Below are 72,089 nucleotides of genomic sequence, written 5' to 3'. Positions count from 1 at the left end.
TTCTAGTTCTTTCTCAAGGCTATTTTGCTTCTGCCTCTGGTCCCTATAAGTCCCCACATGTTTATAATAAATTTCCTTTTTGTTTAGATCATTCTCAGTTGTCACTTGCCTGTTTGCATTTAGGAAAATGTAGGAAATATCCCTAACCTTCCTCCGAGGCTGCCTGTTTTATTGTCTCCCTCTGCCTCATATGTAGGCCTTCCATTTGGTAATTCTTTTCCCTCTATTAAAGGTGAGCTCATAAGTGCCTTGAATGAATAGCAAGGAAGATCAGAGAACACAAGGAGATGATCATGTAGCTAAGATTGACTGTCTGTAATGTCTCAGGTGATTGATATGATATGCAGAAGACTTGGATACCACTTTCTTAAAAGATGCTTATCAGTTCCTCAGAAGGAATGAGGCACAAATCTTCAAACGAGTTTTTCTTTTTCCCTTTCCTGTTGTACCATAATGTGATGTTATGTGTAATACTTTGTTTTTTATTTTGTTTTTTTAAAGCCCATAAAAGTGTCCTGGTTGACATGCAACATCATGACAAACCCTAGTGGATTGTGTCAACCGTTTTACTCCATGCTGCATTAAGGGGTATATTGTAATGTGACTGATACCCATGGGACAGCACATCACAATGGGAACTGTCTTAGAAACAGCAGAGAATGAAAAGTGTGTGGGTTCCTGACTGATGAGTGGTATTGGATTCCTGCATGCTCCCCCTTCCATCTGTAATCAGCCAGGAGGAAGCTCCATTCTTTAGGCATGGGCACACTGTGAGTTTGAGTTGAACATCTCTGAATCTCTTTTCAGTGTTTTTAGTAATAACATCTTTCTATACTTTGGAATTGCTTTCAGAACTTTCATATCAAAAGAATCCTATCCCTGCTCATATATGTTTTTCTCTTTCAAATTTCCAATATTTTCTGTCTCTTATTCTTTTAAACCTGGAGGCAGAAAAAGAACCTAAACAAACCACAGAACACCTTTTCACCTTTTATTGTAAGGTCCACGAGAGCACACATATTGAGAGTTTGTTGAATGAGTTGCTGATCAATATTCATCTTTGTGACTTGTTTGTGTGTTCAGTGTGGCATTTAATAAAGCACAGTAAATGAATCGATTTTCAAGACTTTCGTAGCAAATAATCACAAACACGGAGGTTTCAAAGAGATCAGTCCCCTACAGTTTTAGAGGACACAAGTCCAAATTTATGGTGCTGAAAAGGCCACGCTCCCTAACCAGTCTTAAGGGGAGAGTCGCTTTCAGCATTCCCCAGAGACACCACACAGTCCCACCCAATTTTTGCTTTCAACCTTGGATAAAATTGTCAGGTTTATTATTAATAAAGAAAGCCAGACCTGGGTAGCCAGCACCTGTTTATTCTGGAGGGTGTGCCTGCCATTTCTTCTTACCAGCATAGCAGTGTGACTGTGGGTTTATATTTCTCTCTTTGATTGATATCTGTGGGCACAAAGAGTTGTTTTTTGTTTCTTGAAACAGGAGCTCATGTAGCCCAAACTGGCCTTGAACTCCTGATTCATCTGACTCTCCCTCTCAAGAGCTATGATTAAGATGATTAATGTTTTTATTTTATTCTTAAGATTGGGCTTTCTCCTCCACATCTAGATGTATCCTTTCTATAAAAGCAGATATTCTGAAGCAAATGCAGTCATCTAGAATTCATCATAGTTGAAATTCTTCATCATGTAGGTTGATGTCAAAGATTGTAAGATTGTAAAAGTCCCTTTATATGAAATAGTTAGACTTTAGCTATAAAAGGAATTCAGTAGCTCAACATTCCCTAGTCATAGGAAATGATCACTCTAGAAGAGGTCAATTTTTCTTAGTAGTTATACAAAATAGAACTTAATTTGGCTAAGCTTAATTAATGAAATAAAAGATTTCAAAGGAGTAAAATAAAGGTAGTTGCTGGATATCTTTCAAAGGTTCAATATAAATCAAATTTTTGATGACTCAAAGGTCATGATGCATTCCCTAAACAACTTTCTTATATAATTTTACACTTGATTATATTCTTAAAATCAAATATAATAAATTATTTTCCTTGAAGTTCACTACAAGGTGACTTCTATTGAGCACATGGTGATATGTCTAATTTTTAAATATATTTTGTTTCCTAACAAGAACTCCAATTTAATTTTTTATGTGTTTATAATAAGGTATAGGTCTCACCTATATCTTTGAAAATTAAGTGACTTGACTTAATTTCCATGGGTTCCCTTCCAAAGGGTTACGCAGCAGTCTGGTCCTAAACATACACACACACACACACACACACACACACACACACACACACACTACTGTATATATAACATCTACCTTTCTGAAGAAAGGTGTGTACATTGTTCTTCCCATCCTAGGTTTGTCAGCTGTCCAAACTCAGAACATTGATAGGATCTGCTTACTGGCAGAAGTCAGAGAGCAGCATAACAAATTTGAATTAGGGCCTGAGACTAAAATATGGAATTAGCGGTACTGTCGTTTTTCATTTTGTAAGTATAGAGGATTATTCCAAATTTCTGAGAAATTTTGTGCCTTCCCACCATTCTCTGCGTGCCAAATGCACACTCAGAGGAGGAGGATGTTAGTCTGTCTATTCATTTTTGTAGGTGTATGTACGTGCAGGTACCTGCATGCGTTTATGCCCACCAAAACAGGATACGAGATTCCCCCTAGAACTGGAGTTACAGGTGGCTGCGAGCAGCCTAATATGAAGTCTTCAACAAGATAACGGTGTGCTCCCAATGTTAAAAGGTTACGATGTCTTCTGCATCGCTTTATATTAAGTATTATGTCATGTTCTTGAGCTCAGTTCGCTGTTGATTCATTCCTCGAGTGTATTCTTGCCCGGTGTCATGAAAGGAAAGTCAAGCCTTTCTCACGGCCAGCAGCATCACAGCAGCGTTACCCGTCATCTTTGGTACCCTGAAAGTTGCAGTACAGGGCCTTGCTTTGTCAATTCCTCTACCATTCATTTCGGATCTTTTCCCACATGCAAATGTGTGCACGCTTTACATTTTCACGTCTTTGCTGACTTTTATACCTCTTGGTCTCAAAACTGCAGAGCAGTGCTGTACAGAATGAGAAGATTTTACACAAATGAGATCTCTGAGCGTAGATTTAAGGCTTCTGAGCTACTTTATTTCTCTGTATATATTCGATAAGAGCATTGGATGAATAAAGTGAAGAATGAACAAAGGATGAGGGAGTATTCACGGCACATTCAGACCTTATCAGGTCTGCGATCAGTTATCTGTTGAAGAAAATTACATTGCATCTGTCAATAGACTTAATAACTCTGGGTCTGTGATTTCATAATGGATAATCACACAAATTCAGGAAGCTATACCATATGCCATTCCAGTTTTCTCCTCTCTTATTCACCTTAATTTTCTAGATGACTGAAATTATCTTGCCCTGTGCTGGAGATGGCTCACATGGAAATAGGGCCCGGAGGAATCCAGCCCCTCCCACGTCAGGCCTGTGCAGGTTGAGGCTGCTGGGTTTTGTCTGTGACTCGGGCATCTAATTGAAATGAGCAGAACTTGGAAATTGTAAACCTGGACAATGCAAGTGATTAATGGATGGGAAACAGTGCAGGGAAGATGTGGAACAGCTGGGGTACTGAGGAGGGAGAGATGGGCTGGGGAAGAATGAAGCAGAGATGGGCAGCGTCTGATGAAGAATTCCACATCTCTGTATGTGAACCATGTAGGATATAGAGGAAATGCAGATCATTCTAGAAAATCTTTCTAGGAATCAGGGACTCTCAAGGACACTCATTTCCATTGATTAAAGCTGTTATTTCTATTTATAGAATCATCCATTTATGTATAATACAGTCTCTGTATCAGTAAGTAACAGTGTTTGTTGACTCAAAGTACTGAATGACTTAATTTCAGCCATCTGACCAAGTGGGTATTTCTTGTTCTCAGGTGAGATCCAGTGAAGGCAATTCCTGGTGTGGCTTGGGCTGCGCAGTGACATCATTGAGGGCTCAAACTCTTTCCACCATTCCCCTAGTCTCTCTACCACAGCCCTTGTTCTCATGTTGTTTCCAGTGCCAGGTGGGCACTGTATCTGTGGACCATCTCTTTCCTGTGCAGGACAGGGATCCTCACCACGTGGACCTTCATATCAGAAGCAAGCCTGACCAGAGACTCCCAAGAGATGCTTGCTGGAATTTCATTAGCCCAAACCGCTCCTCACAGACAAGGAGGAAGCTTCCAAAGAAGCGGAGTAAGTCGGTATCTTGCTTGGGCATATTGCTGCCTAAAAACAACTGGAGATGTGTGACCCGGGAAGGAAAGATGAACACATGTCATTTCAGCAATGACTGGGGCTGCAGCCACCATATGCTCAAGCTCCCAAGTAAAGAGAACCAAAGAAGCTTTTGTCAACTGTGCTATTATGGGTGGGCCTAGCAAAGGCGAAGGTGAAGGTCACCAGGACACGACTGTTACCTGTGTTTGCCTAATTTCTTTCTATTATTTTTTATAATTTCACATATAAACATTTTACACACTGACTACTTTCATCTTCCACCTCCATACCAACCTTCTTCACCCTCTCTCTTTCCTACCCACCACTGTCTCTCTTGTGCATTCTTTACTATTCGTTTTGTTTGTGTTATTCCAGGGTTAATCAGGACCATCTGTTTAACCGTGGGTTTGGAACTGTCCGTTGGAACCTGGACGGCTCAGTTAAAGGCAGTGATTCTCCCTCTTCCAGAATCTGTCAATAGCCAATGCCCAGGGGTTCAGGGTAGAGCCCCATGAGCAGCTCCCTCTTCTTTGACCGATTGTTGGGTGAGGGCCAGTCTTGTGTGGACCCAGTGCAGGGAACGTTAGTTATCATGAACTAATGAATGCAATGACTGTGTTGAGTCCAGAGAGTGGCATTTCACAGATTTTCACCTATGGAAGGGCTCTTACATCCTTCCTGCCCCCTTTCCTGACTCTGTCTTTCAAGTGCTATAGAATGAAAAGCTTGTGTGTATGTGCACTACACAGCACATTCTCAAAGTAAGGTCATTCATTTTCTTGATTTTAGTATTTCTTTTGGTTTTTTATATATTCTTTTTTTGATTCTATAATTCTTTTTCTTTGTTAACATATTTTAAAAGTTGATTATTTGGGGATTTCGCACCATGTACCCCAATCCCACTCATTTCCCAGTCCTTCCATGTCTGCCCTTCACCCTTGTAATCCCCCCAAAGAAAATAAATAATTAAGATTAACATTAAAATTTTAAAAACATTATGCCAGCTCCTCTGGGCAATGACCTGCTCCTCTATTAACTGCAGCTTCTCCCTCACACTGGTCACAGCTGTCTTGTCTTCGGTTCCACCGTGTGTGTGTGTGTGTGTGTGTATGTGTGTGTGTGTGTGTGTGTGCGCGCGCGCGTGCATGCGCGCACCACTTGGCTCCTTCTTTCCCACCTCTTCATCATGTATTCATCCGTTGTAGTGGCATTGGGAACTGAGGTGTGTCACAGAGTATACCTTTCTGCACAAACCGCATAACAAATGTTCATTGAAATGAGTTTTTAGTCTGGTTCAAGGCCTCTGGCTTCTGCAACACCATCAATACTGGACCCTCAGTGAGACCTCATCCCTCTCTGTTGTCTTGCTGTTGTCCTGAGTCATGGAGCTCCTGTGGCTGTGGTTCTGCCAGTTCTCCTGCACCCATACCATTGGGGCCAAGTCTCTCATATCCACACCCTCATGCCAACTCTCCTGTGTCACCAGGGCCACCTCTCCTGTACTCTTGTGGATGTATTCTCATATGCTGAATCCTGATATTTGCTACACTATCAGGATATCCTGAGGCTTGCTATTATCTAAGAAAGACACTGTTGAGAAATGGACTATGCTCCCATACCACCCAGTAACTGTCTCTGCTTTCTTTGTACTGGACTCCATTCCCTGTTCTGACACCTAGTTGTGGGAGATACCTGGGGGGGATGCTATTTAGGGAGGTGATGCCTAAGGAAGTGATGCCTGGGCATGATGCCTAGGGAGGTGATGCTTAAGAGGGTGATACCTAGGGGGTGATGCCTAGGGAGATGATGCTTAAGAGGGTGATACCTAGGGGGTGATGCCTAGGGAGGTGATGATTAAGAGAGTGATACCTAGGGGGTGATGCCTAGGGAGGTGATGCCTGGGGAGGGGATGTCTGGGGAGATGATGCCTAGGGAGGTAATGTTTGGGTAGGTGATGCATAGGGAGGTGATGATTAGGGAGGTGATGACTGGGGAGGTGATGACTGGGGAGGTGATACCTAGGGAGGTGATGACCTGGGAGGTTATGTCTGGGGAGGTGATGCCTAGAGAGGTGATGACTGGGGAGGTGATGTATGGGGAGGTGATGGCTAGGGAAGTGATGACTAAGGAGGTGATGTCTGGGGAGGTGATGTCTGGGGAGGTAATGCCTAGGGAGGTGATGACTGGGAAGGTGATGTCTGGGGAGGTGATGCCTAGGGAGGTGATGACTAAGGAGGTGATGTCTGGGGAGGTGATGTCTGGGGAAGTGATGCCTAGGGAGGTGATGTCTTGGGAGGTGATGAGGTGTTGAACTTTTCATTCTGCTTGAGAGAAAACTTCCTTGGGTCCAGATGCACAGCCACTCTGGAAATGTATTCAAAAGCATCAAGAAACAGTGAGGTTGCTGAGATATTTTCCTTTTCCTTGAAGGCATTCCTTCTCTGCCTTTGCATCTCAAACTTCTGGAGACACATTTCCCTGGCCAGCTCTTTCTTACCATAGGCCATGAGGGAGCTTGGCCACACAGCTCCTCTCTGCCTTCTGCCAGTGTGCTACTCACTGTTTGCTTTTTTTTTTTTCTCTGAATACAATTTTTTGTTTTGTTTTGTTTTGTTTTCAAGGCAGAAGAAACTTCATGGACCATTTCTTCCTACTTTCCTAGAAACAAAGACTGGCCCAAGGGAGGGAGTATGAGACAGGAGACTTACACGGAAAGTCACTTCTCAGCATCCGCCAAGGAAAGTGCTGACCTAGTGGAGGGGCCCTGGGATTTGGAGCCAGGGCTCCAAGAAGCTGCACAGCTGTACGTGCACATTAATCACGCAGCTTCCTCAGCACCAGGCAGAGTGGGATTTCTGTGATCAAGGGCTTGGTAAAAACAAGGTTGTAGCCCCTCTCCCTCTCTCCCTCTCACTTCCTCCCTTGCTCTCTCCACCTTTCTCTCTCCCTCCCTCTCTCTGCAACTTCATTCTCTCACTCTAGCTCATGGTATTTTTTTTTATTTCAAAGAGAGTAGATGCTTTTCATTTCTCCCCCAATTGCTCTTATTTTCTGTTATTTGCACTTTCCCAGTTGAAGTGCAACAGATGTTTCCAAAGGGTTTGGAACAGAATTCCTCATTAGGGACCATGACAGATAAATCACATCCCTAGCTGAACTACCCCCATTTGCTCAGATCTTGGTGAATTTTTTTCCCAGGGTGAGAAGTTGATGAAGAATCTATAATAAAACTATAACGAAAAGAACATAATAATAATCACATTTATTGGCTGAGTTGGGAGTCGCTGCTTGTCTAAGTACTTTCCCATCTGTTATTTCACTCCACACTCAAAGCCACCCTCAGGGACAGGTATTATTGCCTTCGTTTACTTATAAGAAATGGAAATGCAAATGGGACTGGGGAATGGAGCAAAAAGCTTCAGCAGACCCATATTTAAAGTGTTTGATTAGAATATGGAATGCTACAGTGTCCACACACATTTTGTTTCAGATTCCTACAATAAACCAAGCTTTCTAAGTGTTAACAGTGAGATTCCTACTGCCAATGTGTTCTGGACTTCAACTTTGCCTCCATTATTTCTGTAAATTTTCAAGGCTGTCTTAGATATATTCATCAACTTTTTTTCTCTCTCAAATTGTTTGTTGTGATGTTTTTGCAAACATTAATGATGGCAATATACCCAGCAACAGACTCTCAGAGTAAAGCAGATTGCACTGTAATTCCTTGATATACTTGTATGCATTCAGTATGGCTTTCCTGATGTCTGATGTCAGATGAGCAGTTACATCAAGTCACTAAAGCAAATGTGTCTTCAATCAGACGTAAGCAGATAATGACTGTAGCTTATAGTTTATTACGTGAGGATATTAGGGTAAAGGGACACAAGCTATGAACTCTTTTGTATCCCTCATTTCTCCTGTGGTTCAGTCTTCCAGTCCTCTCTTTCAGATCTCTGAGCCAAAATCACCTTATCAAGAACTTTCCCAGTCATTCTATTCCAAATGGTTACATACTAACTAACTAGTCAACTGGTCAACCTATTTATCAGGGATTTCTGTCTGTTTTGAATGGTGCGATGTTCCAAGGTCCTAGAACAGAATTTAGACTGAAGCAGGCTCTCAAAAATATTTCCTGAAGAGATCAGAATTCAAATAACAAAGTGAAACAAAATGCTTTGAGGGGAATCAGAGTGGCATCAATGGGTTTCTAAATAAAAGAATTTAAGGACTTTAGTCTTGAGATTTCTTACTGACCAAGGTGCAATTCTTTCTTTGAAGGTCAGTTTCCTAATCATGATGTTAAAGTTGTGAACACACGTGAGTTTCCTTGCAGAGGATAGTGAGGAAATGTGGTAACCACATATCTCAGGGCAGCAGGATAATTTGACATTAGCATGTAGAACCTGAAGCTACGGTGTGCAGCTTGTAGGAAACCAGGTGGTAGGAAGACAGATAAAACTTCTTTTCCATGTGATGTCTTTTTTTGTTGTTGTTACTGTTGTTTTAATCATCGATACAGAGACAGATTTTCAATGGTCCAGAATCCAAACAATTAGGAAAACATTCCTGAGTGCTTGTAATAGTAATTATTGTTAAACTGAAACCTGGCAGGACTAGAGGTGCCTTTGAAGTCATCAAATGGGCACTGTTTTTAGACTATCCCAGTGTCTGCCATCAATTTCCCTGGAAACTGATCATCTACAGATATTTGACTCTGAGTTGGTCAAGGTAGAAGCCACAGCAGCAGTGGTATCTAGGGGACTCTTTCTCATGTGCTAGGGATCCAGCCTAATTTTAGAGGAAGTGTTGGCCCAGCATACATTGGCTCTGTGCTCTGTTACAGCAAATAAACACATGAAAAAGGTATGATTTCAGCCCTTTCCCTAACTTATTGAATCAGAGTGTGCATTTAAACAAGATATCTAGAGACTCAAATGCACCCTGAAAAATCATTAGCTCAGAACACTAATTCAGCTTAATTCCCCTCACAGTTAAGGACATTTACCTTTCCTGGAACTGCTGAGAGTAACTTTTAGCTTATTTCACAAATGTAGCCTGTGAACCTTGGTATTTAAATATGACATCAATTATTACTTTCCATCTTCATTTTCTAAAAGATCTGCTAATTTACAGACTGTGGAAGTAACATTTTGAAATCATGATGTTAGAACACAGCCTAGGCAGTTTAAGATTCGCGAGTAAATTTCACTGACGAAAAAGATTAAAAGGAGAAGTATGTGATTGGAGAGCTGATTCTGCTGAGTGAGGTATTTGCTATTGAGCCTAAGGACCTGCGCATGATTCCTTGGACCCACGTGGTCAAAGAAGAGAACTGGTTCCTTCAGGTTGACCTCTGACTCCACTTTGTACCTTTGCTCACACATGCACACATGTACACACACACACACACCCACACCCAATACATTTAACAATAAAATTATCAAAGTCGATAGTAATTCTTTGGATTTTAAACACTATTTTTCCTTTTCTTCTTTCTTAGAATACTTAAGTAGCAGTTGGGTATTATTAATCCCAAGGAAAGAAAGAGTTTAAAGTAGATTAAAGTCCAATGTACATATCCATTTTGCCTAGTTGAATCTTAAAGACTTGAGCATCTGTCATGCACAAATTTTCTCACTTGTGTTATACCTGCTGCTATTACCATTGTTCCCATTCCTATATTATAGTAGAACATGGAGCACAGCTGTCTTTTGGTGATTTTAGACTATTCTCACTTTTTTCCCTTATCTGAATTATTAGAAGCGCTTCACACACACACACACACACACACACACACACACACACACACACCAACAAAAGTGTTACCTCTATGGATCTCAGAATCATATCAAATCAATTGAGTAGTCAGTCATGTTAGCTTGCTTATTTCATTCTTCATTGTTGGAAAAATTTCTGTACTAGTCATTGTTCATAAAACCTTGCTAGAGTTAATAGTTTAAGTAACCTTTCTCAGGAGGTCATTTACCTTGCTGAAAATGAGGTTTCTATTGTCTTTAAACAAACAAAAAAGAAAATTCTCCATCCTGAGACATATTTTTTTTTGTTCTTTATGTATGTTTATGGAGACAGGAGATCAAATGGAACAGAACAATCAATATAACATCCATAGCAGTTTAACCTCTCCTCTTGACTCATGGGGAAACTGCAAGTTAGAGAATGTGCTTGATCCACTGAAGGTCAGAACTCAATGGTGCTTTTCCATTGTATTAACAGAAAATAGCATGAGGGTATGGGGGAGGGGTGGTGCTGCTTGCCAGCCCTGGAGCTGGATGCACTTTATTTAAAAATATAAGCAGGCATGCAGGTATGCCTCCCACTTAACCTGCCCTTTGTTAACTCCTGCTGTGGGAATCATCCAGCACACTATACAAGAAGGCATTTTAAAATAAGCAAATGGTCTCGGGGATTCCCATGTCTGGGAGGATTAACAGTTGCTTCAAATTGGCTTACGATGTACTGATGACCTCTCACTGTCAAGGCCTCTATAATACTTTGATTTCCTGTGAACTGCTCTTTCCCGTTTCTGCTGCCTTGAAGTCAAGGCATAGAAAAACCATACAGGACGCCTCAATTTGGATCAAATGACCTGTGTAATAGCAGCAGTTACAATTGATTCCAGAGGACACACGCTCTTTACTTCTTCCATTTCTACGTTATGAGCCAAATAGAAAAGAGAATGAATATTTGGGACAGGGAGTGAGAAAAAAATTACCAATTGCTTCCCTGGATAGGCACAGCATGAATGCATGAATCTTTATTCCCGGACAGATTAAAGCACATTTGACAGAAACAGAGCCACGCTTAGACTTCACGATTCAAATGGAATCATTAAAGGATGTACCCTTGGGGGTTCTTAGCATTAATCACAGGTGATTATGAGGGCCTTGCCATGTTGTGAGTGTCTGTCATGCATAGAGACTTGCAAATCTCCTCTAGCAAAGTGATGGAAAGGGCTGACTCATAAGACCATGATGGTTAACTGCTGCTTCCGAAAAGCAGTCCAAGTTGTTGGAGACACTGAGTTTAAAAGAAGAGAGAAAGAGGAAGACTGGGAGAGGAGAGGGAGAGGGGAAGAAAGAGTGACTAGTTTTGCTTCAATCTAAAATTGCTTTGCTTTTTGTAAGTTAATTTGATTCAAGATGTTTGGTGGGATTTAAATCTGTCAGAGAAAGAGAGAGAGAGAGAGAGAGAGAGAGAGAGAGAGAGAGAGAGAGAGAGAGAGAGAGAGAGAGGAGTTTTTGATTTACATAGATGACCAAGGAGCTCAAATCTGGGTGCGTGGGAACCGTATTCAGTGCCTCAGTACTTGGGTGTTAAATAAGGGGGCAAAGAGGCAGGAGGCTCCTGGGATCATTGGTGAGGCACGGGACCTAGAGTCAGCAGCTGCCACTTCATGCTGAAGATCAAGGCCACCAGGAGAGGACCTGGACATGTATATATACTAGGGGGCACTCTTGCAATCATTCCTTTGAAAATGAATCAGCCATTGGTCCGATATCTGAAATACAAGAAAGTTGCCTCACCAGCCCAGCGTTCAATTCAATTGTGAGTGATTTCATCATGAGGAGGATGGAATCTGCTTTAACTCATTACTGGCTCAGCATCTCCTTCCTTTCTGGACTATACGTTACTTCCATCCCCAGGGACTATTGAATCCGGATTTTTAAGCTCAAGTCTTTCCATATATGTCCCCATGTCCCCATGTTGACTCTCATTCAATTATACTTAAACATTTGAAATACTACTTGGTTTTTATTTGAACTATGAAGAGGCAAATGAACAATTCATAGGCTTTTACAGAGGCATTTTCTATGAAGAGGCAAATGAACAATTCATAGGCATTTTCTGTCGGAAACGAGAAATAGTTAACTACCAGATGCACGTGTGGTTTGCTCTGGAATTTTCTGACCCAGAGTTTTGAGGGCATCCAAGCAGCCATTTCCCAATTATGACTGCATCTTGAGTTAAGATTGACACAGGTCTCTTTCCAGAAAAATCATTTGGTTCACAAAGATTAAGTCCCCAATCAAATGGTTTCTGCCTTCATAGACTTTGCAGCAAGAAAGAGCCAAAACATCCAGAAACTTTTATTCCTAAGCAATTTATTTTCCAACCATTTTGGTAGAACTAGAAGCGACATTGGTCACAATCTGTATGTCAGCAAATTGTTTCAGTGGTGGATGGCTGCAGGGTGTGCTTGTTTTTCTGTTTGATTCATTTTACATCAACAACCACACACCTCATGTTTTCTGAACCATCTCTTTTCAATGACCCTTTCTAATATCAAGCAGGGCTTGGTCATTCATATGATAGCATTTTCAGTGATACAAGGTCAGAAGGCAGTGGCTTTTTTTGTTGTTGTTGTTTGTTTTGTTTTTTGTTTTTCGAGACAAGGTTTCTCTGTAGCTTTGGTGCCTATATTGGAACTAGCTCTTGTAGACCAGGCTGGCCTCGAACTCCCAGAGATCTGCCTGCCTCTGCCTCCTAAGTGCTGGGATTAAAGGCGTGCGCCACCACTGCCCGGCTCTGACAGTGGCTTTAAGACACTTAAAGAAAGGCTTTACATTAGGACATCTTCAAATTAGGGTACAGTGATCACATACAGCAAAGAAAAACAGAATATCTAAGTCTGAATTAAAGATAAGCCACCCTGTTTTGAAAATAGTATAAGTCACTTCATGAAAATTTAAAGCATATTTATACTATGCTTCCATTTGTTATTGATCTGAAATTCAAGTATAACTCAGTATCTTATAGTTACCGTTCAGCCCTATCTTAGCACCAAGGGGTAAGGTCATTTTATAGGGTTACTGGAGCCAGATTGTAGTTCAGCACTAAAATCTCAATACCCAGAGATGGTATCTACAGAACACACAAAGTGGATGACCTTACTGTGACTGGCAGCTAGTCAGTTGCACTATGTCAGTCAGGGTCTAGGAGATAAAGCTTGGCCACAGGTGCAAAGTGAGGTTAGAAAGCCAGATCTATGTCAAGTGACCAAACTGGACAGCTTTTGCATGTTTTTTGGTCTCCATTACTCCATTACCAGATGTCTTCTTCCTATTTTCCATTTAAGTATCCCAAAAAGATAGACGAGGTTCTATCCAGTGATGCTATAGGAAGCTGAACATTAATGAAGAAAAGATGGCCATCTGTCCTGCTTCACGAGTCTCTGGGCCATTAATACTAACCAGCTTTCCCCCTGGTTAGAATCAGCTCGGGACACAGATCCTCTTACACAGGTGGTACTTCATGCATGGAACAGGCTTGATAAACCTGCTCAGGAGTCAGGTCTGAGCCCACAAATCTGGCATTGTGCCTTGCTTTTTTATTCTTCTGCTTTGGGAATGAGCATCACTGCCTATGGAGAGAAACTATGGATGGAAACAGGCAACGGGGCATGTGGAACCTTGGCTTTTTTATTCTTCCGTTTGCTCATCCTCCTTGCCATTAGAAATAAAAATCATTATCCTTACCACATACGAAGGTGGATGGAATGACTAGACAAGGCGAAGGATGTACTAGTCGCCTGGACCCAAGAGAATGCCAAAGAAATGGAGGAAAGGGACACTGTCTTTGCTCTCTTGGTTTTTTTCTTCTTGCTAACAGCTGCACATCCTAGTTCTCCCAGATAGCCTGGATATACCCCTGCTACCCCATTATAATTAATAGCAGCACTTTTATGGCAAAACATGGAGGATGTCGTGACCTCAGATAAGATTGCTAATGAATACCAACCTCAGATCTGTTGGACAGCAGGCAGAGTATTTGATACTAGAGTTTCGTTAGGGTCCTCACAATTGCCAACAGTCCAGGAGCTCCCAGTCTTCTGTTGCAAGCTCGTGCCATACTGAATCTCACTTTAACTCTGAAAGTTAAGGAGGATCTAGGCAGAGATGGGGCTGAAGAGTCTTTTCTCTCCTTTGGAAAGTCCAATGAAGTCCTCTTTCCAAGACTAATTTTGTTACAGGAGCCTAAGAACTAATAAAGCTACGTCAAGATTAACATAAGAAAAAAGCCAATTTGCAGAGACCTGGAAGCCCTTCCTTCCCATGGCGTCATCTAAGGCAAAATAAAGCCCTTGCAATAAAGATAAATGAGAGGGGGAGGAGCTACAAAAGGCCATACATTGTGTGGACCAATGCTACTGGCCTCTTTTCTTAGTTCACCACCTCACTTCCATCCAGCGGAATGATTTTCTTAACAAGCTATTTCTATACCATGCCTAAATTAAAAGGCACAACTTTTTCTCCATCCCTCCTGGCAGCTGCTGGGGATTTCACCTAAACTGTTATGTTTTCCTCCTAAACTCCAATGAAAGTACTCTTGTGCTTACTTTAGAGTCCATTTCCAAGTTCCTTTATCAATTCCCAAAGGGGGTGTACCTCCTGCTGCTCGGCCTCTTTGTTGGTATCATTACCTTCAACAAAGCGAATCTTCTCTTCCCCATCCTGCCTTGTGGAGATCATTTGAAGGGCCGTGGGAAGTTATCTGCTTCCCTGCAGCATTTTCCACCAGGACAGAACTCATAATCATTTCTTTCATGCAGGTTATTCCCAGCCATCGAGTAAACAAATAGTTGTCACGGCAACCCACTGATAAATTGATTTTTGTCATAACTCCACTTTTTAGTTTGTTTACTGCCTTTGGACACTCTCATGCAATGTGTGGTTCAATAGTCCTCAGTATGTCAAATTGAATCCCCGTTGAACTTAAGAAAGTTGTCAATGAAGACTTGACATAGGTTAAGAAGTTGAACCATCTTGTGAACCTTGGATCACACTATTGGAATCTTTATGGGCCTACCAGATAGAATGTCTGACTTTTGAGAACAGCCTGGGGTGATTTGTGCTGGGAACTTGGAAAAGGACACACAGTACAACGCATATTGTTGGAAGCCCTTCATGTGAAGAGCTCTCCAAACAGCCTCAGAAGAAAGAGAATTCCCATGGCTAGCTAACCTGTGTGCGCCGTGCAGTGTGCCAAGGCTTTGGAGAGAGTAACAGGCAGCATAGGAGGATCGCCTCACATTGTCCAGCAGTGGGAAGAGGCACAAGTTCTCAGGTTTGATGCAGTTTTAGGAGACAGGAAGGAGCTGGTAGATATGAAATGGCTTTGCACTTTATCACTAAAACATTATGCAGATTTGGCTCATCTTTACAGAGAAAGGAAAGAATTTGTTGATGCTTCTTCTTGGAAAAAAATACTGCCTAGAAACTTCTCTGTTACCTATATCTTGGCAAGAATGGCTTTTGTTTTCTAGAAACAATTCCATCAACTAGAAAGTCTTGATGTTTTATACTCCTTCTCCTAGAGATGACAGTCTTTAAATCTAGAACATTTATCAATCAGTATCTAGCATGCTGAGAAGATTCTGTGCCGGAAGTTGTGTCTTGAACTCTTTGTGCTAAGACCTCCTTTCCTAACATCGGTGCTTTCCATTGCAGAGTCTGAGTGTTGAAGGAAGGAGAGGGAAGAACCACATTCCTTCAGGGGTGCAACTGGATCTGCTGCAGTGGAGAAACAAGGAGTCATGACTGCTCTTCTGGTACGATAAGAGCATGCCTCTGAGGCTCCAAAGCAGGAGGCTGGCACCGTTGCCTCCACCCTTCTTGACTAATGACATAGTGCAGGCTGAACATGGAGCTGTAGTGCCATTCTTCATCCTTTCAGCCTTGCTGGTGCCCTGCAATTCTAGCCTGTAGCCTCAGGTGAAAGAATAGGAGCCAGAAAAGGAAGTTTCTCTGGAAGGCATTATTATTGGCAGAGAATGAAAGTAATCAATAGAGACTTTAACCTATAATTGTTACAACAGTAACAAATTTTCCAAGGGAAAATCTTGGGATTCAATAAAAGCCAGTGGATGTTAGTATAGGATAGGTACTACAGCATTGTGTTGAATTTTCATACTTTGAAAAGAACTGGATGGTTGTATAGGCATTGATAAAAGAAAGGCCATCATCTTGTTGAGCTGAGCTGAAAACTTGCATGTCAATTCCAGAGAACATATGCAGTGTAGAACATTATAATAGTTTTCAGCTGCAGCAATCATTCTCAGCTATGAAATAATTGGTTCCAAGTAATGAAGGCTGCATTAGCATGTGATAGAGTAAGCTTTCACAGGAGTGACAGATTCACGATTCTGCAAATTAACAGGTAAGAAGATTGCATCTCCAAGATCCTATGCGATCCAAATTGTGATGGTGTCAGGAAGGGAACACTGGAAGAATGTGAAACCAGTACCATGAGGCCCGCAAGCTAAACTCTCCCATCTGAATAGATGAGGTAATTCTACAGCACCGACCAGTAGATGTCTCTCTCCCTGTTATTTCCCTTCTCATCATTACCTTGGCCATCAGACAGTTCTGCTACATTACTCGACTGTACTGGTGAGGGAGAACTGACAATATTAAAATGACTCCATTGCTTTTATGAACTGGCTACAGGAGACTAGAGTACATTTCCATTACTGAGATGTGCTGCATGCTTAACCAAATGCTTTTGGAAGCAGATAATTGGGCATTATAAGCTGTGCTTGTTTAAGGAAGACATCCATTGAGGTTTGAGACATGGCACGAAAAATGTCTAATTTTTGAGAATAACCTGGGGTTATTTGTGCTGGGAACATGGAAAAGGACAAGTCTGCTTCCTGTGGTAAACCCTGCAGTGGCAGCAATGGCAGTATTTTAAGCACAAACACTCTTACTAAATGATTAGTGAACAGTTCTCAGGCCTGTCCACCAAAGTAGGGTGTTGCTTTTTAAAAAGTTTGACTTTCTTGTTCTGAAAAAGTCAATGCCATCACTCTTAGTTTGCGTGTACTGACACAAAGCATATTTGAAATCTGAAAGCATTTATACATTAAATAATACAAGGTCCAATATCTGGAGTAAATTACTGAAAATTCTGGTTTAAAGGGAACACATTCGTTTCACCTTTTAAGGTCTCCCAAAAGAATCATAAAGACAAAAAATACTTTTTGAATTAAATACAGAGACAGTCTGGAGCCAATAAGGAAGAACTAGATAAGGAAACTCTTGCTAGTCCTTCCCAGGTAGTCATGAGGAAAGGTAGGGTGTTGACTCATGTATAAGACTCATAAAGTATCCATTGAGCCATCATCAAGGCTTCCAGGAGGTTCCAATGAAGCTGTCTGGTAAACAGACAGGTGTGAGTGAGGACTGATTTCTAGAACTATACCTGCCAAAAGTCAACTGAAACCTTGATATTCAAAGTGAGGGCTCCCAGCTACAACAGGATCTTGTTGGAAGTGTAGAAACTCATACTTCACCCCACACTGCAGAATTAGTGTCTTCTTTCATGACACACACATACACACACACACACACACCCTTCCTAGTCATTTGTTTCTATCTTTTGAAAACAGAAATGCCATTTAGTTATTCTTTTATTCATTTATGTATTTAATGAGCAATTGAGTGTGCAGTTGGTGCCAGGCTTGGAACTAAGCTCTGAGTATATAGTGCTTAACAAAACAAGACATGAAAGATTTATGACAACATATTTTATTTTTATGTTTGTTTATCAAATAATCATAGCACAATTCTTGCAAACCATGACTATTTGAATCATTTTACTGTAGCGATAAGGTGAGCAGGCCTGCTTTTTGTCCTGCCCGGCTCCCGCACAGCTAGCTTTACACCTGAAATAACAACACACAAATTGTATTCATTTAAACACTGCCTGGCCCATTAGCTCTAGCCTCTTACTGGCTAACTATCACATCTTGATTAACCCATTTCTATTAGTGTGTATTGCCACTTGACTGTGGCTTACCAGCATGAGTCTAACCACCATCCATCTTGGGTAGGAGAAGCATGGTGTCTGCCTCACTTCCCTTTTTCCCAGCATTCTGTTCTGTCCTACTCCACCTATCTAAATTCTGCCCTATCAAAAAGTCAAGGCAGTTTCTTTATTAACCAATGAAAATAACACATAGACAGATGACCCTCCTACACCACTTTACTTATACAGATACATTTTATCTTCTAGTAACTCTGTAAGGTGGGTCCTATAAATCTTGTTATTGTTTGCGTTTTAGAAATAAGGAGACAGAGAGGTAGAGAGGTAAAGTAACTTCTGTAAGCATCAAAAAAAGCCAAAGGTGGTGGAGCAAGGATTAGAATCCAGAAGACTAACTTCAGAGTTTCAGATCAGTAAGCCAATCAGCTAGTTATACTATTTACCTCCTAAGTACACAAGCAAAATGTCATGACAGAAACAGTGGGAATCCATTAGCCAGGCTGATCATACATGTGCTTGTGAGATGCTGTTCATTTAGAAGATATTTATCTTCATCTTCATGTGATGATGTGCAGAGCTAACTCTCAAATCAGGGCATGTGTAAAGCCTTTGCAATACAAAGAAGGTGGCCTCCTCTTAGACCATTCAGGGCAGCCTGGAGAGATGAGAGGGGAGGCTGGGGAGACATAAGGCAAGGTGAAGCTGGGGAGTAAATGCTATTGAAAACATGGGACTCTGGAAAGAGAACAGGGAAGGAGAGCTGGTCTAATGTGAGGTATTCTGAGAAGCCAGCGAGGTTTGGTCAGGAGAGTGTGACAATGAGACTGTTAATGTGACAGTTGAGAAGACAGCAAGTCTTGGAAAGCAAAGACAGAGGCATCAGAGCTAGCCAGAGTTGACTGAGTGACTCAGTTGCAAGATGGCAAAGCCCTCATCCCAGATATAGCAGCGAGGGATGAAGAGAAGGGCTCAGATAACTTGCAGGCAATACCCATAGAAATAATGGCCCTCACAGAAGGATCTATGTGTTTCTAAGAGTCAGTGATGTTCAAAGGGCAGAATTATGTTACTACCTGGGTTTCCAATTGGAGTGTATTGGATACATGGCTCTGCTATTTGTTGGGCTAAGACAAGCCAGAGGTGATCAGTTGGGTTAATGGGAAATATGTATTCCTATGATTTATCAATGTGAGCTGCTTCTAAGATACATTAAAAAAAAACATCATGTCTTTCCACTCTTTCATTATGGGTCATGGATAGAAGGTAACTTGCTATTTACTAAATGAATCACAGAGATGTCTGTTGTGAGAAGACATACTGTTAGTTGCCTATTTGTTTAGCATCACCTGCTGGTTGTTAAGCAGAGATCAAAGCTTTGCTTTGTAGAGTTAGGATGGCATACAATTGTAAACAACCACCCCAGCGAACAAATCAGTAACAACAGCGCTAGTGCATGAATGCAATTTGGGCTAAATATGCAGGAACTTTTTGAGAGAAGAGTATGACAGTGAGCATCAGGAGGGAGGTTGGCACCAAAATGCAAGCCCCTTGCCAGTATGTTTCATTCTTCAGAAGATAGTGTCTGTTGCTTTGGATATGATAACCTTGATAACTATGATGAGTCTTGTCCCAGGCCAACCCTACTCTACTAAAATAGACTTTACCCTCTTTAGAGAAATCATTCATTCATCTCACCGTAGAGGTGCTATAGTCACTCCATTCTTTGTTGCTCTTGAAGCTTCATCTCTAATTTCAGTCATGGAAACAGTTATGGAGCCTCAAAATTGCTCACACAAAACTGATATATATATAAAAACAGTTTCCCTGTTTTCTAAATTTGTTCTGGGGTCTTGTATGAATCCACTTGGTGGGCAGAGTAAAAGAAAGCAACCATCACCCTAAATTTAATGCATTCCTTTTTAAAACTTAGGCCAGGGCGAAAACCTGTCTCTAAGAGTTTAGGATCCACTTTCCCCTTATACCATCCTTTCTTAAGATGGTGTGAGACAGGAAGAAAAACCCTTCCACAGTGTCACAATGAAGAGCTCTGATTCCCTATGGGTGACTGGGGTCTTGTGCTTGCTAAATATGGCTTACAGAATGTTTCTCTTGGGCATTCAGTTGCTAATAGCATTTATAGTGCGTTTCACAGGGAAAGGAAATAAGAAAAGTCCTCCATACTGCAAATTAGTTGTGCACATTTGAACTCTCTAAGCACATAAGTCTGAGTATTATAAAGTAGAACAAAATGTAGCTTTGAGATAGTCTTGATGAATGCATCTAACCCTGAAGTCAGAAAACTGGCTTTTGTAGAAGAACCTCACTTCTGAAGATTTCTTTTGCCACTATAATGGACTGGATCTTCACTGGCAAATACAAGACTCATTTCTCCAGCATCATAGAGTAGTGCTTTAAAAAATGAAACTTATTCAAAGAGCAAGTGCTTATGGTACCTCCTGTGTGCTCTCCCTTCTTCTAGTGCTGTAGAAGAGACAGGGGCAAAGGGCATATTCTTTAGCCACAAAGATGCCACAACTACTTGGGGAGAAATGATGCATAGCCATCAAGTAGTTTACTGACAAATGCAGTAGAGACAGGGATGTTGAAGCAAGTGGTTTCTGAAGATGGAAAGTTATTAGAAGAAACAAGGAATGGACAAGTACTCCAAGCTTAGAGATCTCTATGAATGATAACTCATATATAAAATATTGAAAATGACTATGCTGGAAGAGAAGTTGGGGAAGTAGAAAAGATAGAGGAAGGCATTAAAAACCATAACTTTGACATGTGAATGGATAGAATTACATAGAGTGTCCAATATGGTGGCTACTAGCCTCATGTGGCTTTTGTGCACTTAAGATAGAATGGTCCAAGACCTGTGGGTGGCTAGGTGATGGGCCCTTGGAGAGAAACTGGTACTGTTATTCTGTTAAATGGACATATTAATGAGCTATCCTGTAAGTTATTATCTTTATATCCATCTGTTAGTGCATGTCCCAACCCTCATTCAAGAAACTTCTTTTAAAAAATAGTAGATAGCAATTAATACAAAGAATGCACTTTTAATAAGCGACTATAGAGTTCTCATCTCTACATGGGACATCTGTTACACAGATCCTTCTCCCAAACCCTGAGGGATCATCAAGGAACTGAAAGTGGAAACGCTTTGAGACACAGAAGGAGTGGATGTCTGGAGCCAAAGAGTATTTGCTGGACATGACTGCACACTTTGTACACAAAAACTCCCAGCAGCTGGACATGACTGCACACTTTGCACACAAAAACTCCCAGCAGCTGGCACTACATTCAGAAGATTTTCACAAGATCAAGTCAGCCTGAGTTCCAGCACAAGCTTGAGAGGAACTCATGTAGTCTCGCCCCCAGCTGAGGAACTACGGAAGTTCACAACTGGTGGGAGAGTAACTTCTGTTTAGGGATTTGAGCCTGAAAGTCTACCCATGCCAATAGATGATCCTGTATCCATGCATACACAGCAACGCTAATGAACTCAGTAGATATTAGACTGTGTGTATGTGTGTGTGTGTGTGAGAGAGAGAGAGAGAGAGAGAGAGAGAGAGAGAGAGAGAGAGAGAGAGAGAGAGAGAAGAGAGAAATTGGAAAAAAGTGAATGAACAGTATATTGGATCTGAATATATTATAATCACTTATGAATATTAAATAAAATATTTTTGGAAAAGAAAATGGATGATAATGACCTGTAGAATCTTTATGTTATACTAACAATGTTTCTTTAATGCAATTAATCTACATATTGACTAAGTCACATATACAATGTTTCAAAATCATATTAAAACTGACTGAATTTATTTTAATAAAGAAAACTAATATGTTAAAAATATGTGTCAGAACATATGACAAGATCAAAATTAAAATATACTGTTTATGTAAAATATATAACTTGTTGAAGTATTAATGTGCAAAAATGTTTAGTATCTTCAAAAAAAGATGTATTTATGTACTTTATATATATGAGTGCTCCGTCTGCCTGTATGCATGCATGCCAGAGAGAGCATCAGATCTCATTTTAGATGTTTGCAAGCCAACATGTGGGTTCTGGGAACTGAACTCAGAGCTTCTAGAAGAGCAGCCAGTACTCTTAACTTCTGTACCATCTCTTCAAACCCTAACATTTAATATATTAATACTAATTTGCTATGTGATATATTGAAATGATGGTACTTTGGATACATTAGATTAATGTGTATTATTTAAACAAAATTTTCTGTTTGTTTTAAATTTGTTTTTAAATATGGTTAGCAGGGGATTAAAAATTATGCTGGAAGTTTGCTTTAATTTCTCTCGGACAGCACTAGTAGAAAAATGTGAGAGAAAATACTGCATACTGAAAATATACATTTGTGTTACCCAGGAGGCTCTGTCCTTCCAGAAGACTCCATCCTCCTAGGAGGCTTCTCCCTTCGAGAAGGGTCCTTCAACCCCTTTTCTTGAAGAAGAGAGAAAGAAAATTCTCCAATTCCCATAGTACAGTAGTTTCTCATTCACATTTAAGCATCTGTGAATTCTGTAACATTTTTACATAGACCCATATTGCATCAACAATTTTACACACATACAAATTACAAGAGACACATTGGTCAGAGAACTTGGGCAGGTAAAGCCTTGAAATCCCTAGCACTAATTCTTTTGGAGCCTGAAGTTGTGATTCCTGAGTGGGAATCAGGAAGAGTGAGGCCAGTCAGGATAAGAACATCTGTTTAATTGGGCAGTGTGTTCGGTATCGGGAATAGGAGTTGAGGATTTATTTCTGGGCAGTGAGAAATGTAATGTTTTTCACACTGTTTACTTCTGTGCACCCACCAGGATTCGGGGATATTCCTGCCTTGTGTTGGGGCTGAATTATCCTCTCTTTCAGCTCGCATCTTGGCCCTTAGACTTACACAATGAGGAAACTGAATGGAGCTGGTCCTTTCTGGGTGTTGTCACCCTCTTTTAGAATCACCTGATCTAGTACACACCGCCTGGACTGTCAAGGACGAGCCCTTTGCATGTCTGTGCGACAGCTTAGGAGTTGTTATCTTGTAGCTAAAAATGCTGCTGAATGTTGCAGCATCTTGAAATCTTTTCTCCAGTTCTGTTTTTGTATAGCTTTGTCCTGGAAGATTGAAAACGTACAACGTTCTTATTAAGTGAAATGTAACCATGAACCATTGTCTAGAGCCTGTTGGTCCTGGGAGTGCCATGTAGGAAGCTTCCTTCACCAGCACAGAGATGTGTCTTCAAAGTGTATATCTGAGGTTGGGGATAAATGTAGTATGAGACCTCCCTCAAGTGGGTTCAAAGGCAACATTACAAACTTGAACAGCCCTGCTACCATGTTTGGGGTACAGAGAGTTTTATTTGCTGGGTTCCCTCAGTACTCCTCAGGAGTCTTGTCATCTAGCCTAGATCATGTCATCTGTGGCTGTTTTCTCACTGAGTAGATGAAAGGAAGAGTCAGTGGAGGTAACTGCCAACTAAGAGTCAGCTGAGTCTTAGCACGATGAAGTGACTGTAAATTATGTGCGATCTGGAAGGCTTAGCTTTTTTTGTCTTGTCCTGGATTATTCCTCTGTGAAAGCATTTGCTGTTGCTGCTAGTATTGTTGGGGAACTGGAGACAAGCCCTCACCCACAGTTCATGAATAGGTGGATAGGCTCTGAGGACTCTACCCTAAGCATGGCGGGGCTAAGGTGGGCTCAGTCACACCCACTAACCCACTAACCCACACCATGCCAATGACTATGACGTCAAGATTTCAGACTGCGCTTGCATCAACATGTGAACTGATAGTCATTTCGCCCACATCACCATAGTGGTAGAAACAGTCCCCATCTGCTTTGGCTCAATTTTAGAGCAGAAGTTTTGTGGGAAGAGGTAAAGCATGGAACGGATAGAACAGTCACATTTTAGCCTTTGACGGGTCTTTAAGAAGGCAGGCTTCTCAGCCTCTCTTTGTCCAAGATATCTGGTTCACAATAATCTCTATCATTAACCCTGGTTTAGCAGATACCATAGACTCGGAACGGAACTAAACATTCTACACTGACAGTTTTCCCTCTTCTTTTGCGACAGCACCGAGTCTTCTGTGCTTTATATTTCATCCTGCCCACACATGTGATGGTAAAGTTTCATTGCAATGTAGTCACAATGAGACATAGTAGCCAATAATAAGACGGAAAATTATAGCAAGGCACGATTGCAGAGCTAAACTCTGTTTCTTTCTCTCTGTGTATGCTCACTGAGTTTTGGTGCCTCATGTTGCTGTTAGTCACATACTCACGTCATGCTCTCCCATGCACAAATTCAATGCCTACTCTGTCTTAACAAAGCAGTTATGGAGGTGCATCAGTAGCATGGATTAGCATGGATTTCTTTTTCCTCCTTTGCAGTTTCATAGCTAGGGCATTTGTTCTTACTGCAGTTTCAACAGCTTTTCGACATAGTTTATCTTATTAAATTGAGGGATTTTAACTTTTTTGTTTAAAGAAAATACTTTCTGATTCTCTTTGGTATACTCAAATTGTCAACATCACTACTCTTGGATTTTAAAATGTTTCTGGCTTTTATTGACTTCTTTGGTTCTCCATTAAGAGTTACTACTTTCTTCTTTATTAAATCCTTCCCCCCAGAGCTCCATGAACCACATGGAAAACTAGGCAGAAGGAGTAGGGAAACTGGAGTGGATGGAGGACACCAAGAGAACAGGGCTCTCTGAAACAATTGAGCAAAGCTCATATGAAGTCACAGAGACTGAAGCAGCAAGCTCAGGGCCTGCCTGGATCTATACCAGGTCCACTGCATGTATACTATGACTTTCAGCTTAGTGCTCTGTGGAACTCCTTCCAGAATGTGTAAAAGCATGGGGCTCTGATTCCTGTGCCTGTTCTCTTTGATTTTTCTGTTGGCTTGTCCTATCCAACTTTAGCATGATGTTTTTTATTTTATTTTATTTTCTTGTGTTTTGTTATGATCTCTGGTAGCCTGTTCTTTTCTAATGGCAGACCAAAATGGAGTAGAACTAGATGGGAGAGAAGGTGGAGAGCAACTGGAAGTAGAAGAAGGGGAAAGAGTATTTAGATAAAAAAGGAAAATAAAAAAAAAAACTTTAAACATTAAAGAATAAGGGTCTATATAAACCCCACATGAGATTAATACCAAAATAGCATGTCATTTCCAATGACATCCACCAATTAAATTCTAAATGTTAATAAGAAATAAGTTATTTTATTTTTGAAAACTTCTTACATCTATGTAATTCATTGTGAATATATTTATCCCAATTATCCCTCTTATTCCCCTTCCACACCTGATAACCCCCTTCTTATTCTCAACTAGGATTCTCCTACTTTTATGTGTGTGTTTTTGTGTGTGTGTGTGTAGGCTTTTGCAGGTAGTCACAGCCACAACCTCCATCTGTTCATGCAAGAGCCAAGTCATATCGAGAAAATAACATTTACTACTTTTGGATTTTGAACCACATGTACTGAGATACAGTCACAGTGAATACAATAACTCAACATCACTAAGTGACCAGCAGATAGGTACTTATACAGGCTGGTAAAACTGCCAACAGGATGGTTCATGTCCTGAGCAGTATAAAACAGGATGCCATGCAAGATATTCATCAGTGTGGCTATAGGATAAGGCCAGTTCAGGCACCCTCTCCTCTGCTGCCCAAGGAACAACCTGGGAACTTCTCCTTGGACACCTGGGAACCCCTCTAGAGTCAAGTCTCTTGCCAACCCTAAAATGGCTTCCTTAATTAAGATATCTACTTCCCTGCTCTCATATCCACCCTTTCTCCATCTCAACCATACCATTCCCCCAAACTCTCCCCAATCCTCCCCTTCTCACTTCTCTCTCCCCATCTCCCCTTACCTCCACCCCACCCCTACCCCCGTGCTCCCGACTTTTGCCTGGCAATCTTGTTTACTTCAAATATCCAGGAGGATAACTGTATGTTTTTCTTTGGGTTCACCTTCTTATTTAGCTTCTCTAGGATCACAAATTATAGGCTCAATGTACTTTATTTATGGCTAGAATCCACTTATGAGTGAGTACATACCATATTCATCTTTTTGGGTCTGGGTTCTCTCATTCAGTAAAGTGTTTTCTATTTCCATCCACTTTCATGCAAAATTCAAGATGTCATTGTTTTTTATCACTGAGCAAAACTCTAAAGTGTATATGTGCCACACCTTCTTTATCCATTCTTCTATTGAGGGGAACCTAGGTTGTTTCCAGGTTCTGGCTATTACAAATAGTGCTGCTATAAACATAGTTGAACAAATGCTTTGGTAGTATGACTGGGCATCTCTTGGGTATATTCCCAAAAATGGAATTGCTGGGTCCTGCGGTAGGTTGACTCTCAGTTTCCTGAGAAACCGCCACACTGATTTCCAAAGTGGTTGCACAAGTTTGCATTCCCACCAACAATGGATGAGTGTTCCCCTTACTTCACATCCTCTCCAGCATAGGCTATCATTGGTTTTAGCTATTCTGACAGGTGTAAGATGGTATCTCAAAGTTGTTTTGATTTGCATTTCCCTGATTTCTAAGGAGGTTGAGCATGACCTTAAGTGTCTTTTGGCAATTTGAACTTCTGTTGAGAATTCTTTGTTCAGTTCAGTACCCCATTTTTTAATTGGGTTAATTAGAGTTTTAATGTCTAGTTTCATGAGTTCTTTATATATTTTGGAGATCAGATGTTTGTCTGATGAGGGGTTGGTAAAGATCTTCTCCCATTCAGTAGGTTACTTTTTTGTCTTAATGACAGTGTCCTTTGCATTACAGAAGCTTATCAGTTTCATGACGTTCCATTTATTCATTGTTGCTCTTACTGTCTCTGCTACTTGGGTTCTACGTAGGAAGTGGTCTCCTGTGCCCATGTGTTGCAGACTACTTCCCACTTTCTCTTCTATCAGATTCAGTGTGGTCAGATTAATATTGAGGTCTTTAATCCATTTGGACTTGAGTTTTATGCATGACGATAGATGGATGGAGGTAGAGACAGAGACCCACATTGGAGCACTGGACTGAGCTCCCAAGGTCCAAATGAATAGCAGAAGGAGGGAGAACATGAACAAGAAAGTCAGGACCACGAGAGGTGCGTCCACCCACGGAGATGGTGTGTTGTAATATGAGCGGCGGGGCTGCGTCCCCGACACCCAGCCGCCCGCATGGCTAGCTTATGCCCCGAAATAATTACACGGAAACTGTATTCTCTTAAACACTGCTTGGCCCATTAGCTCCAGCCTCTTATTGGATAGCTCTTACATATTGATCTAACCCATTTCTAATATTCTGTGTAGCACCAAGAGCTGGCTTACCAGGAAAGATCTTAACCTGCGTCTGTCTGGAGTGAGAGAATCATGGCGACTCACTGACTCAGCTTCTTTCTCCCAACATTCTGTTCTGTTTACTCCACCCACCTAAGGGTTGGCCTATCAAATGGGCCTAGGCAGTTTCTTTATTAATTAACCAATGAAAGCAACAGATTAATACAAGACCCACCTCCATCATTTCCCCCTTTTCTGTTTAAACAAAAAAGTAAAATTACATATAGCAAAACAGGATCAAGCAAGAATTACAGTTATAATATTTATATCTATTTTATCTTTTATGATAACTAAGGAAAACTATAACTGTAACTAACCATTCTTCAACTCCATCAAAGACTCCAGAAGGATATAATATTACCTAAGTAAACAAGAACTAAGAAACTTCAAACTCTAGAAATGACAGAGACATCTCGCTGCCTGGACAGTCACCCAAAGTTTCTCTGTACCGGTGGGACATCCATCTTCTGCCTTCAGGCCCATAGTGTTCAGCAGACATTTCCATGAAGCAGGAAATTTCAAAGACAGTTCAGTCATTTTCTGCTTAGAAAATTGTATTGGTACTGTTTCTTGTATATTGATATATTGAATATTGAATGTGAGTGTTCCTACCTCTATTTTTGTATGAGTATGCTTATAACTTTGTCTATATTGTATTGATACATCTACCATATTACATTGTACATTTCTACCTCTGGTACTATGACATTGTTTACAGATGAAGATCATTGTCTTCATATATTGCACAGTTGTTTATTCTTTTAGTCTTCAAGTTAGATAGGTATTGAGAATTATATATTTGTCATATTTATTTTTAAGTTAATCAGGTCTTTTAGTTACATAGAGATTATATTTAGTATAGATAGTATGATCTTCAGCCTCTTCAAGAGCTGTAGAAAATGGCCTTTAATCTAACCTAAAATTTCTGTGCCAACGAGACACAATTACTCCTGGCAACACCACTCTACTCCCGAGAGAACGTTGAGCACCAAAGACACTCCACTGGGAGCTTGTCTTCTTGGCAGAACTGGCCTTTGGGTTAAGAAAAGCCCATACCTCAACTTCTGACAAAGATACAGACTATCCCTAAGTGGATGAAACAGGATTGTCTTATCCTGCCAAGACAGGGTAGGATAGTTCTAAGAATGGTATGCCAGTTATGTTAGGCCTTAGCCAAAGTTGGTTGACTCAACATTGCAAACGAGACTTTGGGTGATTGCCCAGGTAGTCAGTTGTCTCTGTCAATTGTTGCACATTTTGGATATCTCTCGATTGTTAAGTAATATTTATTCCCTTCTCAGATCTTTGACGGAGTTGAAGATTATATAATTGTAGTTACTCTCTATGTTATTTAGACTCCTTGAGATAGAATGTTTAGCAAAAGTTTTGTTCTCAATATTGTTTGTTATATTTATTATTTGTTATTATTGCATATAGTTGTAATTGGTTTAGTTCTATCTTATTTAGACAAAAGGGGGAGATGTAGGGATATAGCCCCACCCATTGGGGGCGTGTTCGCCTCGGGCTAATGTTTACAAATAAATCTGCCCGGCGTGATCCCAGTAGCCCCTTCTTTTTTGCTCTGCTTCTCCTGTTCTCCGCGGGAACCTGTGGTCCTGTAAGTCTATTTCCTTATTAAAGCTGTATATATTTTTATAATCTTTCTGCATTCATTTACACCACCACAACGGTGGGACTTATCTAATGGGAGCTCATCAAATTCAGCTGGACTGGGACTGAATGAGCATGTGATCAGAACAGACTCTCTGAATGTGGCTGACAATGAGGGCTGACTGAGAAGCCAAGAACAATGGCACTGGGTTTTGATTCTACTGCATGGACTGGCTTTGTGGGAGCCTAGTCTGCTTGGATGCTCACATTCCTAGACCTGGATGGAGGGGGGAGGATCTTGGACTTCCCACAGGGCAGAGAACCCTGACTGTTCTTAGGACTGGAGAAGGAAGGGGAGGGGGAGGGAAATGGGAGGAGAGAAGGAGGTCGAAATTTTTAATAAATAAATAAATAAATAAATAAATAAATAAATAAATAAAAACAGGATGCCATGAGAGTACATGACTGTTCACTTGAAAATGCAAATTACTTATTCTAGAAACTTCCATTTAATACTTTCATGCTTCAATTGACCACTGAAGCCATGAAACTTGACACCATGGAGACAGGCTCTGCTGTACTTCCCTACTTACTCTTCATAGTGTGCTGGCAGAGAGAAAAGTATCTTTTTTTTCCATTTTTTAGACGAAGGAATAAGACATAGTACTTAAAGAATTTGCCTGAAAATGACAAAAAAAATCTCATGTTTTCTTTCATATGTAGACTTCAACAAAGTTTTTTCACTGAGAAGCAAAAAGATAACTTTCATTTCTAAAGGCATAAAAATAATGTATTCTAGAGCCAAACATGAGTGACCATAGCCATGGACCAGAGATTCAGGTTGCTCCAAATACCACATGGTAATAGTTGCATGAAATTTTATAGACACACAATAAAAATTATATATTATGACAATTTTCCAATACAGTGGTGGGGATATCAAACGAGTTGGGTTAGGGACTCAGGAAGCAACCTCTGCTGTAGGTCTCTGATGCTGTCTGATGACATTATTAGCCTTTTGCTTGGTGTGAGCTAGTGGTCTGCTAAGTTAGTATTTTCGGAAAATTTTCATTTATTAGTGAAGGAATGTTAGGTCTGAGGCAAAGGTGAGCAAGAACAGCTATTAAGACAGTTAGAAGACAGAGATAAATTGTAATTAGGCTCTGGACCTATAGAGCTCTAATCTATTCATAACCTCCAAAGTTCCTATCCATTAATCAGCCTTGTAGAAACTCCAATGTAATGTAAGGTTTCTTCCTGGGAACATTCATAGTCTCCCCGCACCTCTGTGTGTGTGTGTGTGTGTTTGTGTGTGTGTGTGTGTGTGAGTGAGAGAGAGAGAGAGAGAGAGAGAGAGAGAGAGAGAGAGAGGAAAATAGAAGGTGATCTATCTGTATAGGGGAGTAGGGGAGAAAGGGGAAAAATGGGAGAGAACAGGTTAGTGGAGAAAGAAGGTAGTGGCAAATGAAGGTAAGTAAAGTGTAATGATATATGTGGATGGAAATTTCAACATGAAAACCACGATTTATATACTAATTATAAAAGAAAAAGAGAGGTGACTTGTCACAAGTCGCCCAGTTTGGGAGAAGTGGCACCTGGATTTGTGTCTGGCAGCTGATGTCGGAGCTGTTGCTACAGGAAACAGATGTGATGAGGTTGTTCTTCTTTATATTCTTTGCCTCCATGAGCGACTGGTGGAAACAGGATCAGACAATGAGCAAAAACTGAGGCACTTCTCTGACTGAAGCTGGGGTGTAGTGTGACTCGGATCTCTTCAGTTCTGCTGCCTCATCCCAACTTCCTTATTCAGTGAGTTCAGTGGAATCCATTGAGGTTGGTTGAAAAATGTCTCCTAAAAGCTCACGTGCTTGACTGTTAGACCACAGCTAGAAGTGCTATCTGTGGAGGCTGCAGAAGCTTTGAGAGGTGAGAGCTTAGAGAAAGGGAAGGTTATCTCAAACTATTGCTAGTGCTGCTTTTGTTTCCTTCCCTTTAACTATCAGACTATTGAAACCATGAGTCCAAAAAGACTAGAATCCCCCACACCCCTAGGAATCTCGTGCTTGGAGAAGTAAAAGCTGGAGTCTTGGAGGAGGGATTTATCTACTGGAAGAGGGTCTTGGGGAAAGATTGATAATTGTCAGATGATCTTGCAAGAAAGATTTACGCTGAGACAAAAGTAGGTGGGGCCTGCACCTTGGCCAGACTGCTTAGCTAGCTATGTGCATCCATTATCTTCGATTTAAATTCTAACTTCATGTCAGGACACTAAAGATTGGAGGAAGACATCTCCTGGGGAGGAAGACTGGTGTACATGGATCTTTCTGTCTCTCTTCCTAGTATAGCCACATTGAACAAATAACCCTGTTTTAGTTCATTTTCCATTGCCCGGATAATACAAAATGACCAAGGCAACTTACAAAAGATTGGGGGCTTACAGTTTCAGAGGGTTAGAGTCCATGACCATCATGGCAAAAAGCATGCCAGTACTCATGGTACTGGACCAGTAGCTGAGAACTTAAATCTTAATTCACAAGCACAATTTAGAGGGATCTAGCTGGGGAAGGTGTGAACTTTTGAAACCTTAAAGCACACCTTGAGTGACACACCTCCTTTAACAAGGTGAGACCTCATAATCCTTCCTGGACAGCTCCATCAACTGGGGACTGTTGTAATAAGAGCGGTGGGCTGCATCCCCGGCACCCGGCCGCCCGCATGGCTAGCTTATGCCCCGAAATAATTACACGGAAACTGTATTCTTTTAATCACTGCCTGGCTCATTAGTTCCAGCCTCTTATTGGCTAGCTCTTACATATTGATCTAACCCATTTCTAATATTCTGTGTAGTACCACGAGCTGGCTTACCAGGAAAGATCTTAACCTGCGTCTGTCTGGAGTGGGAGAATCATGGTGACTCTCTTACTCGGCTTCTTTCTCCCAGCATTCTGTTCTGTTTACTCCACCCACCTAAGGGCTGGCCTATAAATGGGCCAAGGCAGTTTCTTTATTAAATGAAAGTAATTCCTCCATCAGGGGACCAAGTTTTTGTATAATATTTTGATCTCATTCTGATAATAAAGTTTGCTTTGAATCAGAAGGTATACAGGTGCTCACCTGGGAGGTCTCCTCCCTGTGCAGATGTACAGGTGCTCACCTGGGAGGTCTCCTCCCTGTGCAGGTGTACAGGTGCTCACCTGGGAGGTCTCCTCCCTGTGCAGGTGTACAGGTGCTCATCTGGGAGGTCTCCTCCCTGTGCAGGTGTACAGGTGTTCATCTGGGAGGTCTCCTCCCTGTGCAGGTGTACAGGCGCTCACCTGGGAGGTCTCATCCCTGTGCAGGTGCACAGGTGCTCACCTGGGAGGCTAGGAGCCCTCCTCCCTGGGTTCAGGTGTCAAGTCCAAGAAGTCAATTAGAAGCAAAAAATAATGTCATTGCTGGATAAAGGAACATACAATGGACAAGTAACTCAGCAAGGAAACCCCTTTTTGCAAAAAGGGGTACACCAAGACCCATGCGTGACTGGTAAGCACACTTAGCCATGATGGCTACTGTCTGCTATCCCTGCTGTGACTGAGTCACATCCCATTGGTGAGAGCTTTAGTCATAATCTGGTTCATTGGATAATTGTCTTACAGGGGATGGGGAAGATTTGGGAAGCATTAGTACGTGCCAGGCTCACTACCTTTGATAGAAAAATAAAAACAATACAAAGCACATAAACAAATACATTCCCCATACCCTCCTCACTTGGTACACGTGCCGAGGCCAGGAGAACTTTTCCTTTAACTCAGGTGCTGAGCTTCAGACCTAGGTTCAATGCACATTGTCATCATCTTGAAATCTTCATCACTTTTATTGGCTATCAGGGCAGATAAGTCCATCTAACTGGGTCCATCCAGCCCTCCACCCAGTTTGGGGATATGTGTTTTTAGTTACAATAGATTTTAGAAGTTATGTTTTTAAAAAACTTATGATATACTCTAATTCCCAGAATTTATATGGAAAAACACACTCATGTATGCACGCATGCACGTGCACACACACAGTCAAAATACAGAAATCTTTGGCATATGAGAAGCATGTGGTAACACTGAATTTGAATTCTTACCTTACAAGCCAAAGAGCAGTAATTTTTCCTGCCTTGTGCTATTTTTGGCTTATAGAGCCTGTGACTCCAGTGCGTGTCTCTTTAAGCAGTCTTTTGGCTTAAGGCTGCTGTGGGTCATGGCCCAGCTGTTTCTTCTATCTTACCCTTGGGTACAGAATAATACTTAATAATGAAGTGAGCCAGGAATCTCAGTGTGGCTATCATCCTTCTTGTTGATAGTATTTAAAATAAATTATCAAATTGCTCAAAGAAATTTCAGGTTCTTGCTTTCAAAATACCCAGTGTTATTTCTCAAGGAAAATGTTGCACAATGTCAGGACCATAAAGACTTGGTTTAGTCATATAATCTCTATTAAGGTTATAATACAATATATTGAGTTAGTGAAAGAAGATATTAAGAAGTAGATGTTCATAACAAAATTATTAGGAAGATTATCAATATGGAGATTAACATGGTATAACAAAGAAAATATAAGAATACAGCTAATTTAAAAATGACAATTTAGTTACTAATTTTATTAGTTAAGAAAAATCAATAACAGAAGTTTATTTTGTTTTGCCATTTAAAGTAAAGTGGGGCCTAAATGTCTGGGTCTGTGGCTATTGATTTTACTTTATTTTATTTTTCATTGTCTTTGAGAACTTCATATACTGCATTTTGATCCTATTTGCCCTTTCTCCAACTCTTCCCAGATCTACCCTCATTGAATCCAGTCTCTGTTGCTCAAATACCTGAGATGTGGGACTCTCCACAGGAGTGTGATCTAGCCACCAGGGGCCCCATTCTTAAGGGAAACAGACTCTGCCTCACCCAGCATCCATCACCTGCTAATTGCTGCTCAGCTAGGGGTGAGACTTCATGCCACTTCTTTTCATGTTGGGATTTTGTCTGGCTTGAGTTTGGTGCTTGAGTTTCAATCACTGTGAGTGCATGCCAAAAGTTTTCTCTCGTTTGTGGATGCTAGGTTTGAACACACACACACACACACACACACACACACACACACACAATCTTTTGGAATATTCATAGAAGTGGAAGTTAATAAGGAGCTGTATGGAGGTTTTCAAAGGAAAGGAGACAGAACTCGGAGTTATAGGGTAACAGGAAATAATGGAACAGGGATGATTAAATTAGGGTTGGGGAGAGGAGGGCAGGGTAAAGGAATGAATATTCAATAAATAACACTAAAGAGCTTTTAAATCATATGAAAACCTACTACTATAGAAGCTTCCTATATATATACATAATATACATAAACGTACATTAAAAGAGCTTAAATGGAATTATCCTATAATGGAGCAACAATGCCACTACTATATACCACTGCTAAATAAACACAATAAAAAGCCCGGTGACAGGAATGTGTTATCTCCTTCGGTGTTGTTGGCCAGTGAGGTCCCACAAGCCCCATTGCTATTATGAGTGCTATTGGCTAACCTCAGAACACTATTGCTGAAGTCACCACACACTATGAGTCATAGAAAATGGAAAAATCAACCTGATCCTGACCTGGGAGCCTCATCCATGCTGACTAGCTTGCACACCGCTGGAAGGTGCTACGTACAGTGTCAGAGGAGAACAGCTGGCATCAGTCTTACCCAGCTGCGAACTCTTAGAACTAAGAATGACTGCCCTGGCAAGGCTTGGCCCCTGGCACGTAGTGGCAAGAAGGATGGGGGTAAACAATCCCTTTCTGACTGGATTTGAGGCACCATCATTGGGAAGGACCTGTGACTTATCAGGTGATAGACCCTGGAGGAGAAGCTACTGTCATTTCACTCTGTTGACACAGTATTAAACTGATTTCTAGTAACTTCTCTTTATATCTGTATATCAATGTAGCACTCATCTCTCATAGAAGCTTCTACTTGCAGCTGTTGGCAATTACTGGAGAGACCACAGCTGGTCAAGATGGGCAGAATAAGAGACTGTGGAGGACTTTGGTTTTCTATACATCTTGAGCACTATGCCTGGTGGGATCATTCTGACCCATTTTCACAGCCTTCTCAGAGAATACGAACAACTAAGGGACCCTGTGCTGTCTCGTGGGGCCATAAGGTTTCTCAGTTGGCAACTGAAAGGTTTGGCTGAAGCAGTGACATTCAAGGTGACAAAAAAAAAGAACTTCCAGGTAAATTAGTTAAGGCCAGTGACCACCAAGATGACAGGCAGCTGACCAAGGACTCTCTTTGAGCCTTATACCTTTGTGGTACTATGTTAGCCTAGTGAAGTCTCCTTAGGGGAAGAGAGGAGCTACTGTTCTATCAAAGCCCATTTAATCCCAGTGCAAATCAGCAGGCATGCCCTAAAAGTCTCCCCACTTTCCAGAAAAACCATGAATATTCAAAACACTTCCCAGAAAATGCATGAATATTCAAACCCTTCCCCATAAAATGAAATGTCTGACTTCGCTTTTGGCGGCTCTGCCTTTGGAGTGGCTGTGCTTCTCCTCTGGAGTCTAGTTGTGAACTTTCACTTCTTCACTTCACAGCTGGCCTGGGTCTTATTGCCTCTGATTTTTTTCCTTCAAGAGACTGAGGATCCACTCAGCTGGGGCATTTCTTCCATACAAACCTTGAAAACTCAAGCAGCCTACAAAAAAGGGTGACATGTTTTGGGTTGAAACTGGGTTGAATTGGAGAGCATAGCAAATGTCACATAGGCACCCCACTCTGCAAGGATCACAAAAAAAGTTGTCAGAGTCTGGATTTTCAAACAAAGGAGAGTACCTTCCTTTGGAGACAATTCCAGACATGTGCTAAAAGCTTAGTTGTCGTGGGTCAGCAGGATAGCTCAATGGGTAAAGGTACTTGCAACCAAGCCTGATAACTGGAGTTTGTTTCCTAGGCCCCATGTGGTGGAAAGAGAGAACCGACCTCGGCAGGCTGGCCTCTGACATTCACATTGTGCGGTGACATGAATGTCTCTCTCTTTCACACACACACACAAACACACACACCAAAATAATAAATAAAGAAAGAATGGATGAAGAGATAAAGAAAAGAATGGAAGAAAGACAGAAAATATTCAAAAATGTAATTGCCTAGGACTGGGTCCTCGAATGGATGGCCTACATCTGCATGGACCTTCTTATGAAGCCAAGAACATGGATAAAGTAAAGGAAATTTTATGATAAGGGATGCTATTTTTCAGGACTTAAATTATTCAATAATAATAAGTAAAATCAATTCCCACATTAGATTATAGGACAGCTATTGTTCTCATTTTAACATGGTTGACATCGGTTTGACCTCCTTATTCTTCATGAAATCCATTTTCCTAGCTACAAATCCGGAGTGAAAGCAAATGATTGTTTTTGCCTCACATTGAAAATTAAAAAATAATGCAATAGGTATATATTTCTGGCTGAGATGTTTGCCATGAATATCATCATCTAAAGAATAAGTAAAACAACTTTTTAAAGCTATTTTGACAAGGAAGCTATACTACCATCCTGACATCTTACCCACTGGCTACAGTTTAGTAGAAAATAACTCAAGTCTTTTAACCCAAGACCACATCTCTTATCTCTTATTCTAGCTCTGGGATATCGTAGAGTTGAATAACTAACCTCTGAAAAGAGGAATTAGGGACTGTTCTTACTAGTAAGCCAGTTGGATTCAGTTTTTTTAAAAAATCAAATTAGTAAATAGAAGATTTTAAAAACAATTCTCACTTATCTATAATAGATTCATAACCACTTTTGTGTAAAATTTATAGCTTTAAGAATTAAATTTTATGTCCCCAAATACGTAGACTACTATAGCAAATTTCAAAGGTTCCCATTGTATCAGTCAGCTTCCTGTTACTTTAAGTTGGAGTGTAAGTTAAGCTGGATAATCAACTTAAGAAAAGACTGATTTGGGCTTCCTGTTTGAAGACTTCTGCCTAGGAGTCGGTCTTTTTTCTTGGCCTGGTTACTTTTTGTGCCTGTGTTAGAACAGTTCCTCACGGTGGAGCACATGGCAGAGGACACTGGCACTATGGTTCAAAGGTGAAATGCCTTTCATGGTCTCCTGAGTTTGAGATTTTGAAACCTTCAGGTGAGGCCTGGCTTTAGAAGTTGGCCCCTCTTGTTTCTTCACTTTTCTCTCTCAAACAGAGAAGCATACATGATATTTCCTTAGCCCTCTGCTTCTCCTGAGAGATCCGTAATTCCCTCATTACTTTTTTCCAGGACTTTGCTTTCCTCCCTTCTAGGTTTTTTCCTTTCTTAGCTATTTTAAAAATGCCTTGGCAGGAGATTGTCCAGGTGTTTACGATAATAGCGAAATGAAGCGCGTTTAAAGGGGACGCAGACTTGAAAAGCAGATGTGAATGGGAGAGAGGGCTGTGCACTTGGGCTCCCTAGCGACTGACTTTGTTTTCTCTAATGTTTACCTTGGTGGGGTTTTTTTCCACGTCACAAAAGCGAGAAGACCTTCCAGAGCCGGTTGTGACATTCTTAATAAAACTGTAGGGCACTGAAACTCTACTACGTTGTAAATTTATATCTATGGCAAGCCTTGATCGAATGATATCAAAACAGATGGACATCCTCAAAAGCAACATTTAGATTTGTAAAAGTATAATCATTGATAAATATAAGGCATTTTAGTAGCAAACTATAAGATAATATACCAGTTCATGTTATTTCAAGTTCCTTCGCATTTGGTTTTATTTTCAGGGTTGAGGATTACCTCAGCTCTCAAACATCCTAGGCAAGTGCTCTATAATCGAGGTACTTCCCAAGACTTACTTGACTTTTACCTTGTATTTTGAGTCAGAGTCTCATTAGTTTGTCCAGATTGGGCTTTGATCTCTTTCTGTAACACAGGCATGCCTTGAACTTTGGATCCCCCTGACTTGGCCTCCCAAGCAGCCATGATTATAAGTTTGCACCACACAGTGCAGCTTGCATTAAATTTCATTTAGGCTTCAGAACAAATGTAAAATGTGTGTGTGTGTGCATGTGTGTGTGTCTTCATTTTAAACATTTACTGATTATGCCAAACACTTTCATGATCACGGTCTATTAAATCTGCATATCCATTCCTATGAAGATGATCCTCTTCTGAGGCTCAGCGGAGAAAGCTAATATAGCTGAACCAAAGATCCTTAACTAGTAAGAAGCAGAGGCGAACCTTTCTCTGGTTGCTTCAGACATCCTTTCTGCTATGTACCAGTCTCTAGATCTTGTGAATCAGCTGCAGATGTACAGAACAGACATTTTCGTTTCCATGTTCCAGATCACAGATACGCACACACAGAAACTAGAGGTATTCAAGTGGAACACAGCATAGGCTGATCTCGACAACAGTGGCTGGCCCTTACTGTGGAATCTGGGCATTCCAGCCTCCAGGCAACTCTGGACTGTGTGAAGTGAGCTGCCTGGAGTGGTTTATTTTTAAACTCTAATGCCTTGTTTTTGTGTAGTCCATTTTTATGTTGCCCCTTACTCTTTGGGTTCTTTAGTCTTTGTTGAGAGCTGGCTGCTTTATGGAGCTCTCGGGAGGATCTTGCTCTGACGAAATGGCAATGGCTGTGCTCCTCACCTCTCTGCCAATTTGTGTTTATTTCTGTGCAGACACAGATTTGGCAGGCCCTCCTGTTGACAATTAGAGGCTAAATCCATTTCAGGCTATTCCCCAAGCTGGACCCAGGAAAGGAAATCAAAGGAAAGAATATAGCAACTGTGTTAGGAAGAATAATCTACAGGAACCAAGACTGGGTTTTAACTTTGAGGGTGTCCAGGGGTGGGAATTATTATGGTGGAAGTGTGGGACAGATTAACGTACTTTCTCAAAGATTTATGTTATGATAGGAAATGTCTTCTTAGAGCAGTTTTAGACGGCATAAGAATCCTAAGAAGCAGCCTGGGTCAGTGAGTAAACTGGGAGTGTTAGGAGATTGAAATGCTCTATTTTGTTGCATGTCAAACTGTGTATCTGTGTATTTTTATCTAAAGTTACTTCAGTGACATATGTTTCTTTATCTTCTTTTTCCATACCCATTGCTTTGTATTGTAACCTAAAAAAAATTGATTTAAAAAATGGTCTTTGAGTCTAAGAGCCCATCTTACTTTGATGAGTATTTGAGCAACTTCAGTGGTAGGGTTTTATTAAAATCTCCCAGGAAGAGAGATATGCTATAGCTCTCCTTCACCAAAATATTCTTCACACCAAGCCCTCCCTGATGTTTAACACCAGAGAAGAACCAAAAACAAAAACCAAGAAAAAGTTCAAGGCTAGGATCAGGAATAATGTGAGGAACAACTGGTCTCTGTAAACACTATGGCACAAAGAGATCATGGCCCCAAACTACTGAAATAGAGCAATAAAAAGTTAAAGCAGACACATTAGGTGAACAGTCTTGGATAGATTACTGTTGTGCTTTATTGCAAAGTTTAGTGTGAATAAAGAATCAAGTGGGAAGACCTGAAAACATGGACTATAATATTTATATTCTGGAAGTGTTTTATGATTTTCTAATATTGGTGTGGTAGCTGGAGTAAAAGAAGTCTAAACCAAATAAAAGAAGATAAACACACACAACGGGCAAAGCTCTGAATGGACAAGGGAACTCCAGTTACGGTCCTGTTTCCACCATAGGTTTAGGCACAAACTAGTTAACTTCTCTGAGCTTTTGCCTTCTCACGTGGGCAGCATTACAACAGATTCTGTAACCGCCTACCATAAAAAGCTGATCCGAAGATCACATGAAATAAAATATGTAAAGTATTTTATAAATTGGAAATTACTCTCCACATACCAAGATTAATTATTCTTTCTTAATCCTTCCATTTATTTCACTCCCTCTATGCAGAAAGAACAGAAGAATGTTGGCACGGGATAACGTTCAGCTTGGAAAGAGGAGTGAGTTGTTGCCTTTGCACCCTTTGCTGCTAACATCCGTCACCCCCACTTTGACAGCTGCTTCACAGTTTCCAGTTGGAGAGGAACAAAACAAGGTTGAGTCAGTCTCCAATTCCTACTCAACCATGCCCAAAACATTATTAAAAAATTAACATCTCCTCTCTCAGCAGATGCTTGGAAAGGTGCCATGAACGAAAGCTCCCAACACTCTTTTTATCCTTCTTTTCATATGCTTTGGATTTCTCCCCCTCCCGATGGGAGCAAACTATAAGGCACGATTGGAACATAAACATAGTTATAAGGTAGAGCCAGAGCCTCCGTGTGAGAAGCTGCTTTGGTGAGCTACTTCTCGTGTACTGCTTGATCTTTACTCATACTATACTTTGAACTAAACAAAAAAAATTGCTTACTTTCTCAGTGTCCCATGCAAGAAAGTGTCCCATTCAATAGTACTAATAACATATTTTCAAACCTTGACTTAGAATTGTAGCGAGTGCCAAGAGGCTGTAGTTGCTGTTTTGTTGAAATAATATCACATTTCCTGTGATGCTTTGCATAGTTGTCATCTCTGTGAAGTGATACATCCATGATTTATTGACCCACTGAAAGTGCTGTCACTGACTTGTCATAATAAGCTTTTCATAATGTATTAAAGTCTAAAATGTTGTACAATAGCTCAAACCAGAACAGAGCCTTAATCTGCTTGTGGGGTTGGACTTGGTGATTTGTATACCTTCCACGTGAATGTTCTGCGCTGGTCCTATCCCATATCTTATTCCTCTTTCCCTCCGAGTTCCTTGTCACCAAAGAGGCTGTCAGAGAGCAGGGGATACCATGTAAAAATGATGACGATTGAAACCTGACCAGCTGTGTCTAAGAGGAGTTGCCAACTTCAGCAGAACAAAACCTGAATTCATGATATTCTCCAAACAATCTTGCCTTTGTGAATAATCGTATCCTCTGAGGTCAGGATGGACATTAAGGTTGTATGTTTGGGGGGTGCTTAGAAAAAGATTCATGTTTAGCTATAAAATTAGAACTTATTTCCTTGGATATGATAGCAAGGAGGAATTTTGAATAGGAGAAGACCTAGGAACATATTGTGTTCAAGGATTGTCTTTTTTTCTGGCATCCATGATTGTTTCTCTTGACGCTATGGGTAAAGGAGGCTGGTCTTGGTGACTTGATAGCTTTCCTTCATAAGTATATCTTGGCTTCCACATCTCCAGGTTCAGTTGACTGATCTAACAGATAAGTGTGGAACACATGTTGTTCAGATAAATTTGAGATGGGTGGTCACTCATCTATCCATTTGTTAGGAAGTTAGGCAAATAGTTAATGGCTCAAGTGCTCGACTAGTGAAATATGGGAGGCTGGCAAAGTTGGGGGATAAGGAGACAAAGGAGATGGGAAAATAGTGAAAGAAAATCGAAGACAAGAAAGTACCAATGGAAACTCAATTAATGAACTATACTGTTATATTAGGAAAATAAGTGATTCATGTATAGCTACAAAAATGCACAGAGAGGAGGTAGAGGGAGAGAGAAGCATCTGTATACAAATATACATGGCCCAAACCACAATGAATTAATTGCCATAAAATTACCTTTAAGACCCTAAGTTGAGAACAGATTTAAATTTTTTAGTGTTATTGTTGCTAATTTAGTTTTTATAAAGGTCTTCATATGTAGCTTGTAGTCTCCATATTGAGGCTCTCTTTGACTTTATGGTGATCCTCCTGAATCAGCTATGATCATCTAGGGTTGCAAACATGCACACCTATGTCTGGATTAAATCAAGTATTATACGAACTATTATTATTTGTTTTAATTTCCTTTTTTTTGGCTCAGAAATTTTACCCAAATGGTGGTTTGAATAGATTGTAAAAACTCTGGAAAATTTTAAATCTTCATAGTAGCGACTTTTTAATTGAGGAAGAACAAAACAAATACATGCCTCTGGTAATAGTTAATATCTTCCACATTTAGTTACTGCATCTACAGATTGAACCAATCAAGGGTTGGAAATATTTAAAAAAAACAATTACATCTTCATGGAATGTGTGCAGTTTTTTCACAGATAAGAATTTTTGAAAGCTTGATTAAATTTGTTCTTTGGCAATTTTACACATATATATGATCCATCCTGTTTACTGCCCCTACTAAACTTCACACATTTATATGATCCATTCTGTTTCCTCCTGCATACTTCACACATGTATGTAACCAATTCTGTTTATCCCCACACTTCACACATGTCTATGATCCATTTTCTTTACCCCACACACCTCACACAAATACATGATCTGGTCTGTTTATCTCCATACTTCACACATGTATATGATCCATTCTGTTTAGCCCCACACACACTTCACACATGTATGTAATACATTCTTTTAACCCCCACACCACACACCTCATACATGCATATGATGCATGCAGTTTACCCCCACACTTCACACATGTACATGATCCATTTTGTTTACACCACACACCTCACACATGTACATGATCTGCTCTGTTTACCCCACACTTCCCACATATATATGATCTGCTCTCTTTATCCCACAAACCTCACACATATGAGATTCATTCTTCTTACCCTTAACAACACTCTTAACTCTCCCATCTTCTCATTTCCACTTTCTTTCCTAAAAGTTTCTTTCCTACTTATGTCTTTTTGTTTTGCAACCCCCTGATTTTAACTAGGTCTGCCTGTGTGACTCTGGGTTTGGAACCATCCATTGGAGTCTGATGGACTCACCATTGGATGCACAATGAAGATGATGTCTGTCCTTTCTCCAGAATCCATCAGCATTCAATAGTTTATCAGGGATGGGAGCATCCCATGAGCCCCTCCTTTATCCATGTTTGGCTGATGACTGGCCCACACTTGTTCAGACCCAGTGCAAGCAACCATAGCTGCTGTGATGTTACCTGTGCATAGATTTAGTTATTATTATTCCTTAATTACAACATGACAACTACTTATCTAGCCTTTGTAGTATGTTTGGTATTATAAGTAATTTATTGATTATTTGAAAGTACATGGGAATGCCAAGTCTGATGGCACACACCTTTAATCTCGAAACTCAGGAGACAGCAGCAGGTGTATCTATATGAGTTTGAGGACTCTACATATAAAGTTTCAGGTCACTTAAGACTATACAAGTCTTGATATATAATTTAGGCTATGTTTACCCTTGTGGTGATCCCCTGAATCAGCCTCCCTTAGGTGGAGTTACAAACATATGTACCTATAGACTAGATCAAGTAGTATATGAACTATTAAATTTTTGTTTCCTTTTTTTGCACAGAAATTTACCCATGAAACCCTGCCAAAAGAAAAAAAGAAAGAAAGAAAGAAAGAAAGAGTATGAGAGAATCACATAGGTTATATTCTAATACTATAGAATTTTGTGCAGGATTTGGACATCCAGATGGCATACTTGGTCGTCTTTTGTGAATAGGAACAATTCTACCTATCTTTGTGGTCTCATATGATTTTTAGTCACTTTGTCCAATTAGGAACATTTGTATCTAAATAAATAAAACAATGATAGTATCTACAATATGATCATGCTTGGTTCTTCTAGAAATATGAATGCCAATAAAATTAGTGTGCCTGGAACAAGATAATCTAAACTAAGCTTGCTTCCAGCATAGTTAAAAAATTTAGGATAAAGGATACAGATTCTATAATAAGAAAACATTTGTGTTTAGTTTTATAAAACAAAATGTGCTTAAGGAAAATTAATTTCACATTTGTAGCCTGAATATGAAAGGAAACAGAAATAAACTGTTCATATCCAGTATGCTATTTTGTGACTAATAGTGGTAGTGGTGCCAATGGGACAAAACAATTGAGTGTCATTCAATTATTTTCTCTCAGAATATTACAAAAATCACTAAACCCAGACAATGACATGCTAAATAATTAAAAGCTGTTCTACATGATTTTCTCTATTTACAATTTAAAATTTTAGTCACCTGTTTTTGAAAGCACACTTAACATGGTTAGCTCTTGACTAACATGAATGTTCAGCCTGTTGAGAATAGACAGTTATCATGACAACTGATTATAGGCACCATGCCAATCATTGTGAGGACGTTTCCGATTTTTCCTTACAGACATCAAATATTATCTTTTGATCTCTTATTATCCCTATGATTTGTTAAGTGCAACCTGTACTTCAGTAAGCAAGTCTAAAGTGACCTCATGATATTTTTATTCCAGTCTAAATGACTGATAAAATATGGAAGAAAGGTTTTTCAAACTTAAAACCACTTAGAAACTGGATCGGCGCGAACAGACACCAATTTGAAGTTGTAAATGCAAGGTAGTATGTGATAAAATTGTACATGTCAAGCAAAATCTGTAAGATAGAAAAGAATTTGAATGGAGAAAGGATGGTTTGGAGACCTTGAAAGATGAAGGGGCTGGGAAGGAAGGAAGTGAAATGTTTCTGAGAAGGGGCCAGTGATAACTGATAAGAGTGAAGGGTTCCATACATTTTCTGAACAATCATGGCTCGATGCCAAGGATTTGTTGGGCACTCTGTAAGGATAGCACTTTCCCTAGGTCTCCTGCAGCTTTCTGCCCTTCTTAACATTGGATGAATGAGGAAAGTCTGACTTCTATGAGTGTTGAGTGTTGGCAATATTCATGTAGGGAGACACATCAAGAGATGTCTTTACTGGCACTTGAAATCAATGACTTGTTGACAGAACTCTTTTTTTACTGCTGGAACTCTGTCAGTTCCACAGACCTTGTGCCATTCTCCCCAGGAAGCCTGGCAAAGGACACAAGAAACCTGTTCCAGCTGACTCAGAATGGCAGTGGATTGAGTCCCATGTAAGTCAAACATCAAATGCAAGTTTCAGTATTCTACTGAAGTTGGCTACCTTATGACTGCATTTCCTAGTTTAAAGATCTCTTTTCCCCTAGGGAAAGAATTAGTTGGAAAGAACTATGTAGGAGAAGAGATACCAATTCTCTGTTTTTTTTTTTTTTTTTTTGTTGTTGTTGTTTTTTTTTTCACCAAGGACTTTCACAAGGCTAGAGGATTTGTAGATCTAAACAGAAACAAGATTAGCTTAAAGAAAGTCAGGGAAAACCCCTTGTTTGTTGTTTTGGAAACCAAACAATACCCAGATTACATGATACTGCTATTTTTATTTAATTTTTTTAAATGTTGTGACTCAAAGCGCGCGCACACACACACACACAGTCTTAGATTAATTCTACAGCTTGCATAATCTGTAAGAAAAGATAAAATGCATGAGAAAGTATGATACTCTAAAAGAAAACACATGGACTCTGTACAAATAACCACACAGAAATAAACTAACCACTGAAATACATCAAGGGAAAATGTGATGGGTAAAATTAAAAATTCAACAAAATGCACGGTGATTTCACTAGGAAAAGTATATGTGCCTTTTGAGGGGGTCTGGGGTGTCCCTGCAGCACAGCATGAGCTGATGTGCTTGCTGGATACTTTGATATAAAACTGAGGTGAGTGAGAAAAGCAGCATGGGGAAAATGGTTATTAAAAATGGGGGAGATATGCCTGAATTAAAATAGATCATAACAGAAAAATAGTCTTTATGCAAGTCCGGATAAGAGTGGACACACTCTCTGGAGCATCTTGCTTTTCCTTTACGGCAGGAAGCAGGCACCACAGCTGGTTTCTGACACGGAGAACCAGAGGAAACGGGCCTCACCATCTCATCTCCCACCTTAGCTGTCATAGCTGCAGAAGCATCACTGTCCTGTGCGGCATTAGGGGAATCATGCAGACGATAAAAGCATTGGAGTTCGTTACTTCTGCAACTTTTCTGTATACATTCCCAAAGTGTACTGGTGTTTCCTCTTCTTCCCTCTTCTCCACTTAGTGTCCATGAGTCTTGAACTTACACCATCAGCCAGTGTCCCTGGTTAGTGACCAGAGAAACTGTCCTTTTCTAAATAAGAGCAGACAAGAGAAAGGCCTTTATCTTGAATATTTTTATTTACCTGTTTTCTTCTTAGGTGCCATGTGGCCCTAAATACATTTATAAAAACTCACGCTTATCTTTGTTAGTAAGGTCTAGAGAATGTAAATTTTAAACATTATAGATGAAGATGTAGTATTGCCCCAAACACTGGATTCCAATGACCACAGAGAGATGCCTCTCAAGTGATGTCAAATTGAGAGTAAATTGCCAACGGTATGGAAATGCTACCGATTTTGAAGTTCCATTACAGATTCCTGAGCATAGTAGCTCCTAATATGCAGACAAAGGACAAAGGATAAAGGATGCGTTCTATTTTCCCAAGACTTTCCTTTTACTTTATTGCAGAGCCTTGCAGTGGGCTCTCGGCAGAAGCTCACTGTTCACCAATCACTTGCTAATAACTGGAGCTGAAAGAGGGCTCTGCCCTAATGCCATTATGTTCAAGAGCCATGATTGATTGTGTTATAGTATGTTTTTGAAACCTAATTACTGTCTGAGTGAGTATCTGTACTCATTAATCTTCCGTCCTGTAAATAAGTAAAATTGACTAAATAACTGGATTTCTCTAATGATGGCTTAGGTTATCTTTGAACCACTGCCTTGCCCTACCCTCTTCAGAGCAGCAAATTATTTTCTTAATGGTAATTGCTCCCCAGTTTTGAAATCAATTTGTACAAGTCGGCTTATAAAACAATTTTCCGTGTTGCCCTGTGGTTGCTTGGTCCCTGTTCTGTGTTTCTGGTTTAATGAGCACACCCTATGAAGTGCTCACATCCAGAGTGCTCGCAGACGACCTCCATGGCGGGGAGGGTCACATCACTTAAGGAGAGAAGAGGCTTGAGAGTGGGCTTCATTCGCTTTCACCTTACTGAACTCTACTTTATTCTCATCCAAATGGAAAAGTTCCATTTAGTGAAACCTGTGCCGTGTACTCCAAACAAGGCAATAATGAACACAGAGACAATTTCCTTTTCTACTTCCTAATAACCAACCCAGGAAAGCTAACGTGTGGGACTTAATGATACATTTTTCTTTCTCTGTTTCCCACCCCATCTAGTTACCATTTTATTACCCATTAGAGTTATTCCTTAGACAACCAGCTTGAGGAATTGGATTACGTTATATTCATATACACCAAGGGATTTCTACTTCTAGCCAAAATTGAGTAAAATTGACTGGACATGCTCTATTCTCAAAACAGTTAAAATATTAAAGGGTACAAAAATAAAGAATATTTTGACACACTGGACATAACATCAAAGGACAATGATGCTAAAAGACAAGATCAGATGAGCTGAATTCCACTACAGTCACAGCCTCAAGAAAAATTTCCAGAGGGTGACATGGAGACCCTGGAATGAGGTAGGGATGAGGGCAGCCAGATATCACAGGGCAAGGTACCAGAGAGGGAGCTCATGTACAAAGAAAATTCTAGCACTCTGTGGAAGGTCTGTTTTGAATATACAGTTCAAAATTAATCAGAAGCATCTACAAAAAAGCTAATCAGGAAGACACAAAGTATTTAACGGAATGTGGTCACATAGGATGCTGAAACTGCTCCACGTGATCTGAGTAAGAATGCCTTAAATAAGCTGATCAAAACACTTTCTAAGTCATGGGGAATTGTGACCTGAAATGAGAGAGGGGTTGAAAATGAATAAAGAGAATTCCCAACTGCCTTAAAGTGGATCAGACTGCAGCCATTTGTACAATAATTTAGGGACCATGTAATAAGAGTACCGTAAGAGAGGATATGTTAGGGAAGATGATGCAGCCAGGGGCAAAAGCCAAACATATAGGGCCTCGAAGCTGTTCAGGACTTGGGTTCTGTAACAGGAAATCTAATTGGTCTTAATAATAAAAGTTGGAGTCAGCTATCAGGGGGTGAAAGCTGAAAGACCGGAGAAGCAGAGTGGTCAACCATTAGAGAGTTCATACCTCTACTGATGCTCAGACCAAAAGGACGATCCTGTCGTCAGACTACTTCCTCAGACTGACTGCTCAGACTACAGTGAACTTCTGTCTCCTCCTGCCTTATATTCCTCTCTCCACCCAGCCATATCACTCCTGTCTCCACCTCCATAGTGCTGGGATCACCTTTGTGGGAGTTCTGTTCCTCTTTTAGACAGATTCAGTCTTGTGTAGTACAAGGTGGCCTGGACCTCACAGATCCAAATACTGAAGAATTTTCAGACAGCACTTGAAATGACCCAGCTTACCTTAAAACACAGAGGCCATCATGTTATGGTGTGAAGAATGGAAGGCTAAGACAAGCAGGGAAACCAGGACACAGTCGGATGTGAGCTGAGCAGTGATGGAGGGAGGAAAGCAGTGACAAGAGGAGGAAGAGGAAACAGCTGGATTAGGCCTTTAGTTTAGAAGCAGAACTCATAGGACTGGATGTGACAGACAAGAAGGATCTAGTAAGCGATGAGGATGGTCTACATCCCAGTTTTACCCTAGTCTAAGTTTCTTTGTATTTAGAGTTGTCATAAGCTTGCTGAACAATGACAATGAATGGCTTCTATCACCAGTGATGGGAACATGAGAAAGTGCACAACCATAGGCTCTGTCATCAAGAACATTGGCAATGAATGTAAAAGAAAGATACTAGGAATGAAGTGAGCTTGGGCTGAGAAGTACATAGTTAGAGGAATGCTATTTGGCAAAGAAGGAGCTAGTATTGTCTGAGAGGAATGGGGTCAAAGGCCTGGAAGTGTGGGTAAACACAGTTTTCAGGGAATAATGAAAAAAGGATGGTTTACATAAATAAACCATGTAGAGAGAAAGACTTGTTAAAGGTTGCTGTGGATGGAGCTGAATAGCTAGGTTGACTGTGTGCAGTGTAAAACTTTTAAATGACAGCTCTCAGACCATTTATCCTCACCATAGAGCTATTGATTTAGAGTGGAGAATTGATATCATATACTACATGCTTCATATCATTGTTTTCAGTAAAGTTAGAAATAGCAAGGGTTCATCAGCAGGATGTAGACTCAGCTTGGCATAAATAGTGAGTGCACAATTTTAAAGTTTAATGTTTTGTGTGATGTTTCTCCCATTACTTCATATCATGGCAGGTATTCTCTTTCTACTTTCTTTCTTCCTTCCTTTTTTTGAGACAAGCTTTTTCATCTGCAATGTATAGTAGTTGGAGCTTTCCTGAGACTTATGGGAACATGCAGATATTGCAAATGGTAATATCCTTAGCCCCGGATATTTTCCTGAAAAACTGCAGTGAACCCCCCTGCATCAAAAGGAAACACAGCGAGGGACTCATCCGGTGGGTCTTGTAGAGCCAAGCCCCCACTTTTCTAGCCCTGTGGATAGAGGAAGGGTCCATTGGGGAATCTGTTGGAATCTCAGTGGTTGGGTCTGTTATGTAAGGGTATCACGGCCAATCCTGAATCCTAACCTCAGGACTGAATGTCTGATAAGCTGTCTAAGAACTCAGTTGTAAATGGCTTCCAACTGAAGTCTCCATACCAAAGTATTCATTTCTGAGTTTCCAGCTGTGCGGTGAAAGGAAATGAATCATTTCTGAAAATATAACATCTAAATCAAGCCCTGCTGCTTTTTTTTCCCAGCTCTGACACCAAGCTCTATTCAAATGAAGGACAATTGGCATCAGCAGACTTTATCTCTGCCTTTGCTTGCATCATTCTCCTGGTAGTGTGAGCTTTGCTAGGCTCTAAATTGTTCTTTAATTTATGAATCATTAGCCCAGTGTGTCGGTAATCACACTCTACCTGTACACACACACATGCACATTGTGCACAGATGATGTGGGATGTCCTTCTGTATATGCGTTGCTTTTATTGATTAATGAATAAAACTGCTTTGGCCTATGGCAGGGTAGAATATAGCCAGGCTGGAAGAGATAGAAAGAGAGAGAGTAGGCAGAGTCAAAGAGACGCCATGTAACTGCGAAGGAGACAGATGTCCGGAAACTTTCTGGTAAGTTACAGTCTTGTAGTGGTACACAAATTAATAGAAATGGGTTAATTTAAGATGCAAGAGCTAGCTATGAACATGCATAAGCCATTGGCCAAATAGTGCTGTAATTAATATAGTTTCTGTGTGAATATTTGGGTCTGGCAGTCAGGAAACGGATGAGTAGCATCTGCTTATACACACACATACACACACACACACACACTTTTTAATTCTTGGACAAAATGTTGAATTAGGTCAGAGAATTCCTACTGTTAGGGGGAAAATGTCAGCATATTTGTTTAGAAAGATTCATAGATGGAAAATTAGTTTTTGTTTTGATCCTTGTGAATAATTTTACTAGTGCTATATAAAATACTTAAACATGAGAGAAAAAAATGTCTTACCACAGATTTTGGTCTATTTCATACACAACAGTTCTATCTCCCTATCAGGAATACATTTTTTAAATTTCCATATTGCCAGTGTCAATATTCAAATCTCTGACAACTGATTCACACCATAGACTCAGGAAGACCAATATACTTTTAATCCATTATATAATATAAGCTATTATTTGTAGAAAGATTGTGCAAATCACTTAAACTAAGGTTTTTCTATCTTTACACATTTGCTGACCCAACTTCATTGTTTAGGGTCTTCCGGCTTTCTCTACCGACTCCTATTCTTTCTATGTAGTCTTGTCAGTTTTTTTTTGCAAAGTCTGACCTAACCTGGTGGCTTTCTCTGCTGAGGTTACTCCTTTGCTTCCTTGTTGGTTTGGATTACTAATTATAGTCTCATTCATATGTATAACATTTCAACTGGATTTAGGTAACTATTAAAGATGTTGAGGAAGATGATCATATACCCCAGAACCTCCAGCCTTACTGCGTCTAACTGGGAGTTCCTTGTTAATTTTCCCATATCTATTAGCCTTTGTCCTTTTCTCCTTTAGAAAAACATCCGTGTTGAGTCTCTTTCTAGGACTTATGCCTCCCAGAGCCATGATCTTTTGACTAGATTTGCAGGCCTGGATTCTTACCTATGGAAGAGGCTTGAATCCAAACAGAAAGTGGTTGGCTATAACCATAACTTTGTGCGTGTATTGTACTCGTGAGCCTGGGTTCATTGGTATTATGCTGTGTAGGGCTGACTTCAGGAATACCATTGGTATCTTTTCAATCTCTGAGGAAAAGCCTGAATATCACTTTCCAACACTATGAAAGTTAGTCAGCAGCGAGGAAGTTGTAGGTAATTGCCAACTTTATTTCTCTACGTCCTATAACTAAAGAACATTGGTTTTCAGAATAAGATTTGACCATCTGCTTCTGATGCCAACAGCAATAGCAATAGTGATGTTGTTTTCAGGGGATTTTCGGGTCTCTCTGACCAATACCTCATAGGGAAGTATACCATGCCTGGTGCTGAGAGATTTTCATTAATAACTTATATCTTTTAGGGAAATCATTTTCTACCCATGCAGGGTATTGGTATTTGAACTCTGTGTATGGTTTTAATTATATTTTCAATTATCTTACAAAGTAGTGGCTTTCAATAGGGATTTTTCATATAATCTTAGTTTTTATTAACCAACTCTGTCCCCCTCTGTTAACTGTGGGGGGAAACAATCTATCTGTTCTAATCATTACATATCTATTGACTGTCTACTAGATGTCATGCTCTTCCCTAGGCACTAGAGGTACAGTAGCTCCCAGGACAGCATTTGTCCACCCTTTCAAAGAACATACATTCTAGTCGATACCCAAAGTCAACAATTAAACAATCAGGGTATTTCGACCATCATAAGGTGGACTCATGATTGAGAAGTATTTCAAATAGGGCAACAGGGAGATGGTATCATCAGGATATGGGCAAAGATGTTTAGAAAGGATGGTCAGAAAGTCTCTCAGGTGGTAGCGTTTGTGCTCTGATCTATTTATAATGGTTATGTATGCAGAATGAGACAATCAGTCACCATGTGCTCAGTGTGTTACTAGAGAGAGATTCAAAAGCTAAAGTGGAGTCTGTAGAGGAAATGTGGCAACAGAAATGAAAGATGAATTTTGAGGTAGACACTCATGGCCCAGAATATGAAATGATAGTGGCCTTTGATTTTACTCCTTTTGGTGATACATAAAGCACACAACTATTAATTGTTAAGTTACACAAATAAATATATTTTCTTCTTAAAATACAAAGGGTTCTGATTTCTTCCCCTCTTTACAAACACTTGCTACTCTAATTCCTTCAATTAAGCCATTCTGATAGGCATACATGGGTACAGCTTTCACTGTGGAGATATTGGGGGGATTTTTAAATATATTATTTATACAGCATTCCCTCACCTAAAGTACTTGGCATATTGTATTCTCCTAGAGATTTATCATTATGTCATATATACATGCATGGATACATGCATATATATGTAAATACACACACTCACACTACACATCTAGCACCTGGCTTCAATATAATGTCAGCATACCCTAGAAGTCTTTCTCATCTCCTACCAGGTGTGATTAGATCTTGGCACTTGCCTTTCATTCTCCATACAGAACTTCTCTCCCAGGTTCTATATGATTGCCATCAGCTGACCTCAACTCAAATGCCATCTCATGAGAAACTAGATAACGCTGTCCCCTACTGCCATGATACCTTTTGTCCCTATAAATTAGCTTTGTTTACTTTTGAACAAAATGTAAGTGAGCACAGCATTCATTCTTTTCGGTTAAGAAGAAATGTGACGATTTCATAATTTGTCTTACTGTCTATAGATTTTGCATTGTGTCCAACCTCAGGCTATTATGAATAAAGCTGTTATAAACATCCTGGTACATGCCGTTGAAATACATATGTACTCAGTTGGAGCATATCTATTTGTTTAATAGATGTCACAAAACAGTTTTTTAAAGTGATGGTATCGACTTATACTCTTCCTAAAAAAATGCAAAAAGGTTCTGATTTCTTAATTTCCTTACAAACACTCTCTATTACCATTATTTTTAACTTCAGCCATTCTAACAGGCATATATGGGTTTAATTTTTATTGTGGAGATATTTAGGGAGTGGGAAAGCTTTTTAAATATATATATATATTCAAAACAGGGTTTCTCTGTAGTTTTTGGTGCCTGTCCTGGAACTAGCTCTTGTAGACCAGGCTGGCCTCGAACTCACAGAAATCCGCCTGCCTCTGCCTCCCAAGTGCTGGCATTAAAGGTGTGCGCCACCACAGCCCGGCTTAAATATATTTTTAAACACATTCCTATATCTTCAGTACTGGATATAATGTCTTCTCGGATTTTACCATTATGTTATTGATTATGTAGCTTGATTTCAAATTTTTAGATTTCAGGCTTCCTGGCTTATGTTCCTTAATTCCAATACTACGTTATTTTCCCTTTGTAATACTCCCAGCAGCACAATAAGAACTCAAGCGTGTGGACATGACATCATATGTCCATTGTCTTTTGAGAATACAAAGTTTCATCTTTTCTGGGATAGAAAGGAAAATAGAAAACAGGACTTAGAACTTGAAAGAGAAAATTTGAATGAGCCTCCGGTTTAATGGAGTTTCCATACTTGAAGCCAAAAGGCTGTGTAGTCAATACACAGAGGGAGTTGCTGGGGATAGGGGGCTGTTGGTTTCATTACACGCTCATTACACCACTGCATCAGGGTGCCTAGGATTTTTGCCCTCATGATGAAATTAAGAGTGTTATCCTTCATTTCCTGTTTTGGAAAATAGCTTGACTTAAGAAAAAAAGGTTAATTGCATATTGTTTTCGTGAATTGACTTGATAATTTTTCATATCATAATTAAGCCAATTAGAATTCTATTATTTTCCCACAGCTTTAACGAGGTCTTCTACTTGGCAAGGAACCTGTGAGACCAAAAAACGTTGCCATTTGTTAAAAGATGGAGAAACCCTGATGACAAGCGGATCTTTAGTTACATTTCAGTTAACAAGATTTATTCGTTAAGCTAATTATATTTTGTTGCCTCGAGTTTGACAAACTTCTAAGGTTCTCCACTTTTCTTCTATGTCCCTGTTGCTCTCTCCACGGCCGCCTCTGTCCCCTCCTTAGAGAATTCGCGGTGTCTGAGCTAAAGTAGGTGGAAACAGTCTCCGATTCCAGCCGAGGCTCTCCAGTTTGGCTGGAATGCTCATCTGGTTGTGATAGAGGCCGCCTTTGGACCAGCAGTGCTTAAAATAGCTCCTTGGTTTGTAAAGCAAGAAAAGTAGACATTTGGGCAGCTGTTTGCTCTCTGGATGCTTCTGGCAACTTGCTTTGGGGGGCGCTGTTGCTCCAGTTTGAAAGCTCTAGCTGGGCTCTCGTGAATGATGGCTCTCTCTTGCGCAATCTTGTATCTGCACCCCCTGTCAAGTAATCATTACAAATGTTTCATGTAGGAGCAAGCTGGCTCTAAGCAAAGGTCTGCCTTTCAGAAGAAGCATGGGCCAGAGGGGTGGGGACCACTGTGTCCTGTCCCTGGTAACATTTTCCCCTTTGACAGTGTAATTAAGTGCTAATTAAGTAAATGAGTGTAAATGTTGAAGGTTGAGATAAATATCCACATCTTCTTAATCTATTTTCCTCTCCAAGATTTGATAAAGGAAATCTGGATTTAATGGAGGATATTTGTCAATTATTTTTTTTAAGACCACAAATCTGTTTAGAAGGAACTCAGATATACCAGTTTTAATTTCTACAGGAAAAGTTAGCAGCATATAAATATAGGAGAGGTACAATAAAATGCGGATGTGATATTGCAATAATTATGGTAAGGAGGCTTAGTGAAACTACCTTTTGGAAACATCTGGTTTCTGGTTTTTTTTTTCATATCCTGCAGATGTTGCCGAACTGATGAAAAATACTGACAGGAGAATACATTAGCCCATGAAGTCACTTCAATGAATAAAGCAAAGACTAGCCTCTTAACTTTCTAAAAAATCTAGTTAGGAAAGAACTCTGCTTTCAGAGGCGGCAGCGATTAGCCCAATAATTGAGAGGGGCCCAGGGCCTTCTAAAAGTGTCAATAGTGATCTGTTCTTGCCAAAGCGGGGAAGGGATGCTTCGTGGAGGAGCAGCCCGGGTAATAAATGGGCATCTTTGTCATCCAGGCATTTTCCCATCACCTTCCATGCTGAATGCTTAGAAACGAGGCCCAGCCACAGTTATGGGAAGCCCACTCCTGTGCTTGGCGGTGGAGCAAAAAGGCTACTGAGTCTCACTCCAGCTACCCTGCCTGTCTTGTTAGCCTCTGGGCTGAAGTGAAACCCAGAATCAGACAGACAGCTCTTGGTTGAAGCAAGAATCTTGCAAAGAGGGTGCCTTTTGGCCCAGGAGTGTTAACACCCTTCCCGGGCAGGAAGTGGCAGGGTAGACCCATGAATGCTAACTCCTCGAAAGCAAGAAAGGAGCATGGGAAACTGGAACACATTTAATGGGGTTTAACTGCATGTGCGATTAAAACCCCTAAATAAATGCAAAAGAAATATTTTGGCCTCTGCCCTGTTTGGCAGGAGGATTGGGAGCCTGAAATAGTCCTCTGGCTGCCTGGGAACTCTGAGTTGCTCCTGTTAGTGACATCACCACTTTGGGTCACAACATTCAGAAGGCCCCAATTAAAATATGTAACAAGTGTTTTTCTAGTAACAGAAAGCTCTGTCTTTTCTGGCAGACAAGAAGGACATGCTCATACAAATGCATCCGTAATTTTAAAAAAGACCATGACAAACAAAGAAACAGCGCTTTTCTGGTTCTTCTAGGAGATGCTGACCTTTGATGGCTCATAACTAGAAGTATCATCATTTTTCGTTCTGTGGCAAAAGGACAAATCTGGGCCATGCCTCAGAAAAGACTTTTTATTGTCTATTCTGTGAAGCCTGGAGGTCCCTGGAGAGGGAGTTCCTCCTGGCTAAGCAATCCTTCCACTTTAACCATGAACGTGTGCCGATACCACCAGTCCTTTCTCCTGCTCCACCATTTGGCCCGGCCTTCATTCTGGCATATTGCTTATGGCATTGTATATGTCTCCTCATCTTGTCTCCTCCAACCCTTCTTTTCTTTGCACCTGGCTGGCTTCTGATGGTAATTTATCAGCTGCATTTCCCAGTGCCAGATTGTCGGGTTAAACTCAATATGACCAGTTCTCGCTCCTTTGCGAGAATTTTGGCGCTAATGTAGTGCACTATTTAAAGGATATTTAGCCTCACTGGCAATGTCATCACAATAACTTTTAACGTTTATGCCTCTTTAAGTATGGGTGACATAGCTCCCCAGTTTTGTTCTTCACTGGTCATTTCTCCTCTGCCTTTAGCTAAGAGCAAATGTCAAATCTGTGATAATGGTATGGGTGACAACCAAAAGTAGGATGCTGAGGTTTTAAATGAAGAAACTGATGATCACAGAAACTAAAGCAATTTATTCAAGATCAAACAGTCAGGGGAACTAGGATTCACCTTGTTTTAGAATCTTTGCTCAGGACTTTTAGCAAACAAGCTCTTGCCACCACTACAACATCCTAACAAAGATAAGCCATGCAATAGAGATGTCCATGGAAGGTTCTGCAGATGTGCCAAGAATGGAAAAATGTAAGCCGGGCGGTGGTGGTGCACGCCTTTAATCCCAGCACTTGGGAGGCAGAGGTAGGCGGATCTCTGTGAGTTCGAGACCAGCCTGGTCTACAAGAGCTAGTTCCAGGACAGGCTCCAAAGCCACAGAGAAACCCTGTCTCGAAAAACCAAAAAAAAAAAAAAAAGAATGGAAAAATGGGGCAGATCTAGATAAAACTGGGGAGATTAAGCTTAGAGCCGTTTTCCCTTAAAAGGTGTTTTGTAAAATGTCAGTAGGTATTTTGTTAGGAAATGGGTGGCAAAGCTGCATAAACTTGATAAATATTTAAATATAGCTATACATTTTGATCAAAGTATTACCAGGCATTTGTCACAGCTCGTCAGTTCCTAAGATAGAAATCAGATATTCTGTAAGCGTTTCCCAAACTTTAGACACAGCCAGTACTTTTTCAGCCTGGGCCTTGCTCGTGTTAGACAAGTGTCCTACCACAGAGTGGCTCCTGACCAAAAGCATTTTGCGAGAATATAATATTCTGTCAAGCCTAAGAGGGTTGATAGGTCGCAGAGGAGACAGCTGAGAACTGTTCAGATTCCAGGGAAAGATCTAGAAGTCATGTTTAGTCTACCCTGCGCTTATTGAATCCGTGAATTGGATCATGCAATCCGGTAGGAGGTAAAATGATATTTTGGATTTCTATATACAAGATGAGATGGAGCAAGGTGATGGAGCCTGCTGTGGGAGGATGGGGGAGGTCGGCTCTTATCGCCAACCAGATATCCAGAGCTGTGTGACATTGGTCAAGTCACCGTATCATCTGTGTTTTCAATCCTTTAACTGCAAAACAAATAGAATATATTAGATTCTTTCCTATAGATTGAAATTTAAATATTCTGTAAATCAAAGCTTTTACAGAAAGACAGAATGGGTGTTGAGTGTAGAGAGGGCTTTCTCGGAGAATTGATTTATTTGGCACACAATGTGCTGTTAGTTAAATACCACCAGAGAAGAAGGTGGGAAACCCGCAAGAACTATAAAGGACTTGCCTTGTGAATCCCGGCATGACAAAGGGCATTTCATATTACTTGCTACACAGTGGCTAATTAATTCAAGAGGAAACAGCCATTTCTTGGAAAGTCCCCTGGCAAACTATTCACTGATTTTGCCCACCTCAATTTGTTTCTGAGAATTGCAACTATTAAGCTGAAAAGTGAATTAGCCAGCCGACGGGACGCTTCTAAATAATCTGGACCCTTTGCAAAACCTGACAAACATCTACTCAGTTGATCCTCCTGTCTGATGGAAAATTGCAGTTTCTCGCCCCCAGGTATGTCTGCATTCCTATGAGAATGAAACGAGAAGGGTGAGAACTGTCATCCACAGGAGACGGCGGAAAGTGCAGGCCTGTCTCACCCTGAAATTGTAAATCTTTCCTCCGGCAAAGCTCGGCTTTTCCCTCCTGTCTTTAATGTGCTCGGTAGCTCAAGAAACGTGTGCTGGTATAAAAATGGTCAATGCCAGGCTCTTACAAACTCTTCTTATTCACCACAAAGCTATGGGACCCTGACTTCCTGCTCTGTGGCACCCAGCTTCTCTCTAGTCATACATGGCTACCCCTTTGCCCTGAGATTTTCTCACTCCTGTGACTTGTCCTTCCTGAAGGACAGAAGCCAACCCTACTTCTTTTGTTTTTTACTTAATTTTTATTTTATGTATATGACTGTTTTTACTACATATATGCCAGTGTACCAAGGGTGTGCCTAGAGCCTATGGAGGGCAGAAGAGGTTGTTGGAGCCTCTGACACTAGAGTTACAGATGACTGTGAGCTGATATATAGGGGCTGGGAATTGAACCTGGGTCTCTGGAAGAGCAGCCCATGTTCTTAGCTACTGAGCCATCTCTCTAGAACCCAAACCCCATTTATTGTTCTCTCATGCTTTCTAACTGTTGTGTAGATGTTTTATAAAAACTGATGAAGTGAATGATAATTGATAAGCAAAACCACAACACAATGCAATGCAATACAACACAAGCCTCTTCCAGGTTAAGCCAGGCCAACTGCTACTTTTTTTGTCTGTCGCTTCTTTTTCAGCTATTCAAAGTTCCGAGTGGCAATTGTCTGAGGAGTCACCTTGCCTCAGTTTCTCTCTTTGTTTTGGTTTCTTGAGGTACACCTGTCACTGTAAAACTTGCCTTTTGTGATCATTCTTGGAAATCACATACAAAAGCAATGAATAGATCTGGATGTGGTGGTACACACCTATAGCTCCAGTGCTCAGGAGGTTTGGGGGAAGGATTGGTGTGAGTTCAAGGCCAGGGTGAACTACTCAGTGAAAACCTGTTCTTAAAAACAACAAAACAAAAGAAAGATCAGAGAGAGAGAGAGAGAGAGAGAGAGAGAGAGAGAGAGAGAGAAAAGGTAGTTCTGTTCTGACAGTCAGGTTCCCCTGATGTGACCTCTGCTTCTTCCTCTGCCCCCTACACTACCACTCTGACCTCACGAGACCACTAGAACACCTGGCCTTGTCTTAGTGACATAGATGTCACGTGATGTAGATTCACTAAAAAGGTGGTTTATCAGAGAAAAAGTGACTTGAAGTTTCATAATCTTACTATTATAAAAGAATAGTTGGGGAAATGATGGCCTATGAACCAAAGTATTATAAAATTGTTTTGTTGCGGAAATGAAGTGTTATGGAAATATAGTAACCCTTGTTGATATATTCTCTCTTTTTGAGTGACAGTGGCCAGTTGAAGCATTATGACAGATAGTGTCCAGTCCTTGCTGCAGAAAGCCTGGCCCTTCATAAGAATCATTTACTGATAAATGTCTTAGAAGATACCACTGTCAGAGAATGTTCTCACTACAAAAGACAAAAGAACAAGGAGACAGAACTAACAACTACTGACCTGTTTCTGTCGTTATGGAAATTCCCACAGGGATAGTAGTTACTCTCTCCCAAAATAAAATGGATTTTGGTCTCACGACTTTCTATTGATGCAGTGTTGGATCAGATCTTCCTCTCTAGCTAAGGTCCTAACTCTGTTCACACCAGTGTTCAGCTCTTCCCACAAGCAACCTGAGGGAAGGTCTGGAATTGGAGCCTGTGGACCTGGTATCTTCCTCGGGGGTGGGGGTGGGTAGAAGGAAGAGGGGGCTGCAGTAAATCCTGTAGTATGTGGTTGTTTCATAGCAAACCATCTGTCTACAACTGCATCAGCTCATCCCTGAGCGGAGGCTTGCTGCCGGGTTAATTCCTGTTTTTTTCAATCGTTAAATATTCTTCTGAGTCCAGAGCAATCCTTGACATTCCTTTGTTCTACTCTATTTAGTTTTAGACAGGTTATTTCTCTGCTCCCCTAGCTGTCTTTCAAGTCACTCTGTAGACCAGGATGGCCTCCAACTCACACAGATCCACCTGCCTCTGCCTGCTGAGTGCTGAGATTAAAGGTGTGTGGCACCACTGCCCAGCATTCAGTCTAACAGAGAGGAAACCCCCATCTAGTCACAGCAGTCTCAGCAAGTCTCTCTCTAAGCTTTTCTGAGAGGGGACACTGATCTTAGGACTTCTGCCTCCTGTCTCACTTAAAGTCATAACCCCTTTAGGACATTTTCTCTTTTCTATTACCATTTACCATGCATTTACTAGTAGAATTGAAGTCACTCTCAAGAGGGTCCCAATTCACAGCACTTTGAAAGCAAAAACCAAATGACCAGGGTATGGACTAGCTGATGTGTAGGTATATTTTTGTCTTTGGGATGTTTGAACCTATGAATTCTTTGACAATAGAAAGGAGGCCTCACTTTTAAGTAAAATTAGGGGTAATGATTTACGATAGTGTTTTCTTTTAAAACACAATCATATTTCCTTTGGTGATATCAGAAAATACACAGGGTGCTGTAAAGTAGAAACACTCATATGATATTAAGTGGTGGTAAGTTATTTTGAATAGAGCAACAAAGCAAACAGGGAGGGAGAGAGGAAAAGAAACCTATGGGATAATCCTGAGAAAATTGATTTTTCGGTATATGAAATATTTCCCAAAGTTGAATAAGTATCAGATGAAACAGTAAAGATGGGGGGCCTTGAAAAGTAGATTATGCCCTCCAAGTGAGCCTGCTTATTTAACTACCTAGTGATTTTTGTTTTGTCTTTTCATTTACTTCCTTGCAAAAGCTAATGTTACCTTTGCTGTAACACCTGACTTTCTCCTCTCCTCTATCACAATCTTCCTTATGGACTGCCTCCAAATGGAAGGAACCATTATCAGTTGAGCCGGGCGATGGTGGCGCACGCCTTTAATCCCAGCACTCGGGAGGCAGAGGCAGGCAGATCTCTGTGAGTTCGAGACCAGCCTGGTCTACAGAGCTAGTTCCAGGACAGGCTCCAAAGCCACAAAGAAACCCTGTCTCGAAAAACCAAAAAAAAAAAAAAAAAAAAAAAGAATCAAAACCATTATCAGTTGAATGCATAACAGACTGAGTGAAATAGGAAGATTGGGTCAACAACAGTCCAACAGACATCTTAAGCAGGGGTTGAGTCTGCACCTTATCTGACCCAGGTCACATAAGACAACCTAATATACCCAAACAGAGTCCCCTGATGCCAAATTGGCCTTTGATCTTGTATTGCTACAATCATGTTAATTAATTTCAGTCAGCTTCACAGATCACCTCTTTAAGAGGAGGAGGCTCGTAGGGAAGACTGAAACAGAAGAGAGGGGAAATTCAGGAACTATAGCAAAGGTAATTAAATTTCTCAAAGAAGTAAACTAAAAGACAAAACACAAATGATCAGGTCAGTTAATATCCGGATTGTTGAGGACTTGCTGGAGCATATGAAGAGCAAGTTTGGGGATGGCAGGACAGCTCAGCAGGCAAAGATGCTTGCTGCCGAGCCCAGTGACCTGGGTTCGATCATCGGAACCCACCTTGTAGAAGGAGAGAACTGACTCTCTGATCTCCACATATGGTGCCATGGAGCATGCACAACCTCCTCCACCCTGCTAAATAAATAAATGTGCAAATAAATGTAAATTTAAATGTTTTTTTTTAAAGGAACAAGTTTAGGAAGTGATTTTGTTTGAATTGTCACTCAAAGGAAATATCTGGCTAGGCTTTATGCCTGTGTATCAATTTATCCCATGATGGATAGATAGCTTTGCTTGCTTCTATTGTACATATAAAGCAGGGAGACAATTCTAATTTGCTCAGCAGTATGTGACACAATTCTTTTCAGGAAAGTCAGCAATGGTGGAGAAATAGCTTTCGAATACTGTTTTTGTGTTATTGTAGATTTTTGAAAAAGCAATAAGGAGATTATTTGTAGAGAAAACACCAGCCCAGGAAGCGAGCCCCGGTTTGGTACTGTTTTGTTTTGAAAGTGGCTTTCAGTTCAGCATGACTAGCAAGATAACCAGGCAAATGATTCATCAGGCTTGTAACTCAGCAGGTGCATTGCTGTGCACCCAGCCAAGAAACCTTCCACACTTCACTTCCAGCTGTGATTGTCTCTGTGTGGCAAGCCTAAGAGACGGAGGCTAGGCACTCAGTCCGCCTCTTCCTAGTACATCCTACATCCTCCCACTCAGTTCTGCTCAAGACATCTTTATTAAGCGTTCATTCTTGTATAATTAATGATCTTGGATGCTGGTGAGAGTGCAGGTAGGCGAAGAAAAGGGTAAATGGATAAAGGAAAGATTCTTCCTGACTGAAGGAACTTAATATGATTAGAAACTTTCATTTTGGCTCATGAGGAAAAAAAACAAAATAAAAAACAAAAACAAAAAATTCCAACTAAAAGACATATCTAAAATCAAAGACATAACATATAACAATAAATTAACAGAATTTAAAAACTCTCCGAATTGAAAAAGTATTCAATAACTATGTAGACATGAGCATAGGTATAAAACTGACATGCACACTCACAAATTACAAAACTATATACTCAAATGTCAATTCTAGCTATCTCTGAATAAACCTTTTATTTATAAAATTTTGCTTCTTATCTCTCTTGTAATGAACAAAGTTTACTCTTAACAGTGGGAAAAGAAATATTTCAAAGTTTTCAGGGAAAGGAATGGGGGTACAAATGGTGTCTGTAGACCTAGCTCTCCACAGGAGAGAGACTTGACCCACACAAAGTGATTGTTCATAGTTCCAGGGTCTAAACCCACACACATATCTCTCTTGGATACTGTGTAATGCTTGCTATTAACTTGTCTTTCCATGGCTTGAACAAATTGCAAAAGAATGCATTTTTTTTTTAACTTTTTAAAATGTGTTTCCTAATGTATCATCTAAAGGTACAACCAGTTAGTGAATCTAAGTGCCCCTGGTTACAACTTTGGCACACCAGGCAGGAAACAGATTTGCCTCGGATTGCTGTAGTTAAATGCAAGATAATCCTAAGATTTGGGGAGCTTTTCCATGATCCTCTTACCCTTGGGTGTTACTTCTTATCAACCTTTACAGACAGCTGCCTATCAACCTCCCTGACAAAGGGGCTTTTTGAATCTTGGCCTGGTTTTGCTCCACTCACTCACTTATGTGATTTGGACAGTGTTTGATAACAAAACTCATGATCTGAACTGTGGCTTATTTTGTGTTCTTCATAAAAATTTGTGAAGAAGATTCATTGGGAACACCTGCTGTGTGAGGGCTGCTTCAAACCATTTGCTGAGTTGTTGTGTACTTAGGTAACACTGAAGTTCAGATTTTGTGAGCATGGTGCCCACTTGTTTCATTTTTTTCCTTTTTTGCATAGCCTGTATTTTGATTTTGGCTTCATCTTTATTTTCATGGTTGGGACTTGGAATATGAAAGCCATTTGGATTCATCTCGAGTCACATTGAAATACCAGCTAAAATGAGATAAATTATCTCTACTGTCTCAAGTGTCAATGTTGTTTGGGTAACGTATTTATTGCATAGTACAGATGAAGATTCTTAGAAAACTTGTCTTCCTATATTTGAACTTGAGTACATTATGAGAAGTCTTCATTACATTTTGTGTACACATGAGAGATGGTTTTATGAAATATATTTATTAGATATAAACATATCATGTTATAAACATGAACATTTAACCAACCAAAATACACTGTGAAATCTCAGTGGCTCCCTGGGAGACAAATCCACTTACACTTAAAAGTGTACCAAGAATTAATGAAAATATGTTTATGTGTGCATTTTGTGTATTTATCTCTGTTTATGATGATTAGCCAGAGGTTGAAACTTTGACTGCTAAAGCAATAAAGTGGCTTGAGATTCATCCACATGAGCATCCTTTGGGCACCAAAACCAAGAATTAAGTATTATTTCTGATCCAATCCGAGCTTTTCTAGAAGGGTTTTAACAGAGTCATCAAGATGCCTGGCTTCATAGTGGGTAATGGCCTCATGGAGAATAATATCAGACAATACCATATTTCTGGAAGGTAAGGATAAGGGTTGATTTCTCTATACATTAAGTTATTCAACAATGCTTGGTGTTGGAACTTCCCAAAATATGTAAGAAGAGGAATCTGGCCCTTTGGTGATACTCAGCTTGGCCCTAGGGTCTCACCATGACCTGACTGTCTTACGTGCATGAGTCATTCTGTCAAACTTGGATCACTACAGCTGCTCCACTTGTTAATCCACTCTAATTATCTTGGAATTGAACTTCATGCAACATCTAGTTAATCCAAGACAAACTAAGCCAAAGGAACAGCAGACGCCCACTCCAGCATCCATTAAATGCAATAAAATTATTCTAAATGGTGGGAACACACTTGCACAACCCCTTCCAGACATAAATTCACAGCCCAAACCAGTGATAGTCTAGAACCACAGCAAAATCCAAAATCAAATATGGAGTGTGAGCCAAAACCAAAATAAGAGTAATTTCCAGGGCCAAAGGCAGTCCCAGTGGTAGATCCAGAATAGTTTACAGAAATAGAGAAGACATAAAGGCAACTATGAACCACAAAAGAAGTTCCAAAGTCAAGGCAGCTTTCTAAGAGCTGGGTTAGGAATGTTAGAGACAGAAGGAAACCCCAAATAAGGGGCATCCCCCCAGATAGTCTACAATGTTGTAGACAGTTATTTGCCCTCAAGGAAGTTCTGAGAATATAACTTGATACCCTTAATAACCAGCCTAATAGAGGAAAATGATACCTCAATCATGTGATAACCTAGTGTTTCCAGAACTTTGCAAATGATCTCACTGAAAGAAGAGAGATGACCAGAGAAAGAGAGAGAGAGAGAGAGAGAGAGAGAGAGAGAGAGAGAGAGAGAGAGAAAACTTTACAACAATTTAATTCCTGATGCAAAAATTCCAGTGGAAAACATAGGTCACACACACACACACACACACACCTTGTATTCATCAAAAATTCCAAAGACAGAATAATAACCCCATATAAGTCAGATTTAGGCAAAATTGTCAAACAAAGACTTTGAAGATCAATTAATTCTATTTGAAGGAATGACTGGGAATATGTGTAAACACCTGGATGAAATAAGGCAGTCAATAAAGGGTATGAAAATGGGCTTAGAAATGTTGAAGAAAACACAATCTGACATGCTAGAGGTTAAAAGTCAAATGAATCAAATAAAAGATCAGAAGAAAGCTTTACTGAATACCTAGAAAGTCACAAATTAGGGGTTAAAGTCAAGGTAAAATTTACATATGTAGTTAAGTAAACTGAAAAAATTTTAAGATAAATATTTTTTTCATTTTCCATTATATATGTGAAATTGAAAACTCTTTGTGATACTGCTAAAATATCAAATATATAAACTATATTTATAGAACTCCTTACTAAAAGCATGTAAAATATTTTCAATGCAACCATAGAAGAAAACTTCCCAACTCTAAGAAAAAAAGCAGGTCCTTCCTAGCAATGAGGCATATAGAATATATAGGCAGGACTACAAAAGACACTTCTCACATCATTTTATGTTTAGAATACTAAATATACTGAAGAAAGTGTATGAAAGCTTCTAGAGAGAAATATTAAGTCACATATAAAAATAGCATCTAACTACTTAAAAGAAAGTTTAAATACAAGAAGGGCTTGCAATGATGTATTTTAATTTCTGAAGGAGTACAACTATGAATATAGACTAATATGTCCAACAAAACTATTTGATGTAATTGAGGGAGCAAGAAAAACATTCCATGATAAAAACAGACTATAGGAATTTAGAACCCTAATTATTATATTACCTCTACAGATAATAATGGAAGGAAATTTTCAAACTGAAATATAACAGATTATATATAATCTTAATACTTTATTAATAGATTATAAGTAAAATATTACAGATTGTAGAATCAGGTAGGCAGGCATATGAAGATTAAGAAAAGACCATATACAGTAAAGTCAAAAAATGATGGGAAACAAAAATAAGCATCTCTGTAACACTGAGATTTAATGTTATCAACTCCCCAACTAAAAAACATATTGAAATATTGGATGGAAAACATAATCTAGGGTCTGGTGAGATGAATTAGTGGGTAGAGCAATTGTTGTCAAGAATCAGTTTCCACAAGCTGTGTTCTGCCCTTCACTTGCACACCATGGTACATGCATGCATGCAAACACATAAATAAATACAATTTTTTAAAAGGACCATGTGTAAACCGAGGCTGTTTGTTCATTTCCTTGCCATGCAGACTTGAATAATCATACAGAAACTGTATCAATTGCAATACTGTTTGGCCAATAGCTTAGATGTATTCCTAACTAGCTCTTATATTTTAAATGAACCCATTTGTATTAATCTGTGTATTACCACAGGCTGTAACTTACAAGTTAGTTTATGACATTCTTTTCCTTTGACAGCTACATGGCAGCTGCTTGACTCTGACTATTGTCTCTCTAATCTTTTCAATCCTGGCTATATTCTGCCCTGCCATAGGCCAAAATAGCTTTATTCATTAACCAATAAAAGCAACACACATATAGGACATCCCACATCATCTCCCCTTTTTTGTCTAAATAAAAAGGAAGTTTTTAACTTTAACATACTAAAATTATATATAACAAAAGAGGTATCAAGCAAGAAATACAGTTACAATATTTCTTTGGGAATCTAAAATTTCATATCTAATTTATCTTTTATCATAACTAAGGAAAACTATAACTATCTGTCTTCAACTCTTGAAAGAACATAGAGGATATAATATTACCTAAGTAAACAGGAAATTTATTGTATGAAACTTCCAAAGTTCTAGAATTGACAGAGACATCTTGCTGCCAGGATAGTCACCCAAAGTTCTTCTGTAACATTGGGGCATCCATCTTCAGCCTACATGCCCGTAGTATCTGGAAGACTTTTCTATGAAGCAGGAAATTTGAAGATCTGTTCTGCCTTGTAATGGCAAACTTCATCAATTGCTTTCTTCTGTATCCTGCAGATGGTCTGGCAGACTCTTTCATGAAGCAGGAAAGCTGGAGGACTGTTTCATCTTTTTTAGGCAAGTTCAGCAGTCATTTTTATGTGGGTCCTACCTATCCAGTTTATAAAGCATACCATCAAGCATTCCAGGCAAGAGCAGTGTCTTACCCAAATGGCTAGTCTTGTCACATTGAAGGCAAATTCCATAACGAGTTTTCTGTATGCCCATCAACCTCTCTGAAGAAGTTTGTGCTGCCCATAAGCTGACATGTCTCACTGTCGAGAAAAGTCTAAGTTCTTAAAGTCTTTTAAATGCCATATTCTTTAGGTCTTTAAAGTGCTAAAGATTTCTAACTGAAATGTATCTCTGTGTATCTAGAAAACTTAACTAATGTAATTAAAAGTTTGACTATTACAGATGGCTATCTATTAATCTGTATTTCTTAATTATACACTACATTTTAAATGGGTTGCACAAATACAGTATCTTAAGAAGAACAGAAATACATATACACAGTGTAACAAAATCAACTTTAAATTTGTGTCAATAGACCAAAATCCATACCAATGCAAAGTATTCATCTCTATACAATATTCCCATTTAAATAAAAGCAAACATTTATAAACAATCATCTTGGGAATTTGAGCATCGTTTTCTCCAAACTGCCTCCTGTTTGTTGGAAAGTATTTTAGGGTTCACAAGACCTTTAAGGGGATCTTGTTTCATCAAACTACATTAGCCTGGAAGGAATTCATAGGTTCTCATCTTCTGTGGAAACAAAAGCAGAATATATTTCAAACAAAAGTTAATCCAAAGAGATAAAGAAGGCCATTTCATTCTGACTAAGGGATAAATACAAGTAGAGTAGAAAATTCTAAATATATTCTCAACAAATATGGGTGCACCTGATTTAAATAAACATACACTTCAGACATAAAGACACATATTAATCTCAACAAAGTTGAACAGGGTTAATTCAATACCCCACTCCCATCAGTTGCTAAAACATTACAGCAAAAATAAAGAAACACTGAAATTAAATGACATCATAGATAAAATGGGCTTAAATAGCTATAGAACATTCTACCTCAAAACTGCAAAGCAGACATTCTTCGCAGGAGCCATGGAACCCATGGAGAATAAATAGCACACTATTGGATAATAAATGTGCCATTAGATGTATAATGTGAGAAATAAAAACATCCTGGAATAAAATAAAAATGCAATACACAAAGTCCTATGGTTTGTAATGAAAGCATTTCATTGGTAAAAGACTAGAGTTCTAAATGACTACATTAATGAACCTGAGAGATCTCAAACATACATACAATTTAATGATATACCACAAGACCTTAGAAAAACAAAAGTAGCCATTGCAGGGTTACAGAGACTGTATTGTGGAGGTCAATTTAACACATTCATTTAAAATGAATATCCATTCTATTAGTTCTGTTTTTCTGAGGGACCCTAACTAATACAGAAAATTAATACTGAGAAGTAGTAACCCTGAGCGTGTGTCATTTAGGCTTTTGGAATTGGTTTGTGGGAATAATATGGACAGAACATTGAGCTTGAAGAGCATTTGAAGCAGTAAGCAAGGCTTAACAGGCAATTCTTATGGGATTGTAAGATAAACTTGGAATTTATACAACTCAGTGCATGAAATTATTGTACTGAGTGAATGAACCCAGGCACAGAAAAGCAAATGCTGCATGTTCTCCTTCATATGTGAGTGATTGCTGCTTCCAAATTCTAATTGTGCATTCAGCATGGAGTACCTGCGGATGAAAGGAACCTAGAAGGGGACAATAGCGAGGAACACGCCTTAAGGTATAGGAGAGTACAAGCAATATGAAAGGAGAGAAGGGAAATATTGGGGTAGACAGGTTTAATCAACAAAAGTGTGGGAAGATGGGAGAAACTAGGGACAGGAGAAAGATTTTATAAAAACAAAGGGGTTATAAAAAATCTGCATGAAAACTTACTATCTTGTAATCAAACTAAGCATAATTTATTCAAAAAACAGTTTGAGGGGAATGGTGAAATGGGCCTGTGGTAAAAAACACTCTTGGTTTTTCAGAAGTCCTGGGTTCGATTCTTAGCATCCATGTAGTGCCTCACAACCATCTGTAGCTCTAGTTCCGGAGGACTAAATGCTCTCATTTGATACCTGCGGGTGCCAGGCACACAAGTGGTGGCATGTAAAAAACTCATATATATAAAATAAGTGAATAAATAAAATGAACTTAAACGGTCTGAAGGAAAATACCCCGAATTGGCTAAAACTCGCTGCTGCTAGAGACCATAGATTATTAAACAAGCACCTCAGTGCCTGGTGGGATACCTCACATCAAGTTGTTGGTCAGGGAGCTTCCAGATGCTCTGCTGCCCCAACCACACAGGTTCCTGACAATCCTCTTGGTTGCCAACCCTCTTACTCGAGACATCACACACCTTATTTGCATGATATAGAGAACTAAGCTGGAGGTGCTCTGGAAGATTAGTCATTCCTTGCTAGCTAACTTTCATCATCCCTGTTCAGGCTGCTGGGAGAGGAAATTCATTAATGGGATTATCCAGCTGTGTTTCTTATGAACTAAGACCAGTTTATAAGGAAAAATGCGCACTTTTGTGCATTAGTTGCACTATGGTTATGGGTGTAACTCACTGCTCCTGATTAGACTTGATGTCTTCTTCATAGGAGAAAACCATGTTTGTTATTATAATCCTGATCAGAAATCTACGGCAATTGGAACTGGGGAGCTCATAGGTCCTAGCAGAGAACTGAGTGTTTCTGTTCAGCTAAATTAACAAAGTGTTATAACCATAAACAAATGCTTCTCTCAGACTTAAACAGAGACCACTCAGGTTGTCATAAAATAACAATAAGTAGGAGAAGAGTTTCTAACACCAAACAAGATGTTTGTATTCTACCCTTTAAAGGTCTGGGGACACTGCGGAATGGGGATCTCAAAGAATGTAAGAACTAGCAGATAGAGGGAAGGATGGCAAATGACCACCTTCTGGGCTTAACTCTTGTAAAAAGCAGCTGCCGATGTCTGCAGCAGGTCTGTCTAAGAATGGACCCATCAACAGTTGAGCATGACGGAGAAGGGGCTCACTGGGCCTCACTCTTTGACGCTGAGTCATTTGATATTCACAGACATTGGGAGCTGGGGAGTCATTACCTTCAACTGTGTAATCACTGGTGACCCCCACAAAGCTCCACATATAGCTGTAAATCAATTCTGATACAACAAAATTAACCACTTAAAAAATCTGTCCTCTTTTCTTCCATCCTATCCCTCCCTGATCCCTCCTGCTCCCATTAAATTATGGTATGGTATGACCACTTTTTGTTGTTGTTGTTGTTTGAGACGGAGCTTCTCTTTTTAGCCCTGACTGTCCTAGAACTCCCTCAGGTCAGGGGAGAATGGAGGGATAGAGTACCAGGAGAGACAACTGGAGTCTGCAGGAATCTCTGGGAAGAGCTAGAAACCTAGTGCAATGGAAACTCCCAACAATCTATGAGGGTGACCCTAGCTAAGTGGCCAACCAAATCTTGGTCCAGCTTGAGACCCATGCTATGAGATGGAGATCACCTTACACACTTCCTGGAGGGTTAGGAGCCAGAGGCAGAATAGCCCAGAGGCATAGGATAAAACCAAACAGTACTGGAAAAAGTCAATGAAATGATTCCTAATGGTAATCTGCTTTACTCATGAACTGGTGCCTAGTCCAAGAGTCATCAGAGAAGCATCATCCAGCAACTGATGGAAACAGATGCAGAGACACACAGTCAAACATTAGGCAGACCTCAGAGGATCCTGTGGAAGAGGAAGACGAAGGATTGTAGGAGCCAGAGGGTCCAAGGACACCGCAAGAAAGCCTACCTAATCAACTAATCCGGGCTCATAGGGGCCCTCAGAGACTGAACTGACAACCGGGGAGCCTACATGGGACAGATCGAGGCAATCTGCATATATGTTGCTTTTGTGTAGCTTGGTTTTCTTGTGAGACTTTTAACAGTGGGAGCAGGGACTGCCTCTGTTGCCTGCTTTTGGATCCTTTTTTTCTGGGTGGGTTGCCTCATCCAGACTTAATAGGACAAGAGGTACTTAGTCTCACTGAAACTTGGTATACCATGTTTGGTTGATATCCATGGGAGGCCTGCCCTTTTCTGAAGTTGGATGAGTGAATGGGGATGGCATTTATAGGAGGGGAGGGAGGAGAAACTGCAGCTTGAATGTAAAAACAATACAAAAAATAAATCCCCCCAAAAGTGGTACATCTGGGAATCAAGATGATATGTCCTAGATGGGACTGGGTGTCTCTCATGTAAATTAGGAAGGACAGAACTAACCACAGCAGCACTAAGTTTCATACATTGGTCATCCCGCCGAGGGGATGTGAGAAGCTTGGGTCTCACTAAACAATGATCATTCTGCTAAGGAATGTGGTGCACTTGGGTCTCACTAAGAGCATATCACCCTGCTGGAGAGATGTGGCTCAGGGTGCCAAGTACTCCACAGGCCAGCTGGGAAGCTGCAAGGCTAGCTGTGCCCCTCTTGACTCTCCTTTTTCTGTGGTCCTCGCTCCTATTTGTAGGCACTCTTCAAATGTCCTGTCACACCTCTTGTGGGTTTCAAAAGCGATTCCTTTCTTTTATTAACTAAAATATTTTTTATTTGGTGGGGTGGAGCCCAAGTATTATGGTACACATGAGGAAGTCAAGTTCTCTCCTTCTGTTCTGGGAGTCAGACTCAGGGAAGCAGACTTAGTGGCATACACCTTTACTAGCTGAGTCATCTAACTGGCCATATTTCTTTCTTAGAAGATGCATTATTCTATAGTGATTCTTCTCCTTTACATGGTTCCATAGGGGTAGCTCCTAGTCCAACATCTTACCTAGAAATAAAACAAATATTATCTGAAAGGTCTATTCATATGTGGCCAATGGTAAATAGACAATGGGTGTCATCCTATGAAGAGTGGTGCCAATCATTATTCTTGGGATGACAAATAATGATACACGCAGCCACCACAATGACCTTCTCAAGTCTCTCGCTCTCTTTGAAGAAATCCAACACTGCATCAATAAAGTAAAAAGAAAATACTAGACTTTAGTTGTATTCTCCCTTTCAAACTTTCTGAAATGATCGTAGCCTTTAGATATCGGTTCACCT

Source organism: Chionomys nivalis, chromosome 6 (genome assembly GCF_950005125.1).
Source record: "Chionomys nivalis chromosome 6, mChiNiv1.1, whole genome shotgun sequence".
NCBI lineage: Eukaryota > Metazoa > Chordata > Mammalia > Rodentia > Cricetidae > Chionomys > Chionomys nivalis.
The sequence above is the reverse complement of the archived record's forward strand: the minus strand, read 5'-3'. Positions refer to the sequence as shown.